The 70,566-nt window shown below is 43.5% G+C and overlaps 4 protein-coding genes across 14 annotated transcripts in view; 2 read left to right on the top strand and 2 right to left on the bottom strand.

The window, feature by feature from the left end:
* Positions 1-2,554: 2,554 nt before the first annotated feature.
* LOC119877671 (basic proline-rich protein-like) lies at positions 2,555-4,591 on the bottom strand. Its single transcript, XM_038577925.1, has one exon. It carries the CDS (start codon positions 4,589-4,591, stop codon positions 2,555-2,557), a length of 2,037 nt encoding a protein of 678 aa, XP_038433853.1.
* A 248-nt stretch (positions 4,592-4,839) lies between these two features.
* METTL7A (methyltransferase like 7A) lies at positions 4,840-12,368 on the top strand. The gene is made up of 2 exons (XM_038577661.1): positions 4,840-5,418; positions 10,976-12,368. Exons 1-2 carry the CDS (start codon positions 4,918-4,920, stop codon positions 11,210-11,212), a joined length of 738 nt encoding a protein of 245 aa, XP_038433589.1. The 5' UTR covers positions 4,840-4,917; the 3' UTR covers positions 11,213-12,368.
* An 8,994-nt stretch (positions 12,369-21,362) lies between these two features.
* Positions 21,363-44,868, top strand: HIGD1C (HIG1 hypoxia inducible domain family member 1C). Of its 5 annotated transcripts, XM_038577664.1 has the most exons (5): positions 21,363-21,735; positions 27,766-27,820; positions 28,531-28,661; positions 34,327-34,461; positions 44,737-44,868. In XM_038577664.1, exons 3-5 carry the CDS (start codon positions 28,568-28,570, stop codon positions 44,799-44,801), a joined length of 294 nt encoding a protein of 97 aa, XP_038433592.1. In that variant the 5' UTR covers positions 21,363-21,735; positions 27,766-27,820; positions 28,531-28,567; the 3' UTR covers positions 44,802-44,868. The 5 variants fall into 5 exon arrangements, 3 of the variants coding, with proteins under 3 accessions (XP_038433592.1, XP_038433591.1, XP_038433590.1); XM_038577663.1 differs by lacking the exon at positions 21,363-21,735 and having other exon boundaries at positions 27,732-27,820; XR_005380151.1 differs by lacking the exons at positions 21,363-21,735; positions 27,766-27,820 and adding an exon at positions 40,389-40,649 and having other exon boundaries at positions 28,497-28,790.
* Positions 44,869-48,059: 3,191 nt separating this feature from the next.
* The window catches only part of SLC11A2 (solute carrier family 11 member 2), a 35,029-nt gene continuing 12,522 nt past the window's right edge, over positions 48,060-70,566 (bottom strand). For 6 of the 7 annotated variants that reach the window (XM_038577667.1, XM_038577669.1, XM_038577668.1 and 3 more), the window contains exons 2-17: positions 70,509-70,566; positions 68,529-68,677; positions 67,841-67,966; positions 67,106-67,225; positions 65,563-65,669; positions 64,963-65,033; positions 64,784-64,851; positions 63,153-63,308; positions 62,347-62,505; positions 61,245-61,331; positions 59,912-60,031; positions 59,613-59,762; positions 58,394-58,467; positions 57,636-57,789; positions 55,904-55,957; positions 48,060-49,317 (exon numbers count right to left, since the gene is read on the bottom strand). The exon at positions 70,509-70,566 is cut by the window's right edge and continues 14 nt beyond it. In XM_038577667.1, coding sequence (XP_038433595.1) covers positions 49,240-49,317; positions 55,904-55,957; positions 57,636-57,789; positions 58,394-58,467; positions 59,613-59,762; positions 59,912-60,031; positions 61,245-61,331; positions 62,347-62,505; positions 63,153-63,308; positions 64,784-64,851; positions 64,963-65,033; positions 65,563-65,669; positions 67,106-67,225; positions 67,841-67,966; positions 68,529-68,677; positions 70,509-70,566 — 1,731 coding nt within the window. In that variant the 3' untranslated portion in view covers positions 48,060-49,239. Of the gene's footprint in view, positions 49,318-53,577; positions 55,037-55,903; positions 55,958-57,635; positions 57,790-58,393; positions 58,468-59,612; positions 59,763-59,911; positions 60,032-61,244; positions 61,332-62,346; positions 62,506-63,152; positions 63,309-64,783; positions 64,852-64,962; positions 65,034-65,562; positions 65,670-67,105; positions 67,226-67,840; positions 67,967-68,528; positions 68,678-70,508 lie in introns of those variants that run through there. The other variant, XM_038577666.1, reaches the window with a different exon arrangement.

A 70,566-nucleotide genomic window follows, 5' to 3' on the forward strand; every position in this document is an offset into this window, starting at 1 on the left:
GACCTGAACTCATGACTCTGAGATTAAGAGTCACATACTCTACCAACAGAGCCAGCCAGGTGTCCCCATTATTGTAATAACGTTGAATGGTGACAAGAGATAACATTTATGGCGGTGAGCATTTTGTAATGCATATAAATATTGAATGACTACATTATACACCTGGAAGTAATATAATTGTATTATGTATGTCAACTATCCTTCAATTAAAAAACAAAAAACAAAAAACTGGGGCACCTGGATGGCTCAATAGGTTAAATGTCCAAGTGTCCGAGTATGGATTTCAACTTGGTCATGATCTCAGAGTCATCAGACTGAGTCCTTCATCCAGCCCCACACTGGGTATGGAGCCTGCTTAAGATTCTCTCCCTATATCCTCGCCCTTCCTTTCACTTTCTCTCCCCTTCCCTTTCAAAACAAAACAAGAAAAACAAAAAAGCTTTTTGACAAAACAAGAAAGAACAATCCAATGGAAAAAGAGTCTCTTCAACAAATGGTGTTGGGAAAACTGGACAGCAATATGGGGAAGAATGAAACTAGACCACTTTCTTGCACCATACACAAAAACAAATTAAAAATGGATGAGAGACCTAAATGTGAGACAGGAAACCATCAAAATCTTAGAGGACACAGGCAGCAATGTCTTTGACATTAGCTGTAGCAACCTCTTATTGATACTTCTCCAGAGACAAGGGAAACAAAAGCAAAAAATGAACTATAGAGACTTCATCAAGATAAAAAGCTTCCGCACGATAAAAGGAAACAATCAATAAAAAGGCAGCCTAGGAAATGGGAGAAGATATTTGCAAATGACATATCTCATAAAGAGTCAGTATCCAAAATCAATTGGATATCAGGGCAATTGATTGAACATATCAGGGCGGCCCGGTGGCTCAGTGGTGTAGCGCCGCCTTCAGCCCAGGGCGTGATCCTGGTGACCGGGGATCGAGTCCCACGTGGGGCTCCCTGCATGAAGCCTGCTTCTCCCTCTGCCTGTGTCTCTGCCTCTCTGTGTCTCTCATGAATAAATAGATAAAATCTTAGAAAAAAAAAAAAGAAGAACATATCAAACTCAACACCCAAAAGACAAATAATCCAGCTAAGAAATAGGCAGAAGACATGAATAGACATTTTTCCAAAGAAGACATCCAGATGGCCAAAAGACGCGTGAAAAAAATACTCAACATCACTCGACATCAGGGAAATACAAATCAAAACGTCAGTGAGCCACTTCACACCTGCCAGAAAGTCTAAAATTAACTACACAGGAAACAACAGATGTTTTTTTTTTATTTTTTATTTTTTTTAATTTATTTTTTTATTGGTGTTCAATTTACTAACATACAGAATAACCCCCAGTGCCCGAACCCATTCCCTCCCACCCCCCGCCCTCCTCCCCTTCCACCACCCCTAGTTCGTTTCCCAGAGTTAGCAGTCTTTACGTTCTGTCTCCCTTTCTGATATTTCCCACACATTTCTTCTCCCTTCCCTTATATTCCCTTTCACTATTATTTATATTCCCCAAATGAATGAGAACATATAATGTTTGTCCTTCTCCAACTGACTTACTTCACTCAGCAGGAAACAACAGATGTTGATGAGGATGTGGAGAAGGGGGTACTCTCTTGCACCGCTGGTGGGAGTGCAAACCGGTGCAGCCACTCTGGAAAACAGTATGGAGGCTCCTCACAAAATTAAAAAAGTACAACCCAGCAATTGCACTACTAGGCATTTACCCAAAGGAAACAAAAATACTGATTCGAAGGGGCACATGCACCCTGAAGTTTATAGCAGCGTTATCAACAATAACCAAATTATGGGGAGAGCCCAGATGTCCATCGACTGATGAATGGATAAATAAGATGTGGTAAACATTTACGGTGGAATGTTGTGTGGCTGTCAAAAGAATGAAATCTTGCCATTTGCAATGACTTGGATGGAGCCAGGGTATATTATGCTAAACAAAACAAGTCACGGGATCCCTGGGTGGCGCAGCGGTTTGGTGCTTGCCTTTGGCCCAGGGCACGATCCTGGAGACCCGGAATCGAATCCCAGGTCAGGCTCCCGGTGCATGGAGGCTGCTTCTCCCTCTGCCTGTGTCTCTGCCTCTCTCTCTCTCTCTCTGTGTGACTATCATAAATAAATAAAATAAAAAAGATTTTATTTATGCATGAGACACACACACACACAGAGGCAGAGACACAGAGGCAGAGAAACAGGCAGAGGGTGACGCAGGCTCCCTGCAGGACTCGATCCTAGGGCCCTGGGGACCACGACCTGAGCCCAAGGCAGACACTCGACCACAGAGGCACCCAGACGTCCCTGTTCCTATTTTTCTTGAAAATTTCCGTGTACCCTAAAGCCCAGGCTTTCTTGTTATGAAAAAAACCAAAAAACAAAAAAAACAAAAACAAAAACAAATGAATGCTTGAAACTACTTTTTGCATACTTTGGGTTTTGAGGTTCCCAGAGATGAATATTCTGGGCACGACTTTTATCTAAATTAGCCGAGTAATGCAGCAGTCACTGCACAATTGGAAGTGGAACCCGCCCTTTAACAAAGGACGACCCCAAAACAGGGAGTTAAAAAATAAAACTGTGTGGCGCCAGGAACGTGGGGGGCCTGGCCGTGGAGGGCGCCCCGGGGACGCGCGGGTAGCGCGGCGGGTGCATCCACTGCGCGGCCTGCCCGGGGGAGGGGGGGGGGGGGGGGGGACACGGGGCAGCAGCCTTCCCGCCTGGGGGGTGCGGCGGGTGCATCCACTGCGCGGCCTGCCCGGGGGAGGGGGAGGGGAGGGGGGGACACGGGGCAGCAGCCTTCCCGCCTGGGGGGTGCGGCGGGTGCATCCACTGCGCGGCCTGCCCGGGGGAGGGGGAGGGGAGGGGGGGACACGGGGCAGCAGCCTTCCCGCCTGGGGGGTGCGGCGGGTGCATCCACTGCGCGGCCTGCCCGGGGGAGGGGGAGGGGAGGGGGGGACACGGGGCAGCAGCCTTCCCGCCTGGGGGGTGCGGCGGGTGCATCCACTGCGCGGCCTGCCCCGGGGAGGGGTGCGGGGAGGGGGGGACACGGGGCAGCAGCCTTCCCGCCTGGGGGGTGCGGCGGGTGCATCCACTGCGCGGCCTGCCCGGGGGAGGGGGAGGGGAGGGGGGGACACGGGGCAGCAGCCTTCCCGCCTGGGGGGTGCGGCGGGTGCATCCACTGCGCGGCCTGCCCGGGGGAGGGGGAGGGGAGGGGGGGACACGGGGCAGCAGCCTTCCCGCCTGGGGGGTGCGGCGGGTGCATCCACTGCGCGGCCTGCCCGGGGGGGGGGGGGGGGAGGGGGGGACACGGGGCAGCAGCCTTCCCGCCTGGGGGGTGCGGCGGGTGCATCCACTGCGCGGCCTGCCCGGGGGAGGGGGAGGGGAGGGGGGGACACGGGGCAGCAGCCTTCCCGCCTGGGGGGTGCGGCGGGTGCATCCACTGCGCGGCCTGCCCGGGGGAGGGGGAGGGGAGGGGGGGACACGGGGCAGCAGCCTTCCCGCCTGGGGGGTGCGGCGGGTGCATCCACTGCGCGGCCTGCCCCGGGGAGGGGTGCGGGGAGGGGGGGACACGGGGCAGCAGCCTTCCCGCCTGGGGGGTGCGGCGGGTGCATCCACTGAGCGGCCTGCCCGGGGGAGGGGGAGGGGAGGGGGGGACACGGGGCAGCAGCCTTCCCGCCTGGGGGGTGCGGCGGGTGCATCCACTGCGCGGCCTGCCCCGGGGAGGGGTGCGGGGAGGGGGGGACACGGGGCAGCAGCCTTCCCGCCTGGGGGGTGCGGCGGGTGCATCCACTGCGCGGCCTGCCCGGGGGAGGGGGAGGGGAGGGGGGGACACGGGGCAGCAGCCTTCCCGCCTGGGGGGTGCGGCGGGTGCATCCACTGCGCGGCCTGCCCCGGGGAGGGGTGCGGGGAGGGGGGGACACGGGGCAGCAGCCTTCCCGCCTGGGGGGTGCGGCGGGTGCATCCACTGCGCGGCCTGCCCGGGGGAGGGGGAGGGGAGGGGGGGACACGGGGCAGCAGCCTTCCCGCCTGGGGGGTGCGGCGGGTGCATCCACTGCGCGGCCTGCCCGGGGGAGGGGGAGGGGAGGGGGGGACACGGGGCAGCAGCCTTCCCGCCTGGGGGGTGCGGCGGGTGCATCCACTGAGCGGCCTGCCCGGGGGAGGGGGAGGGGAGGGGGGGACACGGGGCAGCAGCCTTCCCGCCTGGGGGGTGCGGCGGGTGCATCCACTGCGCGGCCTGCCCGGGGGAGGGGGAGGGGAGGGGGGGACACGGGGCAGCAGCCTTCCCGCCTGGGGGGTGCGGCGGGTGCATCCACTGCGCGGCCTGCCCGGGGGAGGGGGAGGGGAGGGGGGGACACGGGGCAGCAGCCTTCCCGCCTGGGGGGTGCGGCGGGTGCATCCACTGCGCGGCCTGCCCGGGGGAGGGGGAGGGGAGGGGGGGACACGGGGCAGCAGCCTTCCCGCCTGGGGGGTGCGGCGGGTGCATCCACTGCGCGGCCTGCCCGGGGGAGGGGGAGGGGAGGGGGGGACACGGGGCAGCAGCCTTCCCGCCTGGGGGGTGCGGCGGGTGCATCCACTGCGCGGCCTGCCCCGGGGAGGGGTGCGGGGAGGGGGGGGACACGGGGCAGCAGCCTCCGGCCGGGGCGGCCCCACGCCGGCGGAGGTCGCAGGAGGCCCGGGGCGCCGCGCAGTGGACCCAGGCCCCGCCTCCGGCCGGGGGCGCGGGAAGCCTCGGGCTCCTCCCCGCGGCCGCCGATGCGGCGGGGCGGGGCGGGCCTGCGGGCGGCGGCGGCGCTGTGGTTGCTGCGCGGCGCCCGCCCAGTCCCGCGGCCCCGGCTCCCCCGCGCGCCCGCCCGGCTCGGCCCAGGCGCGGGCGGACAGGTGCGCGCTCCCCGCAGGATGGCGGTCGCCGTCGTGGTCCTCAGGCTCCTCGTGTGCCTCCTGGCCTCGCCCCTGTTCCTGCTGCACGCCCTGGGCCTGTGGAGCCAGATATGCAAGAGGTGGTGGTTCCCCCACTTCTTGGCGAGGTTCAGCGTGATGTACAACGAGCGGATGGCGGGCAGGAAGCGGGAGCTCTTCGGCAGCCTGCAGGCGTTCGCGGGCCCCTCGGGGAGGCTGTCCCTGCTGGAGGTGGGCTGCGGCACCGGCGCCAACTTCCAGTTCTACCCGCCGGGGTGCAGGGTGACCTGCGTGGACCCCAACCCCAACTTCGAGAAGTTCTTGATCAAGAGCATCGCGGAGAACCGACACCTGCAGTTCGAGCGCTTCGTGGTGGCGGCGGGGGAGGACATGCCGCAGGTGGCCGACGGCTCGGTGGACGTGGTGGTCTGCACCCTGGTGCTGTGCTCCGTGCGGGACCAGGGGCAGATCCTGCGGGAGGTGTGCAGGGTGCTGAGGCCGGTGAGTGACGCGCGGGGTGCCCCAGGACTGGTGGCTGGGAACCGCCCTCAGCCCAAGCCGTGCGTCCGCTCCGGTGGCTCAAAGGTTCCTACATAAAAAGCGAAGCTACTAGAGAAGGCGCTGTGGATTTTTTTTTTTTTAAGATTTTACTTATTCATTCATAGAGACACACACACAGAGAGAGAGAGAGAGAGAGAGAGAGAGGCAGAGACCCAGGCAGAGGGAGAAGCAGGCTCCATGCAGGGAGCCCGACGTGGGACCCGATCCCAGGGCCTCGGGGTCACGCCCTGAGCTGAGCCACCCAGGTGCCTGGCACTCTGTTGAATTCTTAAGCTCTAAAGGGAAAGGGATTCTGAGTACATAAAATTTTAAGACTTCTACAGAGGAAAAAAAAAAAGTACTATAAACAAAATAAAGTATCAAAACATAGAAGTATTTGCCAGGGATGATAGACAAAAAGATGAACTTCCTTCATTTTAAAAGGCATTATGGATCCAAAGATCAATAGGGTTTCTTTAAATAATAAGAAAAACACAGAGAAAGATAGGCAAACCTCAGGAACAGAAATATAAATAAAAATAGCCTCCTCTAGGGGCACCTGGGCGGCTCAGTCCATCAAGCATGGGATTCTAGATTTCCCCTGGGGTCTCGATCTCAAGGTTGTGGGATGGAGGCCCCCCCATCCGGCTCTGCTCTGGGCATAGAGCCTGCTTGGGATTGTCTCTCCTTTCCCCCCTAGCCCGCTCTCCCTCTCTCAAAAGTAAATAAAGCAATAAAAGCCAATCATATAAAAATGCTCAACTGTAGGTGCAATTAAAGAAACTAAAGCAAGATGCCATTTTTTACATATTGTACCGTCAGAGGCTTTTAAGGTAAATATGGTTATTGAGGTTTGGGAAGCAGGACACTCCCATACACATTGGAGGAAGTGCCCTCTTTGGAGGGTAACTTGAGAATATCAAAATTTAAAGCGCACGTAGCCTTTTATCCAGCAGTAATTTATCCTAGAGCTACACTGCACAAATATGCAAAAATGTGTCTCTATGCAAAGGCACTCAGTGGAGTATTCGTAATAGCAGGAATTAGAAATAACCTAGATGTCCATCAACAGGAGGCTGTTCAAGTAAATTGTCACACAGTACAAAAGAATTCTGTGCATCTGTTAAAAAGAACAAGGAAGAGTTATCTAGGCTGATACGAAAAAAGTCCCCAAGAGATAATGTTAAAGGGACATTAATGAAATGTTAATGTTAAATGAGAGCAGAGACTATTACATAGACGGTAAACCCGCTGTGTGAGGGCTTAGACACACACACACACGTATGTACATATACATTGTGTATATGTTAATGGAAAGGATAGAGAAGAAAATTTTTTTTTAAGATTTATCCATCTATTAGAGAGAGAGAGAGAGAGAAAACACTTGAATATGTGAGCAAGGGGAGGGGCAGAGGGAGAGAGAATCTCAGAAGACTGCTGAGCGCAGAGCTTAATCCCAGGACCCTGAGATCATGACCTGAGCCAAAAATCAAGAGTCAGAGGCTTAACTGGGGCACCCAGGCGCCCCTAGACAAGAAACTATTAACAGTGGTTGCCTTGCGGGAATGGGATTCAATATAGGGTAGAGTCACTTTTCGTTGTGTATCTTTCTGTATAGTTTGAAATTCTTTATACCTAAATGATTTTCACCTATTTACTAATTTTTTAAAATAGCTTTATTCTTAACTTGGTTGAATGTAAGTAAAGCACGGACATCTCAACGGTTGAACTCACTGTCCTAGGAGAAAAGGATGTTCCTCAGGAAGAAACAGGAAGTTCCTCAGGAAGACAGGGGCTTGAAATGGGGTTGACAGACAATGATCTCCTTGTCTTTGGCTCAAGGAGAGGCCAACATCAGAGTAGTAAATGAAGACGTTTGGATTCTTTTTTTTTTTTAAGATTTATTTATTTGAGAGAGAGAGTGTGCGCACGAGTGGGGAGAGGGCAGAGGGAGGGAAGCAGACTCCCTGTTGAGTGCAGAGCCCATGAGGGGGGATTGGGGGGTACCCGATCCTGCAACCCCGAGGATCAGGACCTGAGCCGAAATCAAGAGTCAGACACTTAACTGACTGAGCCTCCAGGTGCCCCCAAACCTTGTGATTCTTATATCCAAACGCTGGATTCTTGTGTCCTAAGACTGGATAGGGACTAGGCCAGGCTAGTGAGTGTTTTGCTTACCTGTGACCCCTACAAAGCAAGTAATGCTTCCCTGCATTTCCCAGCACTGTGACTGAGACCGCATCCAGTGGTCTTCCTTAGCTGCTGGGAAGCACCCAGCATTCAGCACTCAGCTGCACACAACCAGGAGCTTTATTACAGTGAGCTTTAACCCTCACAACAGTCCTTGGAAGCAGATATTGCCTTCATGTTGTGTTGAGGAAACAGAGGTTAAGAAGCTTGCCCCAGGGGTGGCGCAGCAGTTTAGCGCCTGCCTTTGGCCCAGGGCGCGATCCTGGAGACCCGGGATCAAATCCCACGTCGGGCTCCCGGTGCATGGAGCCTGCTTCTCCCTCTGCCTGTGTCTCTGCCTCTCTCTCTCTCTGTGACTATCATAAATAAATAAAAATTAAAAAAAAAAATTAATCTTTAAAAAAGAAGCTTGCCCCAGGGATCCCTGGGTGGCTCAGCAGTTTAGCCCCTGCCTTCGGCCCAGGTGGTGACCCCAGGGTCCCGGGATCGAGTCCCACGTCAGGCTCCCTGCATGGAGCCTGCTTCTCCCTCTGCCTGTGTCTCTGCCTCTCTCTCTGTGTCTCTCATGAATAAATAAAGTCTCTAAAAAGAAAAGAAACTTGCCCAAGGTTACACAGCCAATAGGTCTTTCTTTTCTTTTTTTTCTTTTATGGTGAAAAAAATTATATTTAGATTTATACCCGGCTGGACTCAGTTTAGATGATCCCAGTTTTGTTGCCAGCATCCAAAGCATCATAGCCAGGAGCCAGTGGAGCATACACTTTCTTCTCTCCATCAGGCCTGATCAAGGCATTGACCTTGGCCCCATCAATGTCATAGAGCTTCTTCACAGCCCGTTTGACCTGGTGCTCACTGGTCTTGACATGCACAATGAACACAAGCGTGTTGTTGGCTTCTATTTTCTTCCTGGCTGACTCGGTAGTCGGGGGAACTTGATGAGGGCATAGGGATCAAGCTTGTTTCTTCAGGATCTTTGGGCTGCCTTCGGAGCCGCAGGGTCTTGGGTCGTAGGAATGTAGGTGACGTACGAATCTTTTCTTGGGACTGTGCATGCCTTTCAGCACCGCTTTCTTAGCTTTCAAAGCCTTTGCTTTGGCATCGGCTTTGGGAGGGCAGGGGCTTCCTTCTTTGGTGTCAGCACCATCTTCGAAAATGGTCTTTCTTTATTTCTTTTTCTTTCTTTTTTCTTTCCTTTTTTTTTTTTTTTTTCCTGACTTTCTTTAATGCAAGTATTCCTACTGCTGCACCACACTGTTTGTCACTAGGGCCTTTTTCTCTCACCAGCTTCCACATTTCTGCCACTTTTGCTGGCTGTTCTTCCTCTGCCCATCTCTAAATACTGGAGTTTGCTTTTTTGGCTCTCATTTTACTTAATTAAATACGGCCCCAGGGGCATTTCATGGGCCTCCCACAGTTTTCAATTACTGTGCATGTACAGATGGTTTCCAAATGGATAGATCTAGCCCAGATCCTTCTTCTAACCCCAAACCTGCGTATCCATGTGTCTACTCAACCGTCACCTGAATGGGTGATGGGCACCTCTGGTTTACCGTGTGTTACCCAGAGGGCAACATAGGCCTCCCCGGACCTGGGGCTCCTCCTGTCCTAGTCTATGGAAATCTTTTTCTTCTTCTTCTTCTTTTTTTTTTTTAATCCAATTAGGAAACTCCAAGCTTTCCATTCCTGCACACAGGCCTTCACTTACCCATAGAACTGGGGAAACTGCCACCTGTCAGCTCTCTGCCTGGGATAGGCATGATTAGGGTGGCCAGAGGAGACTAGAAGAGTGTGACCCTCACCCCGGGTTTTGGAGGGGATTTGGAGGACCCCTTCTCCTACTCCCCACAGGGGTAGATGGGCAGAAAAGAATTCTGAAGTCCTGTTAATGTATAACCTCTACTATGTGGATACTTCCCCTGCATTTATAGGACTGTCCGAGACGAGACGAAAGTAGCAGCTGCTAATGCCTACAGGACAGTGATTTGCACATCACATCCGACGAATAAAATCCCTAACGGCACAGGGGTACCATGACTTCACTAATGCTTTTAGATGCTTCAGTACTTTAATTCATATCATTTACATCCTTGTGACAATGGTACAAAAATATCAGACGTGATTCTTTAGTCTCAGGCAGTGCTAGGTATGGATTCAGCTCTCTCACAGGTTTGCAAAGCAGAACCCAAGAACAATGTTTAGAAGAAGTAAAAAGAAAATTTTTTTTAATTTTAAAGAATAAGTTTAAAAAATTGTAATTAAAAGGTAAACAACAGGGATGCCTGGCTGGCTCAGTCAGTAGAGTATGTGACTCTTGACCTCAAGGTTGTGAGTTCAAGCCCTACACTGAGTGTAGAGATTCCTTAAAAATAAAATCTTAAAAAAAAAAAAAGGTAGTCTTATTATACTAAATGCCCTTGCTAAGCAGTAAGAAAAACCCAACACCCTATTAGAAAACTAATAAAGGCGTTGCCTGGGTGGCTCAGTGGTTGAGCATCTGCCTTCAGCTCAGGTTGTGATCCTGGGGTCCCGGGATTGAGTCCCATGTCAGGCTCCCTGCATGGAGCCTGCTTCTCCCTCTGCCTGGGTCTCTGCCTCTCTCTCTCTCTCTCTCTGTCTCTCATGAATAAATAAATAAAATCTTTTTAAAAAATGTTTTAGAATAATATTTGAGTACATAAATCAAACAAAGCCGGTTACAAAACAGAAGGTACATTCTAGTCCTAGTCCTAACTTTAGGGGAAAAAAAAAAAAAACATCTTCACATGATGTACACACAAAATCTTGACAGCGGTTATCTTGAGATGATAGACTAGTGCTTGTTTCTCTGTTTGAACTTTTCTGCAGTGCCTAAAATCAACACACGGGCGAGGCCTCTGGAGCCAGTCTGTCCAGGTTCAAAGCATTTATAAGCTGTGTGACCCTGGGCAAGTTGCTCATTTTCTGTGTGACTCTTCCCCCACCTGTAAAAATAGGAATGATGGATGATATTGACCCAAATAGTTCACTGTAAGGATTAAGTGAGTTGACGCGCGCCAGGCACGAAGGCTAGTGGCTTGCACGCAGGAGCACTGCACGTTTAGCCAGGATGATGCAGTACTTGATCATCACAAGATGCGCATTAGTTGCCTTAGATTGGCAACTGTATAAAATTTGACAGGAGGCGAGACTATTGGCCAAAATAGTGTCTTAGCAAGTTCTGATTTACGCAGGCCTTCTCGTGAAGTGAGTGAGCCTCAAGAGCCACAGAAATCGAAGAAGCTTCAATCATCTTACAAACCTGTTCTTTAGAAACTAAAATCCTGGTTTTTTTTTTTTTTTTCCTTCTCAGGGAGGGGCTTTCTTTTTCCTGGAGCATGTCGCAGCTGAGAGCTCAACTTGGAATTACTTCTGGCAACAAATCCTGCACCCCTTCTGGCACCTGCTGTTTGACAGGTGCCACCTGACCAGAGAGAGCTGGAAGGCGCTGGAGCGGGTGCCCTTCTCCCAACTCAAGCTGCAGCATTTCCAGGCTCCGCTGTCCTGGGAGCTGGTGCGCCCTCACATCTCTGGGTACGCCGTCAAGTAGCCTGCGCCGCGGGGAGTGGGGGGCTGAGCGGCTCTTAGCCTCAGGCTGCAGTTTTACACTTAAGATACTAACTGGGAGAAAGGGAACCTTCTCTTTGTAAGGTAAAGTTGCATTTTGTCTCTAAGCGTTTATCTACCTATTTAGCCATCTTCTGTTGTCCCCCCAAGAGGATCGAAACCAAAACCAAAGCCAAACAGGACTCTCTCCCTTAAAAGGAAGGGCTGGGCTTTCACAACCGAAGTTTAGCATTAGCCCCAAATGTTGGTTTATGTGGTTAACTTCAAGATCCTTCCAGCTGTCTTAAATTGTTAGCTGGCAGGTTTTCATTTCACCCCCTCGAGAGCTTGGTGCTTGGAAGCAGTGAAATCACGCAAAAGATGACTTGGTAAAGGGAGAAGCGACAAGATCTTAAGGCTTCACAAACTGAATAGAGAATTACTAACTAGTTGAAAATCCAAATCTAAAGAACCCAGGTCTCTTTGAAAGAGAAATCTGAGTCTGTTTGTTGTTCTTAGTATCCATGGGTTGGTTTTCAAAATTGATGGATGGGGGGTTCCAACCCTGGTTCTGCCCAGCTTTGGTGTTTTTACTCCCCTATTTCTAGTGACGTTAGTTTTCCTGCATTCCAGTCTTCAATGCTAAAGATAAGGATTGTACTTGACACATGAGTATATCCAGACAAATAGTTGAGGCCCTTAAGTTGCTTGAGTACATGTTCCTTATTATGTAGCATATACTCTGCTGCATGTCTTAGATTGTAGGTAAGGGAAAGGCCTACTGCAACTAGGAAGACCTTGTGTAATTCGGAACACTCTGTAAGAGCCCCTCACACCCAGGCGGTCCGGGCGTCTGTAAAGTAGATGCGTATTTGGGGTATTATTCCGACCGATTGCCACTCCTGTCCCGAGATGATTTCTTTGTTTCTTGCCACCATGGAAACCTCTGAAAATCATAAGGGCTTTGAAAACAAGTGTTGGGTTGCTCAGTCAGAGGGATTAAGAATAGCATTTCCAGCAATAGTTTGTGTGTATTTTGATAAACTTAGTATATTTTCTGTAAAGTATAATGACTTTACAAAGGGACTATTTTAAATAACGAAATCAATCGATAAATTCACGTAGATTTTAGGAATGGAAATAAATGGTTTATATCTTTGCTGGCTTCGTGTTCTTTTTTTTTTTTTTTAATGTTTCTGGAAGGGGAAAATTAAGCTATCTGAACATACAGATTTTTCTTTCTACCACTGGGCAACCGTAAACACATCTAGTGGATTTTAGAGAAAGCAGTTTTGGGAGGATCAGAATGGGTTTTTGAAAAGTTCAAGTCCAAAAACCCCCACTTGTAAGATCCACAGAGTAGAAAGAAGGGGCGCTTACTATCCTAATGCTCTCCGACATAAAGACAGTTACTGTTATGGTGAGGTTGGGACGCTCGTCTAAGGCCTCCTGAGCTCTAGAACAGGAATCTCCTCTTTCTACCATCTCCCCAAAGTAGAACCCTCCTTACTACCCACCTCAACTATTGCTGAGGTTAGTCTAGTGATTGAGAAATAGGAAAAAAACACAGGTTGACATGCTGGAATGCTACCAGCACGTTGGAAGAGAAGTAATGCCAAAGTACAAACGCTTATCAATTCCTTCTTGTCTAAGTGGCACGGCAAATATTATCCTCGCTTTCTGTACAATACTAAGATGTAGGGATCCCTGGGTGGCGCAGCAGTTTGGCGCCTGCCTTTGGCCCAGGGTGCGATCCTGGAGACCCGGGATCGGATCCCACGTCAGGCTCCCGGTGCACGGAGCCTGCTTCTCCCTCTGCCTGTGTCTCTGCCTCTCTCTCCTCTCTCTCTCTCTGTGACTATCATAAATAAATAAAAATTAAAAAAAAAATAAGATGTAGAGAAACAAAGTTTCTCACATTCCACAAGTTACTGAGCAGGTCTTAGAAGCCCCGATTCCCCAAACTACAAAACCTGTTTTGACATCGTCACTGCTATATTACCTCCTCACTGCTTTCCTCTGAGGCCAGAAGACACACATTTATGGCCATTCCAACAGCCTGTGGAAGTGACCCAAATCCATGCAAAATGGAAAGAGAAAAAGGCAAAACATGTTCCAGGGTGCTAGTTAGGATTTCTTTGATGGCAAGTGACGCAACTCTCAACCAAAAAGGCTTAAGTAGAAAAAAGACTTCAATGACTCAAATTAGTGAAAAGCACAGGGACAGAAAGCCTCAGGTACAGCTTGAGCAGGGCTCAGCTGATATTATCAGATGTCACATCTGCCCTCCTGTCTGCCCTACCAGGCGGGGAGTCTGTGGAAGTAGTGCCAATCTTCATGCTTTCAGAGGCCAAGGCCAGTTGGAGAGATCAAGTCTGTTTTTGCACAAACTCCAACCAAAGTTCTGGACTGAGTCTCAGTTGGCTCAGATTGACAATACTGGGTCCAAGTCCATGCCTGCACCAGTCACAGTGTTTAATCCAGATGGATCGTGCTGACTTGCTCAAGTACAGCTCACAAGGCTTCACTGCTGGGCCTCCGCACCCCCAGACCAAGTGAGCTGAGACAAAGAGAGTTCTATATTCTCCAAATGAGAACAGGGCCTGTGACTGGGGAAAGCAGAAACGGACGCTGAGGAGGCACCGCAAATACTCACTATAAACACAGCGCTGGGGACGCCTGGGTGGCTCAGCGGTTGAGAGCCTGACTTCAGCTCAGGGCGTGATCCTGGAGTCCCGGGACCAAGTCCCACGTCGGGCTCCCTGCATGGAGCCTGCTTCTCCCTCTGCCTGGGTCTCTGCCTCTTTCTCTCTGTGTGTCTTTCATGAATAAATAAATAAAATATTAAAACAAAAAAAAAACCACAGCGCTGCATTTGGATCAGACCCTCGGTCTGCCTTCCTGTGGCAGATCACATAGTACCAGGCTGAGAACACGGGCATTTCACTAGGATCACCGTATGCGATGAGGAAAATAAAAGACAAAACGACACGGGCTTTGGCATCAAAGTTACCTTGGTCGAGTCCTGGGCTGTGTCATTTGTTGATGATGTGACCTTGGGCAAGTTATTTTTCTCATGTCACTTCATCTGTTAATGAGGATAATATCCACCCAACGGTTATTGGGAGGAATTCATGAAGTAAAACACTTGGTACTTAATAAATGTTGACCTTCATTCAACAAATAGCTACCGTGTACTTTGCTCTTGGTGTTGGCTTAGTGCTGAATCAGCTAGACGTGTTCCCTGCCCTCTGGGGCCCTCAGCCGGGTAAACTCGCCAGCCACGGGGGAGAGGTGCCAGGGGCTGGGAAAATTGGAATCTGACCCAGTCGGGAGGAGGATCCCAGGCTTCCTTGAGAAAGTGACACTCGATCTGAATGCCAGGGGCTATTAGGATTTCGGCATAACAGAGCAGCTTGTGCCATAGATAAATAAAAGCCAATTTGCTCAGGGAACTGAAGGCAGGCAGGGTGAGTCCGAGGGGAGGATCAGGATGAATACTGTTTACATCAGCTGCTTCCCAATCCTGTTAAGTCCCTGGACCCATGAGCACGATACTTCATTTTAATGATTAACGACACAAGACAAAGCACCACTGAAACTTCTTATGTTTATATTATAAAACATCCTGTTCCCGTTTTCTAATATTGTAATTGTTCCTTTTGAATTCCTACATATTTCATACTTGAACAGCAAGTGAAGCAACCATTGTGTAATAGTTCCTTGTGTACTCTTGACCGGTCACCATAAGCCTTTCCCTTTGCTGTTGCTTTAGAAAAGCCAGAACTTAACTGAAATTCAATTCTTGTTAATCTGTTATGGCAGTTGAGAGGGGGGATGAATCACAGCAGCCTGATGTCAACAAAGGCAAAAAAGAAAACTGTTCAGGAAGTGTCACTTGAATTATTTAGATACCTATACCCGGGCAGCCAGGGTGGCCCAGCAGTTTGGCGCCGCCTTTGGCCCAGGGCCTGATCCTGGAGACCCAGGATTGAGTCCCACGTCGGCTCCCTGCATGGAGCCTGCTTCTCCCTCTGCCTGTGTCTCTGCCTCTCTCTGTGTGTCTCTCATGAATAAATAAATAAAATCTTAAAAAAAAAATAGATACCTAAACCCAAAAGCCTTCAGGCAAATTAAGAATAATCAGAATTCCCTTATCCATGGAAACCACCAGAATCAAGAGGAGAGGTCATGTTAATTGAAGGCACAGGAAATGAATGTAGAGTGGCCAGTGTTCCCAATTTTTAGTTCAGTTAATGAACAGAATACACACAAAAAAAACCCCATAGTAATTTGCCAACTGAGCAAGGTATTATTTTGGCCCTAAAGGAAACTATGTGGGAACCTGTAGAGAATTATCTAAAAATAAGGAAAACTGCCATTCAGAATTTACTATTCCTAAAGTGAAAATCTCTCACGTCCGATAGCTGTAATTCAGGCTGTGTCCTTCTCAATCTTTTTTTCTTTTTTTAAGATTTTGGCCCAGGGCATGGTCCTGGAGACCTGGGATCGAGTCCCACATCGGGCTCCCTGCAGGGAGCCTGCTTCTCCCTCTGCCTGTGTCTCTGCCTCTCTGTGTGTCACTCATGACTAAATAAATAAAATCTTTAAAAAATATATTTCCTTATTACAGCTCATTCACAAGTCCTTGAAACAGGCAGAGTGACATTCCTCTAGGAGCTCAGCTGCCTCGATGTTAATACTTTGCTAAGGGCAAGAGGCAATCCTAGCCCAACCTCCAGGATGCTGTAAGACTTTTAATATATAAAAATTCCTTTAGGGACGCCTGGGTGGCTCAGCGGTTAAGCGCCTGCCTTTGGCCCAGGGTGGGATCCTGGAGTCCCAGGATCGAGTCCCACATCAGGCTCCCTGCATGGAGCCTGCCTCTCTCTCTATGTCTCTGCCTCTCTCTCTCTCTCTCTGTCTCTCATAACTAAATAAAAATCTTTAAAAATAAATAATAAATAAATAAATAAATAAATAAATAAATAAATATTCCTTTGGAAACTTCCTTTACCTCTAACCCCTAAGATACACGTTGGCAATCATCCTCCAAGCATATGGTGCACCAATATACATCTGAAGGGTCTCATGACTCAGGTTTTATTAGACAGTAATAAATGACTTTTCCCAACAATAGCTAGCCCCCTCAAGGTCCTGGAAACCTTGCCTCCAAAATCCCTTAGTGACTTATGCTATCCCTGACCCCCACCCGCCCATCCAACCTGAAAGTATATAATGGGCCACTCCTCATGACTCCGATGCAGCTCTTTCTGCCCACAGGTCCTGTCCCTGTACTTTAATAAAACCACTTTTTTGCCCCAAAGATGTCTCAAGAATTCCTTCTTGGTTGGCACCGAACCCTAACATCTCTCCTACATCACTCATAACTCTGCAAGGCAGGTAAATGACCTTCAACTGACAAATGAGAAAGCAGACCAGTGGATGTTCCATCACTTGCCCAAAGCCACACGGTGAGTGGTCACACCGGTATGCCTAGGTAGCTCACCTGATTCTAAAGCCCAGGCCTCCCCACATGTGCTTCTTGAGGTTTTCTCAAGCCCAAGTCCCTGTAATTCTGTGTCCTTTCTCCATCATTCCACTGTGAATGGTCCCCCAAGACTCACTGAGTCTGTGTTCAATCCCTTGAGCCTTGCTTATACTCCTAGGCTGTGAGCCATCACCTGTGTGAAAAAGATTCTTAAACCTCTCACTTTTGCCATTTCTTTGATATTTAGAATTTAACTTGTCAGAAACAAAATTCACTGTGTCTTTCCCTAAATAAACAACACTTTCCAATTTCTTCAACACCTACGATTATTTCCCAAGGACCAGATAAAGAAATGCCCTTCTAGAAAGCCTTTGCTGGCTGTTTCAAGAAGCTTCCTCCTAGAAGATACTTGCAAATGACAGATAAAGGGCCAGTATCCAAGATCTATAAAGAACTTATCAAACTCAACACACAAGAAACAAACAATCCAATCATGAAATGGGCAGAAGACATGAACAGACATTTCTCCAAAGAAGACCCACACATGGCCAACAAGCAGATGAGAAAATGCTCCACATCACTTGTCTTCAGGGAAACACAAATGAAAACCACAATGAGATACCACTTTACTGGTGAGAACGGCTAAAATTAACAAGACAGGAAACCACAAATGTTGGAGAGGATGTGGAGAAGGGGGAACCCTCTTGCACTGTTGGTGGGAATGTGAACTGGTGCAGCCACTCTGGAAAACTGTGTGGAGGGTCCTCAAAGAGTTAACAATAGAGCTACCCTACAACCCAGCAATTGCACTGTTGGGGATTTACCCCAAAGATACAGATGCAGTGAAAAGCCGGGACACCTGCACCCCAATGTTCACAGCAGCAATGTCTACAATAGCCAAACTGCGCACTCGCAAGCAGAAGGAGGGGCAGAGGGAAAGAGAGACTCCCAAGCAAACTCCCTGTCGAGCACAGAGCCCAACATGGGGCCCGATCCCATGACTCCAAAATCATGACCTGAGCCAAGAGTTGGATGCTCAACCGACTGCACCACCCAGGAGCCCCTCTGGAGACTCGGTATACTTTTAAGGAAATCTCCCACAAAAAATAACTTGGCAAAGCCCTCATTTTTGCCCCTGACAATAAAAAGTTCGGCACCTACGTGGGATGCTGCAAAGAACTTCTACACCGAGTACTAAAGGTACAAACATCATTTCCCAAATCCCTCCAATCCTGGCTCACATTTTCCCTGTCAGGCTAAGCAGGCAGTGTTAGGACTATGAAAGCAGCAGCACTTGGTTCAAATTCTATCTCACTTCTCATGTTATGGGAACAGATTATTTACTCTGATCCCAGAAGAAGAGTTTCTTTTCAACTTTATTGTCCACGAAAGCTTAGGAACAAAGAAATCTAACCCCCCCCTTTTTTTTTAAAAGCAAAAGCTGCAATATTAAATTAAATATTTATTATTTGTTTATAAGTATAAATGTTGCCCTGTATCAAATTTCTTACTAATGCACGCAATCTCATCTGCCTATGTGTTGAAAGTGGAAGAAAACATTGGAGAAAGTAGACACAACTAATAAGTCACTAACCTGTCAGCCCACATTTTTTGCTCTTGTGCTTTTATTTTCTTCCCCTTGTAGTTCTGGAAAGGAGGCCTTCTGGGATCCTGGTTAAAATTTTATAGAGAAACATTTGTCTTTTGCTCACACAGCAAACACGTAACCATATCTGGATGACAGATATGTCTGAAAGTGTGAGGATTAGGTAAAAATGGTGTTACCTGGTATCAATTCTTAATTTTTATAGGATCCTAAGAGACTTCTTAAGAATCTGATGAAAGGTCTAGGTCCTCTCTCTGGAAAAATACTCCTCCAAATAAACCTCTCATTTCTAGAGGAAAACGGACATGCCAAGTGCCTCAGTCTGCTGTCATCGTTTCCAAATTGCCACAGATGAAAATTCAAACTCAAAAAAAAAAAAAAAAAAAAAGAAAGAAAATTCAAACTCTGAAGTCCTGTTCCTTTTAAAGATTTTATTTATTTACTTGAGAGAGAGAGAAAGAGCACCAGCATGGGGAGAGGTGGAGGGAGAGGGAGAAGCAGACTCTGCTGAGAGTCTGGGGCTTGATCTCAGGACCCCGGATCGTGACCTGAGCCAAAGGCAGACGCTTAACCAACTGACCTACTCAGGCGCCCCTCAAGTCCTATTCTGGAAACAGCCATTAGCCTTTGACCTCCCCTATGAAGCCTATTCCCCAGCTTAGAGACCTCTACCGCTGCCACCCCGCCTTGTCTCCGGCTGCCAGCCAGCAGGGTGCCCCTTTCTAACCAGGCTGGACAGCAGACGAAACCAGCCCGTCCTCACTCTCCTACTCGGGCCTCCTTATCTTATCGCCATACTAACCGGCCAATTTCTGACTGCGGGGTCTCCTTACCCCCAATCTGCTGCTGCTTCTGTGTTTTTTTTTTTTAAATCTTAGTAAATGGCAAAACTATTTTTGTCCCTCTCACTGAAGCTGGAAACCAGGACATCATCCTAGCTTTCTGTCTTCCTCACCTCCCACAGCCAGTCAGACACTGTCCCTTCCTTTCTTCCCCCATCACGGGCGCACACATCCCTCCTCACTTGGATTAACTGGCCTCAGCCCAACCCCTCCGATCTGTCCTCTGGGCTGCTCTCCAGAACCTAAAAAAACCCCAAAAAAACAAAAAACAAAACAAAACAAAACAGCAACCAAACAACAACAAAAAACACTTCCTGCCTCAAATCCTTTGATGGCTTCTCATGGTTTTCAGATGAAACTTCAAAATCCTTAGCCTGAAATGCAGGCTCTTGTGGTCTGGCCCCACGGGCCCTGTAGCTCGATCCTCTCAAGCCACTGCCACCCCTGGCTCCACACACTGAGCTGTGTGGGCCTCTGCCCCTGGGCCTCGCCCCAAGCTGGGCCCCCTGCCGGAGCACCCCTACCCTCTCCTCTCTTCAGCTCAAGGTAGCAGTTCTCTAAAATATCCCAAAGGTCGTTTTCGCCAAAAAGAACTTCCTTGTTTCTCCAGTCTGATTTTTAGGCACTTCATCGGGCTCCTACAAGGCCAGGCGTCCTCCTCCCACCTCCACAAGCTGTGGCGCTGCTCATCCGCCTCCCCAGCCCGGCTCAAAGCTTCCCGGGGACAGGGCGCTTGTCTGGAACCCGGGTTTGTATCTGTGGGGCCCAATCTCTGGGAAACGCCCAAGCGATCCCCGCCACCTGCCTCCTCCGTGGCTGCGGTGGGAGAGAGCACGAAGCCTGAGTTAGACTTTTCAGGGCTGCTCAGAAATCCTGTAGTTGCCCTCAGCTGCCACAGCGGCCAAACCTGGGCTACGCTCATTTCCACACTTCTCCTCTCAGCATATGACTGCACTACTCACTCCACAGAAGGAAAAACAAAAAAGAGCCACTGAGTGGCTCTGGAAATTTAAGAACCTCACACATGTCCTCTCCTGACCAGACCTGGGCTCTTGATTCATCTCTTTCAGGTCTTTTTCTGCCAAGTCATACTCCTTTTGCATCTTCACTCTTTCCCCTGTGTTCAAATATCCTAAAATCCACACCACCTTCCTCCAGTAAAACAAAAAAACAACCAACCAAAAAACCCACAAAAACCCACTTAGCTTAGCTTTCCCCTGAAATGGCTATGCTCTTTTCCTTCCTCCACTGTCAAATCTCTTAAAAATATCAAATCCAGGGGATCCCTGGGTGGCGCAGCGGTTTGGCGCCTGCCTTTGGCCCAGGGCGCGATCCTGGAGACCCGGGATCGAATCCCACATCGGGCTCCGGTGCATGGAGCCTGCTTCTCCCTCTGCCTGTGTCTCTGCCTCTCTCTCTCTCTCTGTGACTATCATGAATAAATAAATAAAATCTTTAAAAAAAAAAAAAATCAAATCCAGGGATCCCTGGGTGGCGCAGCAGTTTAGCGCCTGCCTTTGGCCCAGGGTGCGGTCCTGGAGACCCGGGATCGAATCCCACGTCGGGCTCCCAGTGCATGGAGCCTGCTTCTCCCTCTGCCTATGTCTCTGTCTCTCTCTCTCTCTCTCTCTGTGTGACTATCATAAAAAAAAAAATTAAAAAAAATATCAAATCCAATTTTTTTCCCATTTCGCACTCACTCCTCAATCCATTTTCATTGCGTTTCCAGCCCTATCTGAAGCTCTTTACAGAGTCATTACTGCTTTCCAAATATAAGGACTCTGTATGAGCTCTATAGCATGATTCTGGTCTCTCTTCTTGACATCTTCCTCCTTTCTTTTATGAGTCTTCTTGACCCTCTGGCTGCTCCACCTCAAGCTCCTTTCTTCCCAAGGATTCCGTCCTAAAGATTTCCCTTTGTGCGAGTTCAACAGAGCTGTCATGTCCGATTCCAACCCTCTCCTGGCCTCTGGGGCAGACTGGCTGTGTACAGTGGCAGGCACATGTCCCCCATATTAGTTTCCTTTTGCCGCCACAGCAAATTACCACAAACTTAGTTGTTTAAAACAATACAAATTTATTATCTTACAGTTCTGGAGGACAGAAGTCCAAAATGGGTCTCAATGGGCTAAAATCAAGGGCTGGCAGGATTGTTTTTTCTGGACATCCGAGGGAGAATCTGTTCCCTTGCCTTCTCCAGCTTCTAGAGGCCACGCTGGTTCTCGGCACGTGGTCCCCTCCTCCATCTTCAAATCTCTCCCTGAAACTGACTCGACTTTCTTGCCTCAGTTTCATTTATAAGGGCCCTTGTGATTACACTGGCTCCACTCAGTCCAGAATAACCTCCCATCTCAAGATTAGCTGGATAGCAACCTTAATTCCATCTGCAATCTTAATTTCCCTTTGCCATGTAACAAAACACATTGAACAGGTTGTGGGGATTAGGAGGTGGACATCTCTGGGCGTGGGGAAGAGAAACATTACGCTGCCTACCATCCCAGCTAGACAGGACAAGAAAGAAAAGGCAAATATGCAAATGATAGCTGGAACTTTAATGAGGTACCAGATTGGACTAACATAGAGCCAAGGTAAGAACAGTGTGGAATGGAAAAATATTTGTGGGAAGAATTGAATGAGGGCTACAAAGGGACAAAATGCTGTCTGTACATTCTAGGTTTCTTTTTTTTTTTCTTTCTAGGTTTCTAAAAGAGAATTACTCTGCATTTTATAGGACAGTTTATGTTCGTCCCTGACAAATCTCCCCGTGCTAAAATGATCATTTCTATTTCTGGAGCCTTCCCGTATCAATCCCTTAATTTAGAATCCTTTGATAAGTCCAAAGATATCTTTCAACCTTCCCCCAAATCTTCAGGAACTTTAAAATGAGGAAACCTAATAATTTTTAATATGCAGGAACAGTCCTAAGAATATGAAAATATGTTTGATTTCACTCACAATATACAAAATGCTAAAACTACTGTGAGATACCATTTCTCACATATCAGATTTGCAAAGGCTTTAAAAATGTGATAACACAATTCATTTGGGCAGGCCATGGAGAGACAGACACTTCCATATATTACTGATGGGAATGCAAACTTGTAGAACTCCTGTGAAATTTGGCAATATCTAACAAAAGTATACCCGCATTTATCTTTTGGCTCAACAATCTAGAAATTCACCTCTAGAAATTCATCCTGAAGACATACTTCCGACAATGTGAAAATACAGATGCACAAGATAATTCACTGTAGCACTGTTTGTAATGTTCTCAAGCTAGGTGCTCATACATATGAAGGCTTGAATAAACTGTGGCACTTTTGCACAATGGAGCACTACACACCTGTAAAGCAGGATGACAAAGAGCTCTATGAAGTGATAAGTTGTGATTTCAAGGATATATTATTAAAAAAAAAACTATGTTAATTTTTTTAAATTTTTATTTATTTATGATAGTCACACAGAGAGAGAGAGAGGCAGAGACACAGGCAGAGGGAGAAGCAGGCTCCATGCACCGGGAGCCCGACGTGGGATTCGATTCTGGGTCTCCAGGATCACGCTCTGGGCCAAAGGCAAGTGCCAAACCGCTGCGCCACCCAGGGATCCCAAAAAGCTATGTTAAGGTAAAACTATCTCTAGTGTGGTGCCCTCTCCTTAAAAAAGAAGGGCAAATAAGAAAGTACATATGTATATGTTTATTTCTGCAAAAAGAAACTTCAGAAGAGTAAGCCAGACACTAGTGAGATTGGTTATCTATGGGGAGTGGGTGGTAAGAGATAGAAATAAAGGAGGAGAGAGAAGTGATATATTTTTAAATATATCTTTTGTATAATTGTGATTTTTGGAAGCATGTTAATGTCTTACATAAAATATGCAAAAGAATGTCTTATGTAACTCAGGGGCACCTGGGTGGCTCAGTCGGCTAAGCCTCTGTCTTTGTCTCGGGTCATGCTGCCAGGGTCCTGGAATCGAGCCCCATACTGGAGTTCCTCCTCGGCGGGGAGCCTGCTTCTTCCTCTCCCTCTGCTTATGCTCTCTGGCTGTCTATCTGTCAAATAAATATTTTTTTTAAAGATTGTTTTATGTAAAATAAAATGAAAAATGATGGGAATCCTAAAATGGAAAAATAAAAACACCTAATTATATTCCAACTGAAGACTAACCACACTGATGCGGGGTTAGAGAGCAGATATCAACCCAAGTAGCTTTGTTCCCAAATAACTTTTTTTAAAAAAAAAATAACAACTCTAGAGCACTGGGTGTTATACTATATGTTGGCAAATTGAACTCCAATAAAAAAATAAATCAATAAATAAAAATAAAACGAGTATCTTATGTGCAAAAAAAATAACAACTGTTAACTTTATTAACAATACAATTCACATCTCATAAAATTTATCGAACGTATACAATTAAGTGGTTTTTATTATATTTAGAGTTGTGCAATTATCATCACAATCTATTTAAAATTTTTCTTTCATTACTCCCTGAAAAGACTCTGTAACCATGAACAGTCACTCCCTATTTCCCCCCAACTGTCTCACAGCCCTAGGCAACCACTAATCTATTTTCTATCTCTATAGATTGCCTATTCTGGGCACTTTCATATAAATGGAATCACACAATATATGGCCTTTTGTGACAAGCTTCTTTCAATTAGTATGTTTCAAGGTTCATCTATGGTATAGCACATATCAGTATTTCATTTCTTTTATGGCCAAATAATATTCCATTGTGTGGCTATATTACCTTTTATTTCTCCACTCACCAAATGATGGATGAATGGTTGTTTCCATTTATTGGTTATTGAGAATATGCTATGGACATCTGCACACACATTTTTGTGTAGAAATATGTTTTCATTTCAGTGATTTTTTAAAAAGATTTTTAGGGATCCCTGGGTGGTGCAGCAGTTTAGCACCTGCCTTTGGCTCAGAGTGCGATCATGGAGACCCGGGATCGAATCCCACGTCGGGCTCCCGGTGCACGGAGCCTGCTTCTCCCTCTGCCTATGTCTCTGCCTCTCTCTCTCTCTGTGTGACTATCGTAAATAAATAAAAATTAAAAAAATAATAATAATAAAAAGATTTTTATTTATTTGAGACAGAGAAAGAGAGAGAAGCACAACTGTGTGTGGAGGGGCAGAGGGAGAGGGATAGCCCCCCCAACTGAGCAGAGACCCCGATATGGGGCTGGATCCCAGAACCCTGAGATCATGATCTGAGCTGAAGGCAGACTCTTAACCAACTGAGCCGCTCAGGTGCCCCTCCAAGTGATTTCTGAAGACAATATTTTGACTATTTTCCTTCTGACAACAAAGAATTATGAAAAATATATGTAATAGGCTTGTTTTTCACAGAAAAGGTCAGAAACTCTGAAATAAACTTCTGTGTACTCTAGAATTAAGTAAATATCCTGAAGCAAGCAGGAACCAGGTATCTCGGAGAGAAAGTAATCATAAATATGAAAAGAAGACTAGAATGAACCCTGTGGAGTTAGGTTGAACTTGGAGATGTTACTATCAACTCATGATTTTTTTAAAAATGATTTTATTTATTTATTCATGAGAGAGAGAGAGAGAGAGGCAGAGACACAGGCAGAGGGAGAAGCAGGCTCCATGCAGGGAAGCCCAACATGGGACTCGATCCTGGGTCTCCAGGATCATGCTCTGGGCCGAAGGCGGCGCTAAACCACTGAGCCCCCCAGGCTGCCCTCAACTCATGATTTTAATGTAGACAGATACATAGGAATAGAAACACACATAGATATAAATCCTAGTTCTGTCTGCTGAGAGGGCCTAGAAGTAATGATACTCCAGTAACAATGAACACCTCTAATGCCCAGAACTTAGTTTCTAAATATCATTCTCTACTAAAATGAATCCAGACTTCTCAAAGAAATGGCTGATTTCAAGGCTGGGGCAGAAAAAGCACAAGTTTAGCCTGGAACATCTTGTTATGCCAGAATATAAAGAATGTTTGAAGAATGATGGGGTCATATCAATAGGACATAGAAGCCAACTTGAAGGGGCTCCCACTAGCCAACTCTGGGACAATGTGACCATCAAAATAAATAATGATAGTGATGGATTATAAGCCACTGAATAAAATAGAAATTCATGAGTCCAAATTGATATAAATAAATGAATAATTAAATAGAAAAGAAATAAAATACATAGGGGAGGCACCTGGGTGGAACAGTCAGTTGAGCATTCAACTTTTGATTTCAGCTCAAGTCATGACCTCAGGGTCATGGGAATCAAGCCCCGTGTTAGGCTCAGTGAGGAGTCTGCTTGGGATTCTCTCTCCCTCTGCTCCTCCCCCTCTCCCATTCACACACTCTTGGGCTCTCTCTCTCTCAAATAAATAAATAAATAAATAAATAAACAAACAAATAAATCTTTTTTTAAAGTTTAAAAAATAAAATAAATAGGAAAGCAAAGCAATTCCTTATATTACAATGCCAACTGAAAAACCTAAAAAGAATGATGGATTTAGAAAATTGCCACCTGGCAAACATAATATTAATTGATTCAGGCAAAGATCATCAATGGATGCTGAAATTAATAGGTAAAAGTCTGATAAATAACAGTATATTTGTTTACTATTAAAGTATCTCCTCATAAAATACTTATTCAGTATAAAGGGAGAAAAATAGTAACTTTGCAGTGGAGAAATTGGAAGGCAATTGTAGTACGCCAGAGTCCACTCACAACCAACTCAGGAGCGGCACATCTCTTCCCAATTTTGTGCTCAGTGATGACATAACAGTAGCTTGAAATTGGCCATTATGGAATATTTATACCATGGAAAGTGGCAAATATTACATATCAGGGCTTTCTCTCCGTTGGATAATCCATTGTTAGATACTTACCCAAATGAGAGTGGATCGAAGTTACTACCACCAGACAAGCTAACTTCCGTGCCTCTGACACTGCACACCAGGGACACAGCATCACTTCTGCGGTATTATGCCAAAAATGTATAACCTCACCCGATGATGGGAAAGTATCAAACAACGAAATTGAGAGACATCCTAAAAAATAACTGGCCTGCATTTGCAAAATATCAGAATCATGAGACAAAAGAAGAATGTGCTGATTCACTTTATAGGTCAACTTGATTCAGCTCGGGGATGCCTAGATAGCTGCTAAAACATTATCCCTGGGCGTGTTTGTGAGGCTGTTTCCTAAGAGATTAGCATTTGAATTGGTAGCCTGAATAAAGATCGCCCTCACCAGTGCAGCTGAACAGCTTTAAAAATACATATATATTTTTAAAGAATTTTAGACTAGGAAAAAAATTTGTCATTAAGATCATCATTGGGACCTTGACTGGTGAAATATGAATAAATCTTTTGATTATAATATTATGGCAATACTAACATTCTGATTTTTTAAAAAAATATTTTATTGGGCAGCCCGGGTGGCTCAGTGGTTTGGCGCCACCTTCAGCCCAGGCCCTGATCCTGGAGATCCGGGATCGGGTCCTGCATCGGGCTCCCTGCAGGGGAGCCTGCTGCTCCCTGGGCCTGTGTCTCTGCCTGTCTCTCTGGGCCGCTCATGAATAAATAAAATAAACGAATAAATAAAATATTTATTTATTCATGAGCGACCCAGAGAATGAGAGAGAGGGGCCGAGACACAGGCCGAGGGAGCAGCAGGCTCCCTGCGGGGAGCCCAGTGCAGGACTCGATCCTGGCACCCTGGAATCATCCCCGAACCGAAGGCAGCCGCTCAACCTCTGAGCCACCCAGGCGTCCCTAATATTCTGATTCTGACCTTTGTACTATGGCTACGTAAAAGAATGCCCCAAACGCCTGCAAAAGTTTTTTTTTTTGCAAAAGTTTTTAGGGGTTAGGGCGCATCAATATGCAACTTGTTCTCAGTAGGTTCTCAGGAAGAAGGGGAGAAACTTTTCTTGAGGGGAAAAAAGAAGATAAAGCAAATGTGCCTAAACTCTTAACAGAAGGGAATCTGGGTGTCGGACGTGCAATTCTTTGTGGTATCCTGGGCACTTCTCTGTAAATTTGAAGTGATCTTAAAAAATTGAAGCTGTAAGGACAAAGCCAGGAAGGCCTAGGTGTCCTGTGGCCGCAGGCGGCGGGCCCCCAGGCCGGAGCTCCAACAAGCAGCGTCCACCGCGGGAGCCGGAGCCTCGCAGCTCCACGCTCCGGGCCCACGCGGGCCCCTTCCACACCCGGCCTCGGCCCGGCCTCAGAGCCCGGCAGGGCGCTGACAGCTCGCCAGGTGAGGGCTCGCCTCCAGGTGCCCCGGCGACCCGGCCCCGTGCTGGGACCGTGGCCCGCTTTCTTCCTGACTGGGGGCCCCGAATCAGGGAGTGGGGCTCGCAGCTGCAGAGGGAAGCTGGGAGCTCCCCAAGGCAGAATTCAATAAAAGCAGCTTCTTCAAAGCCTTCACGTTTCCTTCGTGGAAAACCCAGTGTTCGTGGTCCAGGTGCGTTACCGTGAGCTTCCAAGCAGGGGACGTGGAAACCTTGGCCAGGACCAGCTGGCCACGCCTGCCGGGATGGGGGGGTCCCTGGGCTTTCCCATCGTCAATCAGTGGGCAACTGCACATAGACGTGTGCTGGCCTTACAGAGCCTCTTCTGATCCACAGCTTCCTGCTCCAGGAACACCAGGGGACAGACGGCAGGTGGCGGGGTCCGCCCAAGGTATGGTGCTTCCGCCACTTACCATGTCACGTCTTCTGCTGAAAGCTCATTCATAGGATGAAGCCCTCATACTTGAATTTTTAGGTGAAAATGGTGGGTTGCACAGCTAGCGGGCTGAGGTGCTTGCTAAACCGTGGTGATTGGGATTATAGCTGCTCTTGCGAGTTTCCTCATTCCTGTGTAGACAGGGAAGATTTTTCCCATTGTCTAGCATAGCACCTGTACGTGATCGGGGCTTGGTAAATATCTGAAGGACTTTATATAATGCCTGACACATTCTGAAGAACTGCAGTGAGCATTCTTCCATCACCTGTAAATTGGGAGGTAATTTTGCCCATGTTGGCACTGCCATCATCCTGTAAAATATATTTTGTAAAAGTATTCTTGCTTTGTGGAGGAAGTTCTGAGGTTCCCAATAATCTCAAATGCTGAGCAGTGAAAGGAGACTGAATAACCCACTTAGGATCTGTCTTTACTCTGTATTCATGGAATCTGATTATCCTCTCCTCTTCACTTTTACCTCTTACCCCAAACAAAATGGAAGGATTCCATAATGAAAAGGGTGAAGGAAACATGACTGTTCAACTGAGCAGACAGGCAGATCAAGCAAACTGAAGACAGATGAACACATAATCAACAACATATTAGGAGAGGAAATGGATTTTTTTTTTTTTTTTTTTTTTGGTAAATGGATTTTTAATGATTTCCAGCAACCACGTTTATCCCCTCCTGTTACTGAAGAGAAAAATGTCTTCAGATAACCAGTGGTCAGCAGACGAGGAAGAAGGCCAACTCTCCCGACTGATCAGGAAATCTAGAGACTCTCCCTTTGTCCCCGTGGGTAAGTGCAGGCCTTGACTGGATGCTGGAGAACTGACGGTAATAACAACGCCTTACCCGGTATCTTTGAGGAACGAATTGTTTTAGGTCATCGATTTTTTTCAGGTAATTGAAGCCAATCCCCCTCCAGGTGAGTGAAACTTTCAGCACAATTTCTAGTATACGGCAAATCCCCAGTAAATGTTAGCTATTATTATTATCATGAAGCTTCAAATCTTATTTATTTAACCCCTCTCCATTAGAGGTCTATCTCAAATTACTAATTCCGAGCCACTCTAACCGGAGTAGATTGGATGAACTTTAATGCTTCTGTGTTGACTCCAGATCAGCAGCAGCAGCTTATTATCTTGAAAGTCTGTTAGTGACCGCGATGGATACGTCTCTCTGTCCTCTAACTCCAATCTTTAAGTTCTTGTGTCTGATGTTTACAGATTTTTCTGTCCCTTCCATTGAGGTTGAGTACAATAAAAAACTTCTGCTCCTAGTATTTTGTGGCACCAGAAGCTAGATACAAAGTTTAAAGGAATTGTGAGTCACTTCAGAGCAAAGAAGCTCTGAATGAAAGCGAGGGCTACCGACCTCTCTGCACATCTCAGATCATGCACTTTGTGATGTTCATGTTCAATGGCCCTTTTTGCTGGTTCCCTGATGTGTTCCACATGTTGAGGTTGATGGTTAAGCAAACTCTAGATTAAAGAAATGTAATTATAATTAGACCTGGAGTCAGCCTCTTTATCCTTTCCCAGCATAGTCTTACTAGGTTTACATTTAGTACAAACACTATGTATGTGGACGTTAAAAAAACAAACAAACACAGAATCTAAGCATCAATATCATTTTTAAAATCTAAGCTTTTGGGATTCCTGGGTGGTGCAGTGGTTTGGCGCCTGCCTTTGGCCCAGGGCGTGATCCTGGAGACCCAAGATCGAATCCCACGTCAGGCTCCCGGTGCATGGAGCCTGCTTCTCCCTCTGCCTGTGTCTCTGCCTCTCTCTCTCTCCTTGTGTGTCTATCATAAATAAATAAAAATTAAAAAAAAAATCTAAGCTTTTGGCAGCCCGGGTGGCTCAGCGGTTTAGCATCACCTTCAGCCCAGGGCATGATCCTGGAGACCTGGGATCGAGTCCCATGTCACGCTCTCAGCCTGCTTCTCCTTCTGCCTGTGTCTCTCTCTCTCTTGCTCTGTGTCTCTCATGAATAAATAAATAATAAATAAAATCTTTAAAAATAAATAAAATCTAAGCTTTCTCTTTCTTCTTTTGGATGCTAAAGCTGATCTAAGCATTATTACATACTGCAGCCTTGACTCTTTACTGGTGTTCATTTGGTCTGGAAATTACTAAAATAACTTATTTAAATGAGACTTACATTATGTAATAGTTAAACTTACATAAGTGATTAATACCTTAAAACCTTCTGGAGAGGGATGCCTGGGTGGCTCAGCAGTTGAGCATCTGCTTTTGGCTCAGGGCGTGATCCCAAAGTCAAGGGATCGAGTCCCACATCGGGCTCCCTGCATGGAGCCTGCTTCTCCCTCTGCCTATGTCTCTGCCTCTCTCTCTGTATCTCTTGTGAATAAATAAATAAAATCTTTTTTATTTATAAAAATACAAAACAAAACCTTCTGGATTGTATGTCATTAGGTTTCCACTGTCCCTGCAAATCTAACAACTTCATAAGTGTCATTATTTGCATATTAAAAAGAATCAAAATTTTGCTTTACAGTGATATGCTGATTATTTTACTTTTATTTGATTAAAATTTGATAATAGCACCCATAAGAAATAGAAGCAAATAATGTTATGGTGATTAATTCATCTTTCTTAGCATTTTTAACTAGAAAAACAACTCAAAACTTGGTGCCACTTGAACAGATCACTATCATAAACAGAGATTAATCACTCTGCCTATCATAAATTAAATTATTTTTCCAGAGACATTTAGGGTGATTAAAGTAGAAAGATAAAAGTGTTTTTAGCCAAATTCAATTACATACAAACCACAGAGACACTATATGGAAAACAGTAGAGGTTCTGACTTTAATCTCCAAAGGAAACAGAATCAATTTAACTAAGAACAGAGCCTTGATTTGATAAGGGGAAAGAATCAAGTTTTTGCTAGAAAAATAAACAATAAAATTTGAATAAATATTGTTGAATAGTTTAGCTATTGTTATTCTAGTAATATCTACTTTGTCTTTCCTGCTATACGAGAGTGCCCTGTGCAGAGAATTTACAGAACATTTTTATTTATCTTAAACAACTTCCATCATTATAATCTATTTATATTGTTTAAAACTGTCATATGATCACTGTTAAGGTCTGTGCATACACTGTATACATATTGAAATTCTGTGTTGATGACTTGTTTTTGCTGCTTCCACTTAACATTTTCATATGTACATTTCTGTGTACTTCCATAATTTTTTCGATAGCTATTTTTTCCTCTGTTTCGGCCATTTCAGTTTGTTGTTGTTCAGTTTTTGTTGTTCTTGTTCAGTTTTTCTTCATACTTACTGTAGCCATAAACATCTTTGTGTCAACCCCTCAATGTTTCTTTTATTTTCTTGGAATATGAATTTCCAAGGCAGGAAGCACATTCAGTTTAATACCACTTATTGTATATTTCCAGGATTCTTAAGATTTGGCTAAACTTACAGAGCTTTCAGCATCGTACCTGTTTGTCAATGTGCCTACCATTGTTTTATTATTGTTTTTTGCTATTCTTGTCATTTTAATTTTTATTTCATGTGCTAATCAGACTATAAAATGTACATGTAAATGCAATTACTCTCTTACTTCCATCTATTAAATGGACTCAAAAAGAATAAATATATCCTCACCCACCCATAAAAACACACATGTGCCAACATAACTAATCAAAACTTGCTATCCTACGTAAATATCAATCACATATCTATATATTACAACAAACATATGGAAACTTAAATTAAAAACATAACTGCTGGGACACCTGGGTGGCTCAGCGGTTGAGCATCTGCTTTTGGCTCAGGGCGTGATCCCGGATTCCTGGGATGGAGTCCCACATCGGGCTCTCTGCATGGAGCCTACTTCTCCTCCCTCTGCCTGTGTTTCTGCCTCTCTTCCTGTGTCTCTCATGAATAAAGAAATAAAATCTTTAAAAGAAACAAACAAACAAAAAAACTGTAGCACCATTCACAATCACTCCAAAGAAAATTGAATGCTTAGATACATGTTTAACATGTATATAATCTGTATGCTCATTACAAAATGTTAATGAAAGAAATCAGAAAGGAGGGGCAGCCCCTGTGGCGCAGCGGTTTAGCGCCGCCTGCAGCCTGAGGTGTAATCCTGGAGACCCAGGATGGAGTCCCACGTCAGGCTCCCTGCATGGAGCCTGCTTCTCCCTCTGCCTGTGTCTCTGCCTCTCTCTCTCTCTCTCTCTCTCTCTCTCTGTCTCTATGATAAATAAATAAAATCTTAAAAAAAAAAAGAAATCAGAAAGGACCTAAATAAATATAAAGACTACATGTAGTATAAATATACTAAATATACAGTAAAGAAGATTACACATATAAATATAAAGAATATATGTCAGTTCTCCCCAAATTGATCTGTAAGTTTCATGTAATTCCTATCAAAATCCCAGCAAGGTTTTTCATAGATAAGACAAGCTTATTCTTATTCTAAAATTTACATCTGAAGGCAGAAGTCCTAGAATGAGGACTCCTGGGTGGCTCAGTGGGCCTTGGGCTCAGGTCATGATCCCAGGGTCCGGGATCCAGTCCCACATCAGGCTCCTGCAAAGAGCTGTTTCTCCCTCTGCCTGTGTCTCTGCCTCTCTCTCTCTGTGTCTCATGAATAAATAAATAAATCTTAAAAAAAAAAAGAAGTCCTAGAATGGCTAAAACAATCTTAAAAAATAAAAAAAAAAAAGGATAAAGTGGGAGAAATCACTGTACCTGATATTGAGGTGTACTATATGGCTATAGTAACGAAGACAGTGTAGTGCTGCTGGAGGGATAAACAGATCAACAAGATAGAAGAGAGAACCCCCAAAATAGACCCATGCTTTTATTATGCAAATTTTTCTCTACTTTTTTTTTAAGATTTTATTTATTCCTGAGACACACACACACACACACACACACACACACACACACACACACACAGAAAGGCAGAGACACAGGCAGAAAGAGAAACAGGTTCCATGCAGGGAGCCTGACGTGGGACTCGATCCCTGGTCTCCAGGATCATACCCTGGGCCAAAGGCAGGCTCTAAACCGCTGAGCCACCCAGGGAATCCCAATTTTCTCTACTCTTATGTCAAAATATGGCATTTTGTCTTTGTCATTTTCTTGTCTACTTTACCTTCATTTATTTATTTATTTAAAAAATATTTTATTTTATTTTTTTATTTTATTTATGATAGTCACAGAGAGAGAGAGAGGCAGAGACACAGGCAGAGGGAGAAGCAGGCTCCATGCACCGGGAGCCCGACGTGGGACTCGATCCCAGGTCTCCAGGATCGCGCCCCGGGCCAAAGGCAGGCGCCAAACCACTGCGCCACCCAGGGATCCCTAAAAAATATTTTATTTATTAATTCATGAGAGACACACACAGAGAGGCAGAGACACAGGCAGAGGGAGAAGGAGGCTCCTCCACGCAGGGAGCCGGATGTGGGACTTGATCCCGGGACCCCAGGATCACGCCCTGGGCCCAAGGCAGTTGCTCAACCACTGAGCCACCTAGGCGTCCCTACTTTACCTTCTTTTAGATGTTATGAATATGCTATTCTGTTTTCTTCTAGTTTTTGATATTTTTGTTTTGTTTTTACACTTAATTCAGAATTTTTTGTAGGGTCTGATGTGAGATACAAATCCAAGTTCTCCATACCAGAAAATTGTACCAATGGTATATATTAAATCACTATTCCTTTATTTGTTATTTGGTTATTTGATTTGTCAGAAATTAAGTTCTCACAGTTTTTTTTAATTTTATTATTTTTTTCTCACAGAGTTTTAAATCTCTTTCTAGAATGTTTCCTATTCAGTTGATCAGTTTACTATATTTAGGGCCAATTATGTAGGATTTTGGTTGTCACGGCAGTATATTCACTATTCCATAGGGAATACAGAAATACTTGTGTGTGCTTCTGGAGTTTTCTAGAGTCACAGTTCTTTGTGGAGTCACATACTTCTTGTGCAAATATTCACACCTTTTTATCTCATTAAAATTTAAATCTCATTTTTATAGATCAAAATTTTTATCTCTTTACTAGATTTACTCCTGATTTGATAACAAGTAGAGAGGAGTAAAACCAAACATTTGAAAGCAATGGGTGCTGGGATGTTTGGTTGGTTTGCTCACTGGCTTAGTGACTTGCCCCCAAATAAAAACCTTTCACGATGCACAATATGAAATCATGCCCCAGGAACATTAGAAATTACATGATTCAGGATTTTCTGGGAAGAGTCAAAACTGAAAATATTGAATCCATAAGTGTTAAGGGTCTATTTAAAAACCTGGTGGATCAAATTCAGCATGGTTCTTCTTAAAGTATTCTTTGGTATCTTGCCTGCTTATGTTCCAAGTACTGATCCAAGTACAGTCCTCTTTTCAGCTCTCTAAATCTTGGGGACTCTAGTCTACTATTTACATAACCTCTACTTTTTTAATTCACAGGAATAGCAGGCTTTCTGACTGTGGTGTCTTATGGTCTTTACAAGTTAAAGTACAGAAAAGATCAGAAAATGTCCATCCATCTTATTCACATGAGAGTTGCTGCCCAAGGATTTGTTGTAGGAGCTGTGACTCTAGGTAACCTACTTAATTTGTGTCTTATGTTCAGCTGTCTTTGAGAATTTTTAATTTATTTTATTCAATCATATGAGAAAATGAGTATTGGGTCAAGATCAAGTTCTCATCACAAGAAAAAATTCTGGAACTATGCACGGTTACAGTTGTTAACTGATTTACTGTGGTGATCCTTACAATATATGCAAATAATGAATCATTACTGGAGCCCTGAAACTCATATAATGTTGTAGATCAATTATACCTAAAAATATTTTTAAAAGGTAGAGAATTTGATTTAGAAAAGGTAGAGACCTAGGTTATGGGTTCTGTCATCTTGTACAGTGAAAGGAGCAGTGAATAGTTTGTACCTTACATAACCCAACGAAAGTACTGGTTCTAGATTCCAGCCTTTATTGCTCACCTAAGTGCAGCATAGTTCCCAGCCTACTTGAACAGCAGATATAATTATTAGTGTAGCTTAACTGGGAAGAATACATTTTTAGAGTCCACAAGTCTCAACAACTGTTCTCCTTTTATTCCCAGTCTGAGCAATAGGCAAACCTTTTTAAATTAGTCTATAAATTAAGCAATACTTAACACAGTCGAATCCAAAGAGCAGGTATAAAATTATCTGGTTAATTCTGGTTATAACAATGGCTAAATCAACAGCTAAATCAGATAGTTCTAACCAGAAGTCCATTTCGGGACCTAAATTATCTAACTTCCTTGTTGTCTACAATAATGAGAACAAGTCACAGTGTTCTTAGGTCTCCTTCATGCTGTGCAAAGTAGAGTCGGCCTAAGAGTAGGTCTAGGATTATAGACTGATGGGTGTGAGGCTTGCCTATAGGGAGTTACATGGTAATTATCTTATAACCATGAGCTGTGCTATGCAGGTGTTGAAAATACAAGGAACTCCACTACAAACTGAAAGTGCTCATTTTCATCTATTTTAGCAAACATCTATTGAGCACTTGCTATGTGCCAGGCACTGTACCAGTCTAGAGATACAGAGATAAGACTCAGTCCCTACACTCAAATTGTTTAGTCTCCTTAGGGAGATCAACCAAGAACAAAAGACAGTATAAAGTCACAGATACTATGACAGAGATAGCACAGGTTGCTATGGAAGCACAAGAACAAAGGGGGGGGCGCATTTAATTAGTGCTGAGAGTCCAGGGGAAGCTTCCCTAAGGATGTAAACTATATGAGCCAAGCAGATGCAGGAATTAGCTAGGCAGAGGAGATCAGGATTCTAGACAGAGGAAAAAACAAAGGCCCAGAAGCATGGCACATTAGTGGAACTCCATGTAGCTTCGTGGTAAGTGAATCAATCAAGCAGAGCTACTACTAGTAATATATCATAAGAGATTTATTATAGGCATTATGTAATTGTGGAATTATGTAACTGTGAGGCCATTGCGTATATATCAGTACCTGGGGCCTGAAGTGAGCAGGGCAAGCACTGAGAATGAACAAGGATATGTAAACTGAGGGAAACAGAAAAATTCAGAACCTGCAAGGGTGACGTGGAACACACAGAATGGACTGTTTGGAACCCTTGTGGATTTCTCACCATCTCTAAGCCTCTAGCCTCTAAATTTGAGGGTGGGAGTGACAGAGGGGAAAAATGATGCCCTTCATCTTGTAACTAAACATGAATCTGGCCAAGGAGTCAGAAAAGGTGAAGGAGGAAATTCAGCAGAAGCCACAGTAGCTGTACTCCGAGTTGTTGCCACATGCCAACAAAGTGGACCAGCAGATAAGCAAAAATATCCTGCAATACTGCCTTCCAAACACAAATGAATTTGGCTGCTGCTTCACTTCTACCTTCTAAATCTTATGCAAAATGTCCCATCTGTAATAACTCAGGGAATAAAAGGAAAGGAATTCTGGAAAATATACAGTTTGACACAATACAAATTCACCATTGTCTACTCCTTGTCACCTTGGCATCTATACACACCTCTTTTAATACACTTAACTTTGAAATAAGACAATGGCAAAATCAACAATCCAATGTATAACCAAAAACATGCTAATTCTCTCCCAAAAGAGGATACAAAGTCCCTTTATCTATCTTTGAGTGGTGCTGATTTGTCTTTGAGCAGAGTCACATTCCCCTTAGATATCCTGTAAGCTAAATCCTGAAATATAAGGACAACTATTATTAACAGTTCTTACATTCGATGGTAGGTAAATGGAAGTGGCAAACAGGAGAAAAAATGGTTAATGTATACACAAATGTATTCAAATCAAAATAAGGAAGGAATATTTATAGCTACCAAACTTTGTTTCTACAACTGGCCGGATGGTCATGGCTGGTGTTATAACCATGTTCTTCCACTAGCCATTTCATACTCCGCTTGCCTTCAGCAAGCACCTTGGCTATTCATGGTTATTTGACTGGCATGGTGACCCATACCTTCATTCCTAAATGGCCTAGTCATTAGCCATCCTGCTCGTACCGGGTATAGTTTTCCAGTGTCTTTAATCACAGGACATGGGAGTACTAAAAAAATGCCCCCAGAAGATATGCATTCCAGACACTTACCTCCTTCCTCTACTTTTGTATAGTATAGTAGAAACCTAATTTCCACTTAATAGGTCAGATCGATGCAATGGACTAACGTGATATCCTGTGGATTGGAGAGATGATCAAGGTCCTTGCAGACTAGATTATGGCATCGACTAGAGACTTTAGGCAGCCCTGAGACTGAATAGTGAAAGTATACTCTTGGCCCAACCATGTGAAAGCAAACTGCTTCTGACTGTCTTTATTAAAAGGTATACAGATGGGGCTCTGGGTGGCTCAGTGGTTGAGCATCTGCCTTTGGCTTAGGTCGTGATCATGGAGTCCTGGGATCAAGTCCCATGTCGAGCTCCCTGCATGGAGCCTGCTTCTCCCTCTGCCTATGTCTCTGCCTTTCTCTGTTTCTCATGAATAAGTAAATAAAAACTTTTAAAAAAGGCATACAGAAAAAAACAATCAACTAGATTAATAGCTGCAAACCAAACAGCAAATACATTTGTACGGATATGCTCTAGCAAAGAAAGCATACCTGGACAGCAGCTCCAATCAGAGTGATGACCTGATTATTTAATAGAAATTCATTATCATTCTCCAAGTTCCATCTGTCTTCTGGCCAAAGAGGCAAATTGAATGGGTATCTTGTAGGAATCACCACCCAAGCATCTTTAAAGTCCTTGATGATGGCACTGTTCTCTACAATCCAACTGGTAATGCAGTAATGCTTTGGTTTTTACTCTTTGGTAGATAGAGGCAAGTAGAATGGCTTACGGTTAGCTTTCCTGACCATAATAGCCCTTACACCATGGGTCAGGGAACCGATGTGAGGATTCTGACAGTTGCTGAGTTTGTCCATTCCAATTACACATTCCAGAACTGGGGAAATAACTCAGGGACCCACCAGGAGAATGGACCCAAAGCAAAACTCTACTGACCACCTGACCTCCATAAACTCCTAGCTTGACTGCTAAACCACTCTAATTCTCCAGGCATTAGTATCAATTCAGAACCAATATTTAATAATAATCTCCTACAAATGGCGATTATTTTCCCTTCCTTGTGCACAGGCACCTTGGTGAACGGCCACAGATCTCACTAGGGAAGGTGAAATGGAGTACTTACAGTATTTACATTTTTGGCTGTGCCACAGGGTCTTAAGGAGATGTGATCTTTGCTTTATTCAAGGGACTCTGGGTCTGTGAAGCGACTCAAATCTGGGAATTCGTCAGGGGGCCATGGCTGTCTACTGTGATGATTCAAGTGAAACTTCCACTCATCAAACCTAGAGTTTTCCTGCTTATCTGCTGCCCACTACTTTCAACTCTAGGGACACCATAATCAATTAGCCAATGCCAAAGACCTTTGTGGCTTAGACTATGCTGATTACTGTTTAGTCTTTGCTGCCCATTACAGTAATCATACGTTGTCTTTGTCAACTAAATGATGACACTTGACCCCTGCCACTCAGGATCCCATCATCTCCACTGAATTCAGAGAGCCTGGTAATTCCCACTGTCAATTCTGTCTTACAGAAGGTAGTCACCACAGAACTCTCTAAGGATATCAGGGGCTCCCTTCACAAATGTTATTTCTCATAGCCTCAGGGAAAGAAATAGATATATTTATATTTAGGAGATGAGTGAGCAGGATAAACCCACTTTAACATCCCAATCTCCCAAGCCTTTGGATACCTTCCTAAATGGGAAAGTTTTTCAATCTCAGTACTACTGACATTTTGGACTGCTTATTCTTTGTTGTGGAGGGCTGTCTTGTGCATTGCAGGATGTTTAGCAGCATCCCTGGCATCTACCCAGTAGATGCAAATAGCACCCACCCACCTCCAGTGTGACAACCAAAAATGCCTCCGGACATTGCCAGATTTCCCTGGGGAAACTGCCCCTGTAAAGAAGAATGACTGCCAGTACAGAATCACTGCTGTACCCTGGAAGTATACCAAGAAAGCTCTGGCATTTCAACTTCATTTAGTGGAGATTACCTCTCAGTCCAAGTTTGAGTCATTCTCAGGAAGGAGTGGAAAGCAGTCTCAGTCAGATACAGGAATTCAGGACCCCATTTCACTGAAACCTGCCCATATGTTCCCATCCTAATTTTTAGGATCCCACTCTTTCCAAAGCAATGCCTTAACTTTGTGAGGTTGGGAATTTTATTATTGTTGTGATTAATCACTAACAGGATTAGTTTCTGTGTATGTTTTCCAAAAATATCAGCCTCACAGCTATGGGAGCTGAGTTCCTTTCTGGAAAGTCATAAAGTTTTCAGGTCCCTCACAGGACCTGGATTAAGGAGTTAGAAGCCCTGAACTTTGTTTTGGAGCTTCATTTTGTTCATTTTGTTTTCCAAAGTTCTCCAGTACACTTAGAAGAAACCAACCTAATTATACTCCTTATTTCCATTAAATGTTCTGTAAGAGTAAATACCTCATCACCCAAAGCCTGTTTTTCTTTCTTTCTTTTTTCTTTTTCTTTTCTTTTCTTTTCTTTCTTTTCTTTTCTTTTCTTTTCTTTTCTTTTCTTTCTTTTCTTTTCTTTTCTTTTCTTTTCTTTTCTTTTCTTTTCTTTTCTTTCTTTCTTTCTTTCTTTCTTTCTTTCTTTCTTTCTTTCTTTCTTCTCTCTCTCTCTCTCTCTTTCTTTCTTTCTTTTAAGATTTTATTTATTTATTAGAGAGAGAGGCAAAGACACAGGCAGAGGGAGAAGCAGGCTCCACACAGGGAGCCCTACGTGGGCCTTGATCCCGGGTCTCCAGGATCCCGCCCTGGACCGAAGGTGGCACTAAACCGCTGAGCCACCCGGGCTGCCCTGTTTCTTTTTTTAAATGAGGTCATTGGCATGGTCCTTTATTTTTCTAAAGATTTTATTTATTTATTCATGAGAGACACAGAGAGAGAGGCAGAAACTCTCAGAGGCAGAGGGAGAAGCAGGCTCCATGCAGAGAGCCCGATGTGGGGCCCGCGGGATCATGCCCTGAGCCAAAGGCAGACGCCCAATCACTGAGCTACCCAGGTGTCCCCCAAAGCCTGTTTTCTATAGGCACCTGATTAAGGTTACCTATAGGTGACAATCTTAAAAAAAATGTTTTACTACTGCATGCCATGGACTGTTAGCATCCTCTGTACTACTGAAAAAAAAAAAAAAAGGCCATTAATATCTTTAAATCCAATCAGCAGATGACACAGAACCAATTCAGAGAATCTACTCTCATGGTTATGTGACACAGAACCAATTCAGAGAATCTACTCTCATGGTTATGTTCCTCTGGAAGGTTCTGTAACCAAAATCTTTATCAGTCACGCAAAACTACTAGGAGTGATATAAAAAGGGATTTATTATAGAAATATGACCTTAATCAATTTTAAGAGCTGGGTAAACAGTCCATGTTAGACTGTTGCTTATGTTTCTAGGGCTGGAGCCTCAAGTTAGCAAGGCAGCAGTTGGGAAGGAAAAATAAACTGGGATCTTCAAGGAAGAGCCAGAACCCACAAAGAGAAACCTGAGTCAGTCTCTTACTGACTCCAACTTTGATCATGGTGTGAGCTGTAGGAGAAGCTGATACCCTCTATCATGGAGCTCATCCACTAGCGTAGGAGCCAAAGAAGCTAAGGGAGGATATGGAGAAGGAGCTGAAGGATCTGTGGGTCTGACTGCTGCCTAACAATGGCAAGGTGAGCCACCAGATAAACAACAACATGTAAGTGGTAACAGCACCTGGTACCTCACACCAAGCCTTCCAAGCGTAAAAAGAATGTAGCACCTGCTGCTTCACCTTCAAATCTCAAGCAAAATGTCTCTTATGAACCAAACTAACCCAGAAAGATGCAGGGATGGGAATCCTGCAAAAAAATAAAAAAATAAATAAAAAAATAAATAAAATAAAATAAAAGTTACAGCCTGGCTAAACTGGTATAAAAGCAAATCCCCAATAGATGTATATGGTTGCAAGCTGAGGCGTTACAAGATGTTGTGAGCCAGTGAAAGATTTAAAGAGGGGAGTAATGTAGTCAGAATGGCAGCTGAGAAGGCCTGCTCAAACACAGGCAATATGAAACTGTTTAAACAGAGGGTCACACTAGGAACAAAAACTACTATCATAAAAATCAGGACAGTGATTATCTATGGAAAGGAGAGGGAGGTGTGGTCAGAGAGGGAAACCTTGGGTGCTTCTAGGATGCTTGCTCTATTCTGTGACCTACAACTCCAGGTATTCACTCTACAACTGTTTGTTATCTGGTCACTTAGACTGTGTTTACCATTTTCCGTGCATATTATATTTCACTATGAAAAAAACGTAAAGAGGAAAAAATGATTAGAGATGATTTGTAAAGCAGGGGAGAAAACAAAGATGGAGAAGTCAATTAGATGATGAACTGGGTTTGAATTAAAGTGGTAATAGTAAAAATGGAGAGGAGATGGGTTCTAGAAACATTCAAGATTCAGCAACTAAGTGTTTGGGAAAAGGAAGGAAGGAAGGAGGAGTCAAGGATGATTGCGAGGTTTCGGTTTGGGCAATCAGGTAAAAGATGTGCCTTTCACTAATGTAAAGAATGAAGAAGGGCAGCCCCGGTGGCTCAGCGGTTCAGCGCCACCTTCAGCCCAGGGCGTGATCCTGGAGATAGGGATCAAGTCCCATGTCGGGCTCCCTGCATGGAGCCTGCTTCTCCCTTTGCCTGTGTCTCTGCCTCTGTGTGCCTCTCATGAATAAATTAAAAAAAAAAAAATGATGCCTAGGTGTCTAGGTGGCTCAGTGGTTGAGCATCTGCCTTTGGCTCAGGGCATGATCCTGGGGTCATGGGATCGAGTCCCACATTGGGCTCCTCGCAGGGAAACTGCTGCTCTCTCTGCCTGTGTCTCTGCCTCTGTGTGCCTCTCATGAATATATTAAAAAAAAAAAAAGAATGAGAAAGAACAGGTTTAGTGGGAGGATAAGTACATGTTGGACAAAACAATAGCTAATAGTTAATGAGGGTTTATGATGTTCAACCGATTCTGCTTTATATATCACTATTTCATTTAATCTTTTTTTGCAGGTAAACTTTATTATTATTATATTTTTATTTCATTCCAGTATAGTTAACATATGTGTTATGTTAGTTTCAGGTATATACTACAGTGATTTAATCTTTTTTTTTTAAAAAAGATTTATTTATTTATGAGAGAGAGAGAGGGGGGAGAGAGGCAGAGACACAGGCTCCGTGCCAGGAGCCTGACGTGGGACTAGATCCCGGGACTCTAGGATCACGCCCTGGGCCAAAGGCAGGCGCTAAACCGCTGAGCCGCTGAGCCACCCAGGGATCCCTACAGAGATTTAATCTTAATAAATACCTCTTTCACACCACCTGGTATGCTGAAATACAATTCAATAGTGATGCCAACCACCTGCAGCTCACCTTAGATGCCACAGGTTTAAGGAAATCGTTCCCAGAGACTGCTGTTACTGCAGACACCAGGCACTGGGGGGTCCCCAGGCCACCTGCACTTCTGACCAACTGGCTGCAAATTCAGGGGTTCCAAAGACTTCCTCAGGTTTGATATTTCACTAGAACAACTTACAAACTCAGAAAGCTCTATACTTATGACTACAGTTTGTTTTTTAAAAAGATTTTATGTATTCATTTGATAGAGCACAAGGGGAGGGGTGTGGGGGCTGAGAGAGAGGGAGAAGCAGGCTCCCCACTGAGCAGGCAGCCTGATGTGGGGCTCAATCCCAGGCCCTGGGATCATGACCTGAGCCGAAGGATCCCTGGACCCCTGGATCATGACCTGAGCCGAAGGCAGACACTTAACTGACTGAGCCACCCACGTGGCCCCAACAATTACAGTTTTATTAGTTTTATACTCTCTCCCTATGGAACCAGGGATGCCACCCTTCCAGCACATCTATGTGTTTATAAACTGAGAAACTCTACTGAGCTTCAGCATCCAGAGTTTTTATTGTGGTTTCATTATGTAGGCATGATTGACTAAATCATTGGCCCCATGACAGAACTCAAATCTCCAGTCCTATTCCCCTCCCTGAAGGCCTAAGAACCCTTTAATCATATGGTTGGTCTTTCTGGCATAACCAGCCACATCCTGAAGTTATCTAGGAGCCCACCATGGGTCACCCCATTAACATAAATTCAGGTATAATCCAAGGGGCCCCATGAAGTAATACAGATATTTCTCCACCTGGGAAATTCCAAGCATTTTAGAAGCTCTATGCCAGGAACTCCGGACAAAAACCAGACAATGTCTTTATCAACAATACCCTATGAGGTAGGTCCTGTTACAATCCCATTTCCAGAAAAGGAAAGGAAGGCTTAGAGAGAAAAACTTACAATCTCATGGGCTATCTACTCCAGAGCCTGAACTCTTAATTTTATATTATACTGACTGAGGTGCCTGGAGTAGACATCTCCAAATTAGAGTACTCATACCCTAGGAGTTAGGGTTAGGGTTAGGGTTAGGGTGTGGGTATGTGGGAAGAAAATATTTTTATCTTAAACACAAAAAAGCTTTACTCCTATATAGACTGGCCACAGTACGCTTATATTGTTTATAAATAAATGAACACTCTGAGGGGCATGCTCCACTTATTTATGCACAATTCAAAAGTTTGGAGGCCACCTATCTGTGCGTGTGGAAACTTCACATCTAGTATAATGAACATATGGGTCTCACATTCAGAAGAGAGATCTAAGTGCTTATCAGTGAAGCAACAGATATGAATGAAGTGAGAAAAGAGCTGAGTTCAGAACTCCAGCGAATACCAACATTTATGAGGTAGGCAAGAGATAAGAATTATCTTGGGTCTAAGAAGCACAGGGAAATGAGTTTTACAGTTCTCTCTGCATCTGAAAATGTTATTTCCATAGATACCACAATGCTTCAAGGAAACATGTTTTTGCCTTGGATTTGATACATCTGTGACCATTGTAACTACTATTGGGTTAGAAATAACCTGTGCAGACAGCTGCCTCACTTGGCTAAGGTGTGCAGATAAGAACAACTAATTTATGGATCATTTATTCTCTTTGCACTCTTTGAAGACACTAACAAGCGGGCGTCAGAAAAAAAAAAGGCAGAAGGAAAGGAAGTAAAGGATTTGGTTTAGACAGCCTACTAGAGAGCTGATGTCTTGATAACTGATAGGGCCACGGGTGGGAGGTGAGCAGATTCCTTAGCTGGCTTTGAGTATGAACTTTGGTCAACATTCCTGCAAGTAGAGGTAACCACTCTATCCCTAGGGCTATTTCCCCTGACTGCCTATCCCTACCTGCCTGGCCCTGGGCCCTGGGACCACGGCTTTGTGAAAGACCTGTAGATATCTATCTCAATGCCTTAACTCATAGCTATTTCACCCACTCGCCTGTAAACCTCCAGAAGCAAGGATTCAATCCCTTCACCTTTGTTTCCCTCGAGACACAGAGCACAAGTAGATACTAAATAGAGAGGTGTGCTGAATTGAGGCGTCTATTATTTCTATCTTCTCATCTAGTCAAATCTCCCCATTCCCTAACTTTTTTACCAATATTTTAAATTCAAATTCTAGGGTGGCATAGTTAACAGTATAAATTTGGACTTAGATTTATATCAATCTTAAAGGGCTTTTTTGGGGTTGTCTGGAGCCACTTAAATGATCCAAGCCAAAAGTTAACAAGATTTGTTTGTTTATTCTTAAATTGAGGGATAGTCTTGGAAAAATACAAGTGGAAGAAATTCAGCATTTGTTTTCCATAGATACCATACTGATCTATATCTTTTTGTTTCTAGGTGTTCTCTATTCTATGTATAAGGATTACATCAGACCTCGATTCTTCAATGCGTCCAAAAAATGAAGCTACACATAAGACAAGAAGGCTTCTAAAAACTATTATGAAGAATAAAATTTCAATATGTAGCAAATTATTCTACAGAAGTATGAGACAGGATTCTCATAGCCTTCTATAGTAAGTCTCAATTGTTACGAAAGTTGATTTCCTGGGACACCTGGGTGGCTCAGCGGTTGAACATGTGCTTTCCGCTCAGGGCATGATCCTGGAGTCTCAGGGTGGAGTCTCCTATCGGGCTTCTTGCATGGAGCCTGCTTCTCTTGTCTCTGCCTCTCTCTCTGCCTCTGTGTCTCTTGTGAATAAGTAAATAAAATCTTTAAAAAAATTAAATTAAAAAAAAAGTTGATTTCCAAATCAATAATTATAACTCAAAAATATCGTTGTCTTTCTGAACCTAGGACATGATTTTCTTTCAGAATTATTATTTTCTAGTTAGTGGCAGAAAATAATCTGTATTATGCCAAACTAATCTGAAAATTAGAAGTTAGTTATATAGTGGCTACAGAAAAATTATCTGTATCTGTATTAAATATGATACTCTATTCATCACCTAATTCTCTCCAAATAGGGCAAGGTAATTAGAGCTTTTGTAAATTCCTTTTGAGAATGGGAAACAATTGTATCAGAGGAGAATGGTCATGTTGTTATTTAAATCTGGTTTACTACTGTGCACCTCACTCTTACCTAAAAACTTGACTATGTAGTCACAAACATAAATGTTTAACATTTAAATATCCTTGTATTCACTTTTTTTTTTTTTAAGATTTTATTTATTTATTCATGAGAGACACAGAGACAGAGAGAGAGAGTCAGAGACACAGGCAGATGGAGAAGCAGGCTCCATGCAGGTAGCCTGATGTAGGACTCGATCCCAAGACTCCAGGATCATGCTCTGGGCCGAAGGCAGGCACTAAACTGCTGAGCCACCCAGGGATCCCTGTATTTACTTTTATACTCCTCAAAAGTATATCTAGGAGCACAAAGGTAAATTTCTAAAAAATCTGATAACAAAACAATATAATTTTGCAACTTAATATCTAAAGTCTGCAGGGCACGTGGATGGCTCAGCAGCTGAGCTTCTGCCTTTGGCTCAGGTCCTGATCCTGGGGTCTGTGAGGAGCCTGCTTCTCCCTCTGCCTGTGTCTCTGTCTCTCTCTCTGTGTCTCTCATGAACAGATAAATAAAATCTTTTTAAAAATTAATTAAAATGTAAAATCATCTATGTAGAAAAATTAAGAAGCAGGATACTCCTCTATCCACACTAGCTTGGGTCAACAGGAGGAGTCATTGCAGGAAGACCCTATATATAGATTATATACGGTACCTGAATGTGCACAACACTTCAGGGGAGAAATTTTGGTGTCTTCATATCAATGTTTAAAACTTCTGAGAAGGCGGGGGATCCCTGGATGGCTCAGCGGTTTGGCGCTTGCCTTTGGCCCAGGGCGCGATCCTGGAGTCCCGGGATCAAGTCCCACGTCGGGCTCCCGGCATGGAGCCTGCTTCTCCCTCTGCCTCTCTCTCTCTCTCTCTCTCTCTCACTCTCTCTCACTCTCTCTCACTCTCTCTCACTCTCTCTCTCTCTCTATGTCTATCATAAATGAATAAATAAAAAATCTTAAAAAAAAAAAAAAACTTCTGAGAAGGCTATTTTCATGAACTACTGTAACCCGATGCTTCACTTGCTGATTAAACTTTTCATTTGCCTAGATACACTCTGACCGCCTCTTATATTAGGTGGACACACAGTTCTGTAGCAGCAGCTGCCCCATAACTACTATTTAATTGCATTTCTCTGACATTCTGGATATACGTTGTCAGAGCATCCTTTTACAAAATGACTCTATTATGTTAAGCCCCAGAAACTGAGTAGGTATATGCATCTAGGTTAATCTTAAGATTGAATATATTAATACACATATAAACATAGAGAAATCTAGGGACTCCTGGGTGGGGCTCAGTGGGTTGAACATCTGTCTTCGACTTGGGTCATGATCCCAGGGTCCTGGGATTGAGCCGGTGTTGGGCTCCCTGCTTGGTAGAGAATCTGCTTCTCTCTCCCCCTGTCCATCCCCGCTGTTCGTTCTCTCTCTCAAATGAATAAATAAAATCTTTTAAAAAATCCAGATTTGTATATCATAAAGTAGAGAATGACTAAATGTTAACTTAGAAGTGTACCCAAGACTCACTCTTTAGAAATCAGTCTCCTCTACTGGTTTTAGCATGACTCAGTTTATCCAATTTTTTAGTTACAAGAGTTGTAGGGATCCCTGGGTGGCGCAGCGGTTTGGCGCCTGCCTTTGGCCCAGGGCACGATCCTGGAGACCCGGGATCGAATCCCACGTCGGGCTCCCGGTGCATGGAGCCTGCTTCTCCCTCTGCCTGTGTCTCTGCCTCTCTCTCTCTCTCTCTGTGTGACTATCATAAATAAATAAAAATTAAAAAAAATTACAAGAGTTGTATGACCTGTCGGGTATACTTATAAACTTTTGTAAACTCTAGTCTCTTCTCAGTAACAGCTAAAGGAGGGAGAGGAGTTATAGAATCCTCCAAGTACTTAGTCTCTGTTTAACCAAGCACTTCATCTTTTTAGGAGTGGCTAAACAGGACTTTTTAACCTTTTTTTCTTTCTCCTAACACTCCCTAAGTAATGAAACTGAGAAATTTAATGCCCAGGAAGGGAGGAAAATCCAAATCGGTTCATCTAGAGTTGCTATTTATGTATAAAGAATCTAAAATACTGAAACTCATTTTAAAAATCTCTTTTTCAAGTGAAATCTGGTAATTGATGTTAATTTAGTTTCATTTTTTAAGATCAGAAGGACTCTAACCTACATTGGAAGGATGCTACTCTTACCAGAAGTTTAAAGGGCCTCTGAAATAGAAATGAGAGAATTTAAAAATATCATCCTAGAAAACTTGCCACTTAGAAGGCCAAGTCTTTATAAATGAAGATAAGCAATGTCTGGATTAAAAAAAAAAAAGTCTTACTGGAAAGTACTAAATTTTAAAATAAAACAGATTAGATTTTTACCTTTTAAGCTGAAAGAGGAAAACGATGCTCAAAGTCATACAAAAGCTGCAGTGTTTGCAAACTCAATGCCTTGTGGCTAGAAGGAAATGAAGGTGTGTGTGTGTGCCACCCTGGAGTATGATCCGTTAAAATGCATAGCTGCCATTCAATTCCAGCCAAGTGTAATTCCACACAGGAATGGGAGCCCAGTGTTGAAAATCTTCTTTTCAAACAGATAATTATGCAAAATCTTTTAATTTTTAAGTATTAACTTTTTTATTATAAAAATCTTAAGGAAAAAAGTCCCAGTTAAGAAAAGGGGTCAAAACAAGTCTATAACTCACATGTAGGCAGGCAGTTTATGACATGAGAACTAGTTAAGTCCTAGATATTTACTGGGTATAAATATCTTAAAATAAAATGCTTAGCATTCAGGGAAATTCAACATTAGAAATAGCCATTCCTGGAAATAGACTTTGGACCTAGAAATGGTGTTTGGAGTTTTAATGGGAAAAAAATGGGAAGAAAAGACATGGTAGAACTCTGCAAACATCAGAAAGAAAACAAATACCTCCATCATCTTCTGTTGGGACTTACAAAGTTAAATGTTAGAAGTTTCTTCTTTTTATACCTACCACGGGAATGCTAGAATGGGCTGAGTTACACTATCCTATGGAAAAACTGATCATTGGTTCGAGTATGGTTTCTGAATCTTCTTACAAGGTATTAAGCTCTTTGGAAAATACCATCATACCTCTGACTAGTTTTCAAGAAAAGCAACAGAGAGAATTAAAATTACAAAGCACACCGATAACCACGACTAAATATGACTGCTGAAAAGAAGAAATATTTTCCTTAGAAATGATGTGCTGGTATCAAGTAGTTGCTAAGGGTCTGGTCAATTAAAACCGAAGTGGAATTTAACTGGCCATAGTCAAGTATCACTTTTAAAGTTAAGTTAATTTGACCAGATCATTCTGAAAAGGAGTATTCATTACTCCCTCTCCTTTCTAGTTGCGACCCAGATAAAACAAATATCTGATTTATCTGAATACTATCTTCAAAAAAAAAAATCTGTTAATCTTATATAACCTTAAAACTCTACCCAAACTGGTATGTTCAGGTTTACATAAATATATACGCATATATATTTTACAATTCCAGAAGTCAAGACACAAGCCCATAGGGGTGTGTGTGGCCAGGATGGGCCATTTACCTCTGGCTATTGTAGGACTGTCGAGGTGGATGGGTCTCTGTCCTACAGTAACAGCTGTCAGCTTTTAACACCCTTCCCATGAGGAAATCTTTGCCTTTTGTTCAAAACATCTGAACAAAACTCACCTCTGAACTAACAGAGAATATGTTAACAGGACACCTGGACAAAAAAGGACTAAGAGAAAGTGATTCTTATACAGTCTCTCAGGCTGTTAGTCATCTAGACACAAGGGAGTCAGCATCCACGGTGTTCAGAAGGTAGAGTTCAGGCTGAGCTGTCAATCCCAGATGGTACTAAGGACAAAAAAAAAAAAAAAAAAAAAAAAGGCAAAGGGTTAGACTGATTTGCAAGTATTTAAATATTGTAACTGGCATGTGAATACCTATAATCAGTACATCAATATAGGTCTTTTCCCAGTACTGCTATATTGATTTTTATTTCAGAATAGAAATAGCTTATAGATTCATGAATGATTTATGGCACATAAAACAATAGCTAGCAGCTGAAATAGTTAAGAACTGAGATAGTGCCAAATGCCCTCAGCAAAATTTGCACTTTGACTATTTTTGTGACATACTTGCCACAGGATAGCTGCCTTTTTTCTTTCTTTCTTTTTTTAAAGATTTTATTTATTTAGGGCCCCTGGGTAGCTCAGTTGGTTAAGTGTCTGCCTTCCACTCAGGTCAGGATCCCAGGGTCCTGGGTTTGAGCCCTCTGTTGGGCTCTCGGTTCAGTAGGGAGCCTGCTTTTCCTTCTGTCCCCTGCTCAGGCTCTGTGTGTCAAATAAATAAATAAAATATTTTTTTTTTTTAACATTTTTTTTATTTATTTATGATAGTCATACAGAGAGAGAGAGAGAGGCAGAGACACAACAGGCAGAGGGAGAAGCAGGCTCCATGCACCGGGAGCCTGATGTGGGATTCGATCCCGGGTCTCCAGGATCGCGCCCTGGGCCAAAGGCAGGCGCCAAACCGCTGCGCCACCCAGGGATCCCCTAAATAAAATATTTTTTAAAAAGGATTTTGACAGAGACAGAGTGTGCATGTGCACAACCAACGAGGGGTGGGGGAGGACAGAGGGAGAGGGAATAGCAGACTCCCCACTGAGCAGGAAGCCAGACTGACTCTGGGACCTGAACTGCTTAACTGACAATCAGACGCCCCAGAATGGCTGCTTCTGATTAGGACATTGAGAGCAAACACACGGAGTGATTCTGTATTCTATTACTGTTTTAGAAATCAAATAAATTCTAAATAACTAAAATAAATATTAAATACTAATTCTAAATTATTAGAATTAAATACTAATTCTAAATCCTGAGCTCAGTCTAAATCCTGAGTCCTATTATCCAGGCCTCATGATCTTTTGGCACCTCGAGCAGAGAAAAGCCTTTCATTAAGAAAAGAAAAAGCGTGGGCAGCCCGGCTGGCTCAGTGGTTTAGTGCCTGCCTTCGGCCCAGGGCGTGATCCTAGAGATCCGGGATCAAGTCCCACGTCGGGCTCCCTACATGGAGCCTCTTCTCCCTCTGCCTGTGTCTCTGCCTCCTTCTCTGTGTGTCTCTCATGAATAAATACAATCTTAAAAAAAGAAGAATGTGCTGGGAGAGGGAAATGACCTATGGGTCCCAAATGTTTTTCAGGCTGAATTGGAATCACGTGGGCTGCTTTTAAAACGCACAGCCAGACACCTTCCTGGAAACTTGAATCTCTAGGATTTGTTTTGAACTAGGCTCCAAACCCAGCGTGGAGCCTAGAACCGGGCTTGAATTCATGACCCTGAGATCGAGACCTGAGCTGAGATCCAGTCAGATGCTTAATTGGATGCTTAACTGATGGAGCCACTCAGGCGCCGCCCTCTTTTTTTTTTTTTTTTTAAGATTTTATTTATTCATTCATGAGACACACAGAGAGAGAGGCAGAGACACAGGCAGAGGGAGAAGCAGGCTCCATGCAGGGAGCCCGACGTGGGACTCATCCTGGGACTCCAGGATCATGCCCTGGGCTGAAGGCAGATGCTCAACTGCTGAGCCACCCAGGTGTCTTTTTCTCCCCCATCCGAATCCCTATGATTTGTGTTGGGATTTGTGAAGTTGTGGTTTACTCATTTTCTCTTCCCTACACACAGAGACAATCACTGAATCTCATTTTAGCCCTACTGTTATTACTTAGGGCTCTAGGAATGTTATCACCCATTGGCATCAAAAGCCTGTGAGTTAATACAGAACGGAGACTATAAATCTATAGGAGAGTCTATTATAGTGGAAAAGGTACCAGAGTAGGGTTCTAGCCCCAACCTTGCCACCTCCTGTGACCTTGAGCAAATCCATGTACCCTTTTGGATGGAGCCTTATCCTCTTTATTTGTAAGAGGGGAGTATATGCTACATTTAAAAATGTTAGTCTTCAACAAATGTAATTTCTTAACACAAATTGCCCTGAATACCTCACAAGCTTGTGATGGCTGTGTAAAGTCGATCCCAGATGAAGCGCAAGATAAAACTATTCTAGGAACAGCGGGCTAGGAAATGATTAACACTGGCCTTGGGGCAGAGAGACAACTCTTCAGACAAGTCTCGTTATTCACTTCAAGGTCTTAACATCTCAGATTTTTTTTTAAATATTTTATTTATTTATTCATGAGAGACAGAGAGAGAGAGAGAGAGAGGCAGAGACGGGGGCAGAGGGAGAAACAGGCTCCATGCCGGGAGCCTGACGTGGGACTCGATCTGGGGTCTCTAGGATCATGCCCTGGGCTAAAGGCGGCCCTAAACCACTGAGCCACCCGGGCTGCCCAATATCTCAGATTTTAACCTGAGCAATTGTCAGATACACTATGAATTCACTGCAGCCTTTTCATGAGAGCTGAGGTGGTGGGCTTCCTCATTATATAGTAGGCAAGGGTTGATTACTCCCATGATCCCCAGAGTCACTCAGATGACTTATCAGAACCTCCTTGTTGGCGAACTTTGACATACTGCTCTGAGACACTGAGAAAAGGGGCTAAATGACACAGGAATAGGCTAAATACTGTAAAGGGTAGGGAGGTAATGCTAATGAGTAAGTCTAATAGTTCTTAGCTACTATTGGTTTAGGATTACAGAGGGGCCGGCCCTGTCCATTTTCTGTGCTTACCAAAAATCCTTCAAAGTTGTTTCAAATTTAGCACAGGCCAAACAATATTAGTCTACCAGTTGGCAACTTGTTAGTTAAAATATATTTTATCACTAATCAGAATATCACGCAAATGCTTTGATGTGTTCCCGGTATTAAGAACTTGATGTTTTGACCTTGCACAAAGTGTGTACTGTGTATTATATAGGATGGTTTGCGGATGACTGGGTGGCCCAGCACTTGAGCGTCTGCCTTTGGCTCAGGGATGGAATCCCACATCGGGCTCCCTGCATGGAGCCTGCTTCTCCCTCTGTGTCTCTGCCTCTCTCCCTGGGTCTCTCATGAATAAATAAAATCTTTAAAAGAAAAAATAAAGGATAGTTTGGTAATGATATGTGGGCTCTGGAGTTAAGCTATTCAAGTCAAAGTGCCAACTGCTTATTTACCAGCAATGTTATGTGGGGAAGTTATTTTACTTTTTGGCCCTTGGATATAGGGCCATATCAGCCTCCTCCATAAAGAGGCTGATCCTCTTGTAACAATTAAATGAGGTCATGGGAGTGCTCAGACCAGGACTAGCGATACGGTAGTCAGTGTTAGTGGTTTTTAACATTCATAAGCTAAGGTGCCACGAGAAACTAACATGGTTAGATTCACTGGTCCCATCCAATAAAGGAGCAGAGAGCATTCCAAAGGGCAGGACTAGAAGAAATGTCTCAAATCAAGATATTCAAATTGTTGCATCATACTGAGTTTTGAAATAAACTCAAGGTAAGTAGGGAGAGCTAAATGAGTGAGTCAACACAGAGAACAAAATTCCCAGATTACTTCTATCACGTACGGTATTTGGCTCCAGTAAGACACAGGAAAAGCTTACAGAGAAAGGGAAAATGAAGTTCTGGTGACAACCTTGAGATAAATGAAGTGCTGACTTAGATTTTCCTGTCATTTGTATGGTGACAGGCCCAGTAGTTTACTATTACTGAGCTTCTCTTTGTTTTTATTAAATGGTGCCAATATTTCCATTTTTATCAGTTCTGCCAAACAAAATGCTATCCATTTTTAAGCTAAACAATTTTGGTTTCTCTTTTCAAATACTCCTACTTTTTATTGGCAGCATGTATGGAATATAAAAACCTACTTCAATGGTGAAACAAGACTACAGATAGAAAGGCAAAATAACAATTTTTTTTTTTAGTTTAAATATGGTAATGATATGACCTTTACCAACAGCAAAACTATTTGACTAGAGTGAGTAAACTGGTATTAGTGTTGGGTGTCTGCAGTTCATCAAGTCTTCTCAAGACTAAACCTATTTACACCCCCATCCCTTTAAAAGAGAAAATCACTAACAATGTGGGCTTAAAATGTCATCCAAGTGGTGGCTGATGTTGCAGTATTTCAAAATAATTTTCAAGGTCAAAAAATACCCAGGAAACCAAATAGGGAAAGGAAAAAAATTTTAATTACAAACCAAGTTTACATACTGTTAAGTGGGCACCAAAAGCTCAGTTATAACCACTTGTAATACCACTAGCGGGACCTCACAGGAGCCAAACTACATCTCTTCCCCACCCGTTAACTCCCGGTGTGCAGTAAAAGCACAATTATTTCATGTCACATTTATGGAGAACAAGGACCACTTTACATAAAGTACAAGTGTATACCCTTAACATTCCACAGAAACACTGCACGTGTGGACACTGGGACACTTCATAAGCATGGTTTATTGCACCCAGAGTACTGGCTGAAGTACATTTTCTTTCTGATGGGATCAAATGGAAGATGGTATGGGAGTATCTTTAACACTGTGAAACACTACACACATAGTATTATAAAATGCCATTTAACTGGGAAGAAATTTTCCATCACCATAAGTCATAAACAAAACTTTTAAAAGAAAACAAGCAGCTTTACCTAAACTTCTAAATATTGTGAATCTGAGACTGACTGGATCCATCCAGACTCAGGGCAAAGGTAGTGTTATCGTACTGTCTTTACAAAGACTTTTTCTTGTCAATTTTGCCTTCACCTGGTACAGCCAGATGAGAGACCAAGAGGTCAGTCCCCGGGATCTTCACAGAATACCCTTAGGATGTTTGGGGAATGATGACAGGGAGAGGGGCAGATGTGAGGAGGGACAGTTAGGGAAATTTCTCCTTCATGATCGTGTGCCCTATTAAGGGGCTAAGATAAGGTACCGTCAGTGAAACACAGCAGTTTATCCTTAATGCCTTATAAAAGATAATCCACCCAGTCTGTGCTCGACTGTGTGCAAAATGTTAGCAATAATGCATTGAGGGGCTCAGATGAATACAAAGTATCAATCAACCAGGACTCCAGATGGAAAGCTCCAAAAATGAGAAGTCCTTCAATGCCACTCCCATTAATGTTCTCAACAAGTCCATGGTTCTAACAGACCTGTTATTTATCTCCACCAAACAAATGTGATTTGATTTGATTTGATATAATCATATAATCCCAGGCTCCACAGGTAAAAAAAAAAGTCAGAAGTGGCTGAAGAGCAGCGGCTTCAGGCCGAAGGGACCCATGTCCTCTGACTCCAGAGCTCCACCATCTGGTCTCAAAGCTTTTCCCTCTGAGGGAATGGCTGAAGAGAGGTAGCCCAGTGCAACCTTGCTGAGAGAGAACTTTCAACCATAGTGAGTCCCACTGACTTGCTGAGAGAGAAAGAGCTTTGCAACTGTTATGTCCACAGCTCCTGAGATTGCCTTGCAAGTTGTCTTGGGCATGCTTCGGAAAACCATGACAATTCTGGTAGGAGGTGTCTTTTAGGAATAAAACAGATGACTCTTCTTTCCTTAAGTCTTTTCTCCTCATTCCAAAATCTCATGAGAATGTCAGTTCATAAGTGCTACCATCTTTTTCTATAACCAACCTCCTAAATGAGGAAGGTGAAGGTTTTAAAACTGTATGTACTCAAGAGTAATAGCAGCAGGAAAGCTCTGTACTAACATGAAAGTTAAGAAAATCAGAACTCCTAAGAAAATCCTAATAAGCTTCCATCTCTGAGGAAAATCTGCTCAGTGATTTCCCAAGGTGATTAATAATCACCACCTACATGTAAGCTTTGCTCTTTGTTCGTTTATCATCCTCTTTATGCTTTCTCATCCCTCTTAACTTCCACCAAGAAATTTAAAGTGGAAATAAGGTAAAAGAATCCTGAACCTGAAAGAGGTAGATGTTTCATAATTTTATATTTAATATGGATGAGACCACTTGAGTTGAGACTTATTTTTTTTATGATTAAAATGACCGACAGGGTATGCATAAGGAAAGTATTTCTCAGCCTTTTATCTTTTTATAAACAAAACTTGCATACCCATTCTATAATTTGTCTTATGAAAAATTTATTACATTTCTCAATATGTTTTTTTTTTTAAACACGTAGCCTGGTTAAGAATCCTGCATACAGGATTCTCTCTCAAAAGGATAAAACAAATTTGTATTGGAATTATAGCAGCAAATGTCAGCTTTTCAAAGATCCTGTCTAATCCAGTTCCCAGGTTAAGAGGTCAGGAAGAAAAAAAAACTCCATCTTCCAAACATAGTGAAATAAAGTCTTTCCCAACAAACAGTTGAGTGCAGTTTGTGCAACAGCACATACTTTTGGCTTTGTTCACACAGTAAACCATAGAAACACACTGGCTCTGATGGCTACCTGTGGGAGATAGGCAGACTGATCCAGTGTTTACTTAGTATAGCCACCAGTGCCTTCTCCGGTCAGCAGGACTTTAGAGATGCTTACCGTGTGCCCACAGTCCAGGAAGGACATGCCCAATGCAATCAAACATTGCCAACCCTGAAAGACAAAGTATGGTCATCATTCACCAACCTCTCTGCAGAGCCCTCTTACCCATCACGATGACTCACATTGTATTGCTGGGATGCAAACCTGCTCTCTTCCCTGAGCATCCAGCTCTGCTCCTCTCCTCTCCTACCATTCAGGTCCCACAAGTCATTCTACCAACCCCATACCTTCTTCAACAAAACATCCTGGAATCTGCCTTCCTCAACAGTTTCTTCATACTATTTTGAATATCAAAGTCTCTGTTCCTACTGCTTTGTGTTTGTCATTTGTTTCTTTTGTACAACTGGGAGTCCCTGAGGACCACTCTCTTCAGCTCTCCCCCATTCCTCACAATGCAGGCGGAGGTGGAGGTAATGAGTGACAGATTGAGACAACTGGGACTATATTCTCAGCTGCTCTAGGAAGTAAGTGTTTTGGGGCTTAACAGCAGTAACCCACCCTGGAATCAGTCCTCAGCCTAAAAATGGGTCTTCAACAACCTAGAGAGTCTCAGAATGACTGAAGACAACTCAGTGTCTTTGTAACCACTTTGCAGGAAGGAAAGATCCCCTTAACCTCTACAGTGAATTCTTAAAATAATTCCTGTCAAGGACATATTCAGTTACTTGGGTTTCCCTGGAGTAAATCCCTAGATTATAGGTTCAGCATAATCTTAGTGCCCAAGGTTTACTAGGAAGAAAAGAGGAAAAGATATGCCAATCCAAGATGTAATTTTTCAATAGTCACTAAAGTGATTTTATCAATCTAGTACTTAACCTGTGGCAGATACTGCCATGGGGACTAGGTAAGTGTTAAAAACAGAAGCAGGTTTCCAGCCTCCATCCTTAACCATTTTCTGCAGCAGATAAGGTATAAATTCTGCTGTCCCTAAACCTCCACACTTGCATTTTTCAGAAAAACCTGTAGAGAATAGGGAGGTGGGTTTGTTGTTTTTGTCACTAGAACTATTTTCCATTACTGCAAGTAATGTTATAGAAGATTTGGAAAATAGCGAAAAGAACATATCCATCACAGTACCATCCCAACACAACTATCACCATTTTTTACATAATTTACCTGACTTTTGAAAAAAATTTTGATCATACTGGAATAAATTATTCTGCATGCATTTTCTGTGTATCTATGATTTTATAACCATCATTTTTAAATAACTCTAGAGTAATTCAATGAAAGAATATCATTATTCTTTCTTTAGTAGACAGCTATTAAATGGCAGAGCTGAGCAGGGCTGTGAACTCACATGTATCCCCTCAACAAAGCTCTGACATCACACCAACCCCATCTTGTGCCACTCTCTACTTTCTATATTGTTCTTTTAGTTCCCCAAACACACTATACTCTCTTATCAGAAATTATTAAGAATGAAAGCCAGATGGAAGTGACATGATAGCAATTAGGAATCAAAATAAATTTTATGATTAAAAATACTGTTTAACCACAGCTGACTAACAATTTCATGTAAACTGTCTAAATAATTTGGATATAAGACTGTTACGTGCTATATATACTATATTATATATATATATACATATATATATATATATACATATATATACACACACAAATAATTGCTATGTGCTCTTTTTGGGACCTTTCATTTTGGTGTCAGTAAGCCTCATCTCTACCATCTCTGATACCTACATCCCTGGCCCCTCTTGAATGGACTTACCAAGTAAAACACAAAGCTCAGATAAGCCACAGAGACCACAGCAGCTACCACATACAATGCCACATGCCCTAGTTCCTGGACATAAACCAGGACAAAGTACATGTTGATGGAACAGACGATAAGGACCAAGATCCCGCCTGCAATCCTCCAGCCTCTGCAAAAGAATCATTAGTCACTGGTGGAATAGTCCAACCCAACCATAAGCAGAAAAGGACACTGTCAGGACACTGACAGGACAGGAGTTAAGAGGCATTTCAAAATGAACTGAAACTTGTTCTTACTATGTCCCAGTTAGATTAAATGAGCCAAAGTGAGACACCAATAGGGAGAAAGAGAGGGGAAAATACTGTCAAATAATCCCTAGTATTTAAGTCTCTAGAATATACAAGTAATGAGTACCTAACAGATGCAACAAATAATTCAAACACCCCATACTCTTTAAAAATGCATATAAAGATGTATATGCTTTTCTCATTAAGATCATTTAACATGGAATTAAGGGGCTTTACACTTCAGCGGCTGAAGCTGAAGAATTAAAGCCCTAAAAGTGGGACTGTCTTGTGCTAGAAATGAAAAACCTGCTTGCCTTCTTCACCACATTCACAGTCTCTGTTCTCTAAGCCAAAGACTGAGAGGCACTCCAGCATTCACCTCTCAAAACATGTGGTTCCCGTACATGACTCATTTCCTGACTGGCCTGTTCAATGAAGACACCCTTCCCCCACATATTTTTGGGGAATCGAGAGAAGTACACTCACAGTCCATTGGCAAAGTCATTCATTACTGGCCGTAAGCTCGTAAATGTGAGGATGGGTATCAGAGCAAAGGGAAGCTGGAAAAGAAAGAACGAAGATCAGATGGGACCACTGGAGATTCATTATCACTCCAAAGAGCAGCACTATTAGGGATCCCTGGGTGGCGCAGCGGTTTAGCGCCTGCCTTTGGCCCAGGGCGCGATCCTGGAGACTCAGGATCGAATCCCACGTCAGGCTCCCGGTGCATGGAGCCTGCTTCTCGCTCTGCCTATGTCTCTGCCTCTCTCTCTCTCTCTCTGTGACTATCATAAATAAATAAAAATTAAAAATTATTAAAAAAAAAAAAGAGCAGCACTATTAGCAAAAAGGAAACGCACACCTGCCTCATCTACTCTGTGAGAAATTACACCTATCGTCCCAATATGCTCATGCATTATGTTGAAACCTGTAGAATGTCATGGGCCTAGCATCGATTCTGATCCAGTGTCTTTAAAAACATTCGTATCTGCCTTGTCTTTTTTTTTTTTTTAAAGATTTTATTTATTTATTTCTGAGAATACACAGAGAGGAGAGAGAGAAGCAGAGACACAGGCAGAGGGAGAAGCAGGCACCATGCAAGGAGCCTGACGTGGGACTCAATCCCGGGTCTCCAGGATCAGGCCCTGGGCCGAAGGCGGCGCTAAACCGCTTGAGCCACCCGGGCTGCCCCGCCTTGTCTTTTTAACCTCCATAGGACCTAGTAGGGTCTCATGTTATTTAATGTTTGCTTGGATTAAAAAATAGTAATTTTATACTCTATATAGCAGATTAATTCCCATTCAACAAGCTTTTCACAAACCAAATCATTTCTAAAAGCTTTTTATTTTTTTTAAAGATTTATTTATTTTTTATTCATTTATTCATTCATTCATTCATTCTTGAGACACACACAGAGAGAGAGGCAGAGACACAGGCAGAGGGAGGAGGAGGCTCCACACAGGGACCCTGACATGGGACTCGATCCCGGGTCTCCAGGATCCACCCTGGACTGAAGGCTGCGCTAAACCGCTGAGCCACCGGGGCTGCCCCTTAAAAGCTTTTTAGATACCAGGATTCCAAACATTTACTACAGACTGAGACTGTGTGTCTTTCTTTCCCCAGCACTACAGGCTTGGTACATAAGAGCAATACATAATGCTGCCTGATTAAATGGGATGGGAGTTTCCCCATCTTCCCTCCTCACCTGTAAGCTCTGCAGCACATTCAGGAAGTCATTCATCCCTGTCAGATGCTCGACATCCTGGAAGATGGCAACAAGCAGAGTGGGGATGATGGCAATAGAGCGAGTCAGAATTACTCGGGCAAAACGTGACCATCTTAGGTTCAGAAATCCCTGGAAGAAAACACAGAAGCAGGATGAAATGTCTAGAATAGGAAACAAAGAAAGGTTTGGGGAGGCTCTAGAAACATGGGATTAAAAAGTAACAAAAGGGCAATCAATGTTTTCTTCCCCTAATCTATACCAGTCAGAACAGCACATACCTCCATGACAAACTGGCCAGAATAGGTTCCTGTCATGGTGGAGCTCTGTCCTGCGGCCAGGATCCCCACCGCCCAGATGTAGAGTGCAGCAGGCCCAAAGTAACATCCCAGTACAACACCCTGGGAGAAGCAGGGGAGAAAGATGCTGTGTCAGTGATCTGCTTAGACAACGCCCAAAACAGAATTTCTCTACAGCGTTTCTCCCTCTTCTTTGCTATATACCAAGCCTACAACAAATGCTGTGCTGGGAGCTATCCCAATAGCTAGACTCAGGACCTGATCTTATTTTAGAGGCCCTCGACTTAAATTTTGCTGGATATTCCTTCCTTCTTTTGCTTAGTCTTTCCTCTTCTCCAAGTTCCTAAAGCCTTCATCCTCAACCTAGATCTTAAGTACATTAGAAAAAAAAAAAAGTCTAGGGCAGCCCCGGTGGCTTAGTGGTTTAGCGCCACCTTCAGCCCAGGGCGTGATCCTGGAGACCCGGGATCGAGTCCCACATCAGGGTCCCTGCATGGAGCCTGCTTCTCCCTCTGCCTGTGTCTCTGCCTCTCTCGCTCAATCTCAATGTCTCTTTCTGTCTCTAATAAATAAATAAATTCCTGGGATCCCTGGGTGGCGCAGCGGTTTGGCGCCTGCCTTTGGCCCAGGGCGCGATCCTGGAGACCCGGGATCGATTCCCATGTCAGGCTCCCGGTGCATGGAGCCTGCTTCTCCCTCTGCCTGTGTCTCTGCCTCTCTCTCTCTCTGTGACTATCATAAATAAATAAAAATTAAAAAAATAAATAAATAAACCGCTGCGCCACCCAGGGATCCCAAAATAAAATAAAATTCTTAAAAAAAAAACAACTCTACACCACATTTCCCAAATTATATTACTTAATACACTATCTGGAAGATAGTAACAGGAGTAAAGAGAAAGGTCAAATACATTTGGGAAATACTACATAAATTATGTATTCTACTCTTGGGAGGTTCATAACATAACCAGCATAAAAAAGACTGCTAAGAGGTCCCAATAAAGAATACTTAAAAAAAAAAAAAAAAAAAAGAATACTTTACCAGGAACACTCTCTTTAGTCTCCTCCAATTAGCGTCCTATAAAACAATATACTACCAACATAACCCTGGGAATTGCTGACACAGTTCATCTTTCAGCACATCCTCTATTCCCTCCCATGTAATTCAAAAATGGCTGTCCAGCATTTAGACCTCTGAAATAAATGACACTCCAGGGAAGATAGGTCCAGCTCTGAAGTGAACCCACAAAAAAGATCTGATACTATGCCAAGAATACTGATTCAGGAGCAGTGATCACAAATCTGAATAGGCTTACCCCTTTGTAGATGTCCACAGCCAATGTTGAGTTATCATCAGGAAAAAGGTGAGAGTGGGGACTGCTGCTGTTTCTGCAGACTGCTACCTGGAACACAAAGCAATTTAGGAGCAACTTTTATTTTTGAGGCAAGGACCAGACCAGAAGAGCTCTCCAGCAGATCACAAACTATAGGTCATATTCAAGTCCCCTAGGAGACATAGACTGGAGATAAGACACTGGATACAGGCTGTAACGGGAGCAGGGACTGGCAGCAATGGCACTGTTGGTCTTCCATAATTCTCCAACACCCTCATGCCATCAAAAATATTTACTGAGTTAAAAGTGTGTAAGGTAGGGCAGCCCCGGTGGTGCAGCGGTTTAGCGCCGCCTGCAGCCCGGGGTGTGATCCTGGAGATCCAGGATCGAGTCCCACGTCGGGCTTCCTGCATGGAGCCTGCTTCTCCCTCTGCCTGTGTCTCTGCCTCTCTCTTCGCTCTCTCTGAATGAATAAATAAATCTTAAAAAAAAAAAAAAGTGTGTAAGGTAATATGTGAACTCTGGCTTGTTTTAAGTGATGGCAGAAAGAGAGGGCCCTTAAGAAATAGGAGAAGAAAAAAAAAAAAAAAGAAATATGAGAAGAGTCCTAAGTCAAAGCAAACAGGAGTCAGAGGTCTTATAAATAGGCAATCAGGAATCAAGATGACAGAGAATTCAAAACTCAAAAGAGTGTATCTTAGCCAGTTTCTATTTTCTGTTTATTGACTCCTCCCTACCTGTCCTCATGACCAAATGGCAGGACAGGTATGTAGGCTAACAGTTGATAAACAGGAAACAAAAGTATATGACAAAGAGCCAAAAAGACATGAAACCACAAACACAACAGCATAGCATGAGGCAATCTTTATTTGTGGCAAACTCGCTTCTGAGCCAACAGCTGTGAAACACGAGTGTAGGTTTGGTCTGCCCCCAGACTCTAGATCCTGACTAGTGCAGTAATAGGGGGCAGCTCTGAGGCTGGAGATAGGCCTCCCCTGAGCTCCAAGTCACTGCCATTTTGCCTACCCCATTCTGGCCTTCACCACCCTCACATTCACTATCACTCATAACCCCGGCTACTCACCACCTGGTCGTTGGTTTTTTCAAAAAATGCTTCTGCAAAGACTGAGACGACAAAGACGTTGATGATGAAGGAAACAAAGAGAGCAATGCAGGATTCAATGAAAAAGTACTTATTAGCTTCTCGAACTTCCTGCTTATTGGCTCGGTTTATCTGTCTGGACTAGAGAGATAAACAGTAACAGTCATTTTTTGGTTAGATTAAGTTTCCCTGTAATATTTCATGAACTTGGAGTTAGTTGGAAGATTTAGAGGGCAAACAATTGACAATATAAAATGTGAGAAAACTTACTTACATCCCAGTTCATTAAGTGACTAAGAACTTCATGACCCTTTGACGGCACATTCTCCAAACAGGAAAATGATGACTATGTGCTACTGAGCTCTCAGTTACTGTGGTTAGAAGAACCACTGACATACAAAAACCACCTGATGTTCAGTCCTAAGAACCTTAATCATAAAGGCCTCTGAAATCTCCCAGCAAACTACTACATAAAACTGACTGATGAAACCTGGGTTGGGTTCTTTGCTCCTGATCTCCTCAAGGGACTCAGGCTTTTGAGATTTAAATACAAGAGACTTGGTGTACTTATGGACCTTTTATGAAGAATTTTAGTCCCAGTTTCTCTGTGGGGTCACTTATTTCTGGTCACTTTTGTGACAAAAACAGTCTGTGTGAAGTTTATAAACATCCAACAGTGAAAAAACCTTTTGCTCCTTCAGGGCTCTAACACTTAAAATAAGTGTGTCCCCTGCAACTAAAGGAAACATGAACTATCTGGAGGGCACAGATGGAAGGGCCATGCTCACCTTGACTAATGCAGAATGCAGATACATATTGTGTGGCATGATGACAGCTCCCACGATGCCCACTGCCTGCTCAATCTGTGGGGTGTGACAGCCTGAACAGGATGGCAGGAACATGCCCTTGAGTACCTGGCTCTGGCTGGGTTTCACTGTAACATACTACATACCAACATAATAACTATTAGAATATGAGACCAGTGGAGGAACATTAGTACTAGGAAACACTCAACATCCATTGCTCCTTACAACACTTTCTTCAACAACCAAGCAGCGTGAGGGACTTGCTGCCAGACGTCTGAGAATTCAGGACTGGGATACCCAGATATTTCATGTCATATTTTAGATATACAAAATAGATATGTGGAGAAGGTCATTAATATTCTTTTTTTTAAGATTTTATTTATTTATTCATGAGAGACACACAGAGAAAGAGAGAGAGAGAGAGGCAGAGACACAGGCAGAGGGAGAAGCAGGCTCCATGCAGGGAGCCCAATGTGGGACTCGATACTTGGTCTCCAGGATCACGCCCTGGGCTGAAGGCAGCGCCAAACCGCTAAGCCACTGGGGCTGCCCAGGTCATTAATATTCTAAAGAAATACATGGCTAGTAAGGGCCTCATTGACATTAGCTTCATAATCACTCTTAGGATACAGATCCAAGAATATAGTCAATTCTGGATTATCCACAATTATGCCTCTATTCAGGACACCTGGGTGGCTCAGTGGTTGAACATCTGCCTTTGGCTCAGGGCGTGATCCTGGAGTCCTGGGATTGAGTTCCAGATTGGGCTCCCTGTAGGGAGCCTGCTTTTCCCTCTGCCTATGTCTCTGTCTCTCTCGGATAAATAAAATCTTTAAAAAATAAAAAGATAAGAAAATAAAAGTTTAACCAGGCCAAACTGGCTAAACAAAGAGTTTATAACAACTAAACACGGAAAGCTACTATTCTTGCATATAATGGTTCTGATTCTTAGGAGTATCTGGGTTGGGGCAAAAACTAGAAAGCATACACTATATCCTTTATAGTTTCTTTTTTTTTTTTATTTTATTTGTTTATGATAGTCACACAGAAAGAGAGAGAGAGAGGCAGAGACATAGGCAGGTGGAGAAGCAGGCTCCATGCAGGGAGCCCGACGTGGGACTCGATCCCGGGTCTCCAGGATCGTGCCCTGGGCCAAAGGCAGGCGCTAAACCACTGCGCAACCCGGGGATCCCTATAGTTTCATTAACTGTTGCAACACAGAGAAAGTTCAAGCTACAGTTGGTATAAGCCAGGATAAGCAAAACCAGAATCTCTCCAAGTTAACCACCAGGAATAATCCTGCAACTCCCTCCTTAATCCTCTCCAACACTGCTCTATCATGGGACTGGCCAAATTGGAACCAGGGAGTCTAGTCTACTAAGTCCTAAAAAAAAAAAAATCTAATCATTTTTTACCTATGAGCCCCAGCAGCCCTTCCCAGAGGCTTTAGATCTTTGCTATAGATCATATTTCTTCAAAATTGGCCTAGGCTGAATTGGCTTTTTGTTAACACATGTGATACAATTAAACATCCTAGCATTATACAGTCTTAAAAAAAAAGACAAGAGAACAGTCTTTTTTGGTTATGCTGATGTATTGCCAGCAACACTTGCCTCATATCCAAATGTGAGGGCCATAATGGTGATGAGAAAGCCAAAAAATGCTTCTAGCTTCCGTAAGCCTAAAGGGGAAAATGCAACAGTTAGCTCACGAAAGGCAGACTTCTCCATCAGCCATATGATGGATGGAAAGTAACTCCTTTGACTGAGCCCTGCATTCCCACTCTCCTTACCATATTTGTCCAAGAAGAGAAATACGAAGGTATCTGCAATCGTGATGAGAACTCCACCCCACAGAGGAACCCTAGGTCAGAGATAAGAAATGGAGATTAAAGGAAAGAAAGGAAACGTTAGGAAACACTTCCAATAGCTCTCCAGATACACAACACTTGGAGAAGCAAGGATTGGCGGGAGAGGGGACAGTGGCAGGAGGTCAGACCTTGCTTACTTTAGAATCACAGCCCCACGTGAATTAACTACATTCATTCCAAAGGCTGTCTACTAAGTCAGACACTTAAAATATAAAGCTGAAAAGTACGGGTCTTACCCCTCACCCCTCTAGGAGCTCACTGTCTAGTGGGACAAACTGATATACAAATAAATAATTGTAACACACAATGTTGCACACTGTATAATAGATGTATGACAGGACAGGAGAACATGGAACATATAGAGCCTACAGCTGCTGGAAGAGAAGGTGGCTCCAGAAAGGTTCCACAGAAAAAAATAATACTTGAATTGAATCTTGAAAATGGAAAATCAGTTTGGTTTTTGTTTTTACATTTGCTTTGAAATATAGCAAAATAATACTTTCTGGAGGAAAACCCCCTCACCTTCCTACAGACAGGAGATTGATGGCAATGGCTGAGCCAATAACTTCTTGCATATCTGAGCCAATGATAGCCAACTCCACCATCAGCCATAGGATAATTCGTGGGACCTAAATACCAAACAGCAGAAAGACATGGTTCTAATTAATCATTTCTAAGAACTTTCCCTACAGTTTGGAATTCACATTCAGCACTGACCCATCAATAGTACACCATAATGCTTCAGTCTAGTGATGAAATACCAGAACTGGACTCCACCTGGCCCATCACTGCACTGCGGACCCCGGGGAGAAAGCACCACTTCTATGTGGTGGTGCCTATGAGCCAAGGTCAGAGCAGCAGCTGATCCTAATTTTTTTTCTTACCTTCCACTCAACAAAGGAACAGAATTTCTAATCATTAATTTCCACTTAATTTCCTGCCTAAAAACAATCCAAAAGTTTTAGGGGAAAACGAGGATGCTAATATGGTCAAAATATTGTTTAGGAGAGAATAGAAAATGACCACAGAAGAAAATATCCTGATCGTGGCTAAAGAGGGAAAACAAAAATGAAGAGGCTGGGGTCATCCTTAATGTAATGATAATACACAAGCAAGTAGAGAAGGACAAATACGTAAAGGGACTCAGCAAACTGGTTGAAATTGCATGGCATATAAAACAGGAACCTAACCTGGTCAAACAATCCAGCTGAAAGCCAAATTTAGTTAATACTAGCTCACTGAGGCCAAGAAGAAGAAAAGAACAAACAAAACAAAAAAACCCCACCTTCTAGGACATACTACACAAAAAAATTGTCACAAAAAACAACTGTTAAGATACATGAAGAAAAACTACCAGAAATTATAAATTACTAAGACTTTTTTGAGAAGCATAAATGGGGGAGAAAGCAGATAAGGATAGTTTCTCACAGCCAGGAGAGGAGATTAAACATTTAGGACAAACCAGAAGCAGATCATGGTCTTATCTAAAGATGAAGGTAGGTTAAAACCATCTTCCAGACATAGGGTCCTCCTGCCTTAGGCAGCAATAAGAAAGGCCCAAAATGTCCAGAAAAAACCTGTGGAAGACAGTGTAACCTCCAGGGTCAGGGTAAATTTAAAAAAAATTACAAAGATCCTGCCACATAGAGTTTGTAGTAAAAAGGAAAATCTCGTTTTTCAAAATGATGACAAAGTCAAACAAAAAAGAAAATATGTGTAACAGTAATATGAATGTATGAATTAAAGTGCTTAGAGTAATCCCACCCCTCCATGGGCCGGGCACTGCCAGATGTTAGAAGGCAGAATGAATGGTAAATATCTTTTCAGACTGATTTTTTCTAAGGAAGCTTTCTGGCAAAAAGTGAATCTCAAGTTAAATTCTTAGAAGGGGTACAGAAATATGGGTTGGCAGCAAGAGGGGCTATAGAATTTCCCTTGGGACTTATCCTTAGGGCCACTGACCACCAAGTCCTCCACTATTTCAATATACCACGAAGCCAGCACATTCGGCCACACACACAGGTTCCTCTGAGATGAGAGACAAACAGGACACCACATTGCTCACCTTCGGGTACTGACGGTGACACACTTCAGCAAGATGCAGCCCCGTGACCACTCCCAGCCGAGCTGCAAGGCGCTGGAGCAGGAGCCCCACGATGGTGGCCAAGAGAAGAACCCAAAGCAACTACACAGGAACAAAATCCCATCATAACACTCATTAGACAAGTAGGGTGTTTTCATTTGGTTGGTTGGCAATGTGAATGAAAGAGCCCAGGTCAGGAATCAAATGACCTGAGTTCTGTATCAGGTTCTGCCCAAACCTTTCTGAGCCTTAAGTTTCTCCCATCTACGGTTGTTTCTCCTTTGTTTAAGGAAAACTATGTGGAGTAGATAAAATAGAATAAATGTTAATTCTAACTCTGTATATAAAATAAAATTTAAAAACCACACTGGGACGCCTGGGTGGCTCAGCGGTTGAGTGTCTGCCTTTGGCTCAGAGCGTGATCCTAGGGTTCTGGGATTGAGTCCCGCATCGGGCTCCCTGCATGGAGCTTGCTTCTCTCTCTCCCTCTACCTATGTCTCTGCTTCTCTCTCTCTGTCTCTCATGAATAAATAAATAAAATCTTAAAAAAAAAATTAAAAACCACAGATTGGAAAACAGTTGTCACCTAAGTGTCACTGCCAATGAAGTGTCTGCATGTAACCCCCAAGGGCTATCTAACAAGGAGGGTAGGGGGAAAGGACATGAGGGTGTACTGTGTGTGTTTAAAAGGGATAGGGGTAGGACTATATGTTCACCTTAAATCCAGCCACTGCTCCAGACTGCAAATCAGATTCAATATTTCCTGGATCCAAGTAGGCAATGCTCATAAGAAAGCCAGGTCCCGTGAAAGCCCAGAGTTTACGAAAACTAAAACAAGAATACTGTACAAGAGAGGAAAAGATCAAACTGATTATCACATCCAAACTACTGATTTAATTTATTTGTAATTTTATCACATATAAAACAACACTATCAGCTGCACAAGAACAAAGAATTTAGGATGTCAGATACTGGGTATATCCAAGTTCAACTTCTATCTTACCCACTTCTTATCAATAAACTAGCCACTTCTATGTCCAAATAGGAGCTCTTCCCTTCCCTGTTCTTTCCATCAATCAGCCTCTCATTCTAAAACCTGAGTAACAATATTAGTACCCTTGTGCCCAACCACTACTCAAAAGGGACAAAAGCCACTGTAAAAAAAAAAGAACATGAAATCCGTACTTTCCAGATCAAAAAATAATCACTAGTACAATGTGGCAACTGTTTTCAAGGCCCTCCTTTTCCTAAATAGTTACTATAAACAGTTACTTTGATTACAAAAGTTGTCTTCAGAGATTGCTTGCCAAAATTAGATCTGAGGCTGCTGATCTTGAGTCCAGCAGACTTTCCACTTGCAAGTCTTCCCAAAATAGCATATTCTTCCAAGTATTTGTCACTAACCTCCTCCTCAGGAATGGCAATTTTCTCATCAAAGTAGGTGGTAAAGGGCTCCTGTGAGTGCTCAGTTGACTGGGGAAGAGATGAGTTACTGTAGGCAGGGTTGAGGGTACCAAGACTGGGAGAGTCCCCATGGTCTCCAGAAGCATCATCTAAATTAACAGATTTAAGAAGAAATAAAAATGAACAAAATACACTAACAACTTGTCCTTAGTAACTTTTACATTAAATCTTTTTAATACTTAAATGCTCAAGACCAACCTGGCTCTATTCAATTTATTTCTAATATTTTATTTTCTTCTATATTTTTAATAAATTAATTCTTGGGACGCCTGGTGGATCAGCGATTGAGTGTTTGTCTGCCTTTGGCTCAGGGTGTGATACCAGAGTCCTGGGATCGAGTCCCACATCGGGCTCTCTGCATGGAGCCTGCTTCTCTCTCTGTGTCTATGTCTCTCTGTCTCTCATGAATGAATAAAATCTTTAAAATTAACTAATTCTTAAATAGTATATTCACATGGATGCAAATTCAGAAAATAAAAAAAACTTATGGTAAAAAAACTCCCTCTCACTCCTCTTCTCTAGTCACTCTGCTCTAGATCAGTTTTAATGCTTATCTCACAATGGTTTTCCTACTTTCACATTTCTCTATTCCCAGCTGGCAATTTTTTACAATCATTTCATTTTCTTCTAAAAACACTAATGCCCAAGGCTCAAAATATAACATTCCCAGACTAGCTAGCCACACTGGTAACCTAAGATCCTAACTTTCAGAAGAAAAGAACTAGGTCTGTCTAGGGGGTTACTACCCTCCTCCCCTACCCCATCCATTACTTTGTAGAACTTAGCAAAAGAATCATTCTTGGGACGCCTGGGTGGCTCAGTGGTTGAGCATCTGCCTTTGGCTCAGGGTGTGATCCCAGGGTTCCAGGATCGAGTCCTGCATCAGGCTCCCTGCAGGGAGCCTGCTTCTCTGCCTGCCTCTCTCTGTGTGTCTCTCATGAATAAAAAAAGAAAAAATCTTTAAAAAAATCATATTTGGGCATTATAACTCTGTCAGGTTTCTCAAAAAATTTGGAAGTTGAAAAATCCTGCCATAGTTAGGCTAAAATCTGAAGCTGCAGGAAAATCACCAAACAGGAACCCTTTGCCTCCTGACTAAGCCCTGCAGTGCAGAGCTTCAGGTCATGGGGTATGGGCATCCTCGTGACAGGAGGGCTCATCTTAGACTGCTTATCAGTGTTTCCCTGAGTCCCGAACTTTACAGGTAATCTTAAATGCTGGGAAGTGGAAGGTCTGGGAGAAAAGGGCTAATTGCCAGGACACAAAGCCCAGTCTGGTAGCTATTAATGGCAATTTCAAACCACAGAGCTCTAATGTCAGGGTTTCCAAGAAATCCTTGCAATGTCTAGGTAGAAAAACAAAAGCTTTCTTTCTACAGAGAGCTGACCCACATCGTGTGAAATGGCCCTGAACTGATGGCGAAATATAAAGAAAAGGAATGAAAATTCTAAAGGGGAAATTTAGAATTAGGAAGGATTAGTGAGAACATTCAAGAAGCTCTAATGGAATATACAGTTTAATGTGCTTGCTTGATATTTTCCTGCTCCTTTTGTAAGTATCCGCAGTGCTGTGAAGAGTCAAAGCCTTCTCAAGGTTTTTATGCCAGGCCTGTGATTAAGACTTGTCCTTACAAGCATTACTGCAACAAACCAAACTTGCAGCTAATCTTGGCTCATCTCAGAACTGGAAATAAGATATGAGACAGATCTCCATGGTTATAAAGTCATTTTCATTTACAGCCTAAGCGACTAGACGGTGACTGGACTGGACCTGATAGGAGCGGGTCTCTATGATGATACTATTAGCGAGGAAGAGGAGTTAAGGACATAGATGCAAGAAGGAAAATATGGTCAATTTCTATTATTGATTTAAAACTAATTCCAAGTAAAAATCAAACAATAACACAAAGCCGTAAATTACCATCTGCCATCTTCTGCTCAGGACCCAACACCATGGTGGACGCCTGAGTGTCTGATTT

This window comes from Canis lupus, chromosome 27 (assembly GCF_011100685.1).
Source record: "Canis lupus familiaris isolate Mischka breed German Shepherd chromosome 27, alternate assembly UU_Cfam_GSD_1.0, whole genome shotgun sequence".
Classification (NCBI taxonomy): domain Eukaryota; kingdom Metazoa; phylum Chordata; class Mammalia; order Carnivora; family Canidae; genus Canis; species Canis lupus.

Coding starts and splice junctions, on each gene's coding strand:
- LOC119877671 (XM_038577925.1), bottom strand. CDS start 4,591: ATGCACCCGCCGCACCCCCCAGGCGGGAAGGCTGCTGCCCCGTGTCCC.
- METTL7A (XM_038577661.1), top strand. CDS start 4,918: ATGGCGGTCGCCGTCGTGGTCCTCAGGCTCCTCGTGTGCCTCCTGGCC. Junction 5,419..10,975: donor TGTGCAGGGTGCTGAGGCCG/GTGAGTGACGCG, acceptor TTTCCTTCTCAG/GGAGGGGCTTTCTTTTTCCT.
- HIGD1C (XM_038577662.1), top strand. CDS start 28,520: ATGATTTCCAGCAACCACGTTTATCCCCTCCTGTTACTGAAGAGAAAA. Junction 28,662..34,326: donor CTCTCCCTTTGTCCCCGTGG/GTAAGTGCAGGC, acceptor TTTAATTCACAG/GAATAGCAGGCTTTCTGACT. Junction 34,462..44,736: donor TGTAGGAGCTGTGACTCTAG/GTAACCTACTTA, acceptor TTTTGTTTCTAG/GTGTTCTCTATTCTATGTAT.